Source organism: Zea mays, unplaced genomic scaffold, assembly GCF_902167145.1.
Source record: "Zea mays cultivar B73 unplaced genomic scaffold, Zm-B73-REFERENCE-NAM-5.0 scaffold_89, whole genome shotgun sequence".
Lineage (NCBI taxonomy): Eukaryota > Viridiplantae > Streptophyta > Magnoliopsida > Poales > Poaceae > Zea > Zea mays.
Genome location: NW_023367381.1, coordinates 37,222 through 109,310, shown reverse-complemented (window position 1 = coordinate 109,310; position 72,089 = coordinate 37,222). Strand labels below are relative to the sequence as shown.

At 42.9% G+C, this 72,089-nt stretch overlaps 1 protein-coding gene across 1 annotated transcript; it reads left to right on the top strand.

Moving 5' to 3' along the window:
* The first annotated feature begins 37,622 nt into the window (after positions 1-37,622).
* LOC118475997 (LOB domain-containing protein 13-like) lies at positions 37,623-38,113 on the top strand. Its single transcript, XM_035963997.1, has 2 exons — positions 37,623-37,739; positions 37,835-38,113. The coding sequence occupies exons 1-2, from the start codon at positions 37,644-37,646 to the stop codon at positions 37,985-37,987; spliced, it is 249 nt and encodes an 82-aa protein (XP_035819890.1). The 5' UTR covers positions 37,623-37,643; the 3' UTR covers positions 37,988-38,113.
* The last annotated feature ends 33,976 nt before the right edge of the window (positions 38,114-72,089 follow it).

Here is a 72,089-nt window from a genome sequence, read left to right as displayed (position 1 = left end):
CCAAGAAATGGTCTCCACCAGAAATCCAAGAATGTGATCTATGGCAAGGAAACATATGTGGGGTGAGGTGTATGAGCCTCTGGTCGACGATCAATGGCCACACAACCCCCATTTTTTATGAAAATAGCCATGAGCGACCTTGAAAATAGCCATGAGCGACCATTTTCAATAATACTAGAGGCTAACACCTACGGATTTTAGACCAAGAAATGGTCTCCACCAGAAATCCAAGAATGTGATCTATGGCAAGGAAACATATGTGGGGTGAGGTGTATGAGCGTCTGGTCGATGATCAATGGCCACACAACCCCCATTTTTGTCGAAAATAGCCATGAACGACCATTTTCAATAATACCGAAGGCTAACACCTATGGATTTTTGACCAAGAAATGGTCTCCACCAGAAATCCAAGAATGTGATCTATGGCAAGGAAACATATGTGGGGTGAGGTGTATGAGCCTCTGGTCGATGATCAATGGCCACACAACCCCCATTTTTGTCGAAAATAGCCATGAACGACCATTTTCAATAATATCGATGGCTAACACCTACGGATTTTTGACCAAGAAATGGTCTCCACCAGAAATCCAAGAATGTGATCTACGACAAGGAAACATATGTGGGGTGAGGTTTATGAGCCTCTGGTCGACGATCAATGGCCACACAACCCCCATTTTGCCGAAAATAGCCATGAATGACCATTTTCAATAATATCGAAGGCTAACACCTACGGATTTTTGACCAAGAAATGGTCTCCACCAGAAATCCAAGAATGTGATCTATGACAAGGAAACATATGTGGGGTGAGGTGTATGAGCCTCTGGTCGACGATCAATGGCCACACAACCCCCATTTTGTAGCCATGAATGACCATTTTCAATAATACCGAAGGCTAACACGTACGAGTTTTTAACCAAGAAATGGTTTCCACCAGAAATCCAAGAATGTAATCTATGGCAAGGAAACATATGTGGGGTGAGGTTTATGAGCCTCTAGTCGATGATAAATGGCCACACAACCCCCATTTTTTTATGAAAATAGCCATGAGCGACCTTGAAAATAGCCATGAGCGACCATTTTCAATAATACTAGAGGCTAACACCTACGGATTTTAGACCAAGAAATGGTCTCCACCAGAAATCCAAGAATGTGATCTATGGCAAGGAAACATATGTGGGGTGAGGTGTATGAGCGTCCGGTCGATGATCAATGGCCACACAACCCCCATTTTTGTCGAAAATAGCCATGAACGACCATTTTCAATAATACCGAAGGCTAACACCTACGGATTTTTGACCAAGAAATGGTCTCCACCAGAAATCCAAGAATGTGATCTATGGCAAGGAAACATATGTGGGGTGAGGTGTATGAGCCTCTGGTCGATGATCAATGCCCACACAACCTCCATTTTTGTCGAAAATAGCCATGAACAACCATTTTCAATAATATCGAAGGCTAACACCTACGGATTTTTGACCAAGAAATGGTCTCCACCAGAATTCCAAGAATGTGATCTACGACAAGGAAACATATGTGGGGTGAGGTGTATGAGCCTCTGGTCGACGATCAATGGCCACACAACCCCCATTTTGCCGAAAATAGCCATGAATGACCATTTTCAATAATATCGAAGGCTAACACCTACGGATTTTTGACCAAAAATGGTCTCCACCAGAAATCCAAGAATGTGATCTACGACAAGGAAACATATGTGGGGTGAGGTGTATGAGCCTCTGGTCAACGATCAATGGCCACACAACCCCCATTTTGCCGAAAATAGCCATGAATGACCATTTTCAATAATACCGAAGGCTAACACGTACGAGTTTTTAACCAAGAAATGGTTTCCACTAGAAATCCAAGAATGTAATCTATGGCAATGAAACATATGTGGGGTGAGGTTTATGAGCCTCTAATCGATGATAAATGGCCACACAACCCCCATTTTTTATGAAAATAGCCATGAGCGCCCTTGAAAATAGCCATGAGCGACCATTTTCAATAATACTAGAGGCTAACACCTACGGATTTTAGACCAAGAAATGGTCCCCACCAGAAATCCAAGAATGTGATCTATGGCAAGGAAACATATGTGGGGTGAGGTGTATGAGCGTCTGGTCGATGATCAATGGCCACACAACCCCCATTTTTGTCGAAAATAGCCATGAACGACCATTTTCAATAATACCGAAGGCTAACACCTACGGATTTTTTACCAAGAAATGGTCTCCACCAGAAATCCAAGAATGTGATCTATGGCAAGGAAACATATGTGGGGTGAGGTGTATGAGCCTCCAGTCGATGATCAATCGCCACACAACCCCCATTTTTGTCGAAAATAGCCATGAATGACCATTTACAATAATACCGAAGGCTAACACCTACGGATTTTTGACCAAGAAATGGTCTCCACCAGAAATCCAAGAATGTGATCTATGGCAAGGAAACATATGTGGGGTGAGGTGTATGAGCCTCTGGTCGACGATCAATGGCCACACAACCCCCATTTTGCCGAAAATAGCGATGAATGACCATTTTCAATAATACCGAAGGCTAACACGTACGAGTTTTTAACCAAGAAATGGTCTCCACCAGAAATCCAAGAATGTAATCTATGGCAAGGAAACATATGTGGGGTGAGGTTTATGAGCCTCTAGTCGATGATAAATGGCCACACAACCCCCATTTTTTATGAAAATAGCCATGAGCGACCTTGAGAATAGCCATGAGCGACCATTTTCAATAATACTAGAGGCTAACACCTACGGATTTTAGACCAAGAAATGGTCTCCACCAGAAATCCAAGAATGTGATCTATGGCAAGGAAACATATGTGGGGTGAGGTGTATGAGCATCTGGTCGATGATCAATGGCCACACAACCCCCATTTTTGTCGAAAATAGCCATGAATGACCATTTTCAATAATACCGAAGGCTAACACCTACGGATTTTTGACCAAGAAATGGTCTCCACCAGAAATCCAAGAATGTGATCTATGGCAAGGAAACATATGTGGGGTGAGGTGTATGAGCCTCTAGTCGATGATCAATGGCCACACAACCCCCATTTTTGTCGAAAATAGCCATGAATGACCATTTTCAAAAATACCAAAGGCTAACACGTACGGATTTTCGACCAAGAAATGGTCTCCACCAGAAATCCAAGAATGTGATCTATGGCAAGGAAACATATGTGGGGTGAGGTGTACGAGCCTCTGGTCGATGATCAATGGCCACACAACCCCCATTTTGCCGAAAATAGCCATGAATGACCATTTTCAATAATACCGAAGGCTAACACGTACGAGTTTTTAACCAAGAAATGGTTTCCACCAGAAATCCAAGAATGTAATCTATGGCAAGGAAACATATGTGGGGTGAGGTTTATGAGCCTCTGGTCGATGATGAATGGCCACACAACCCCCATTTTGCCGAAAATAGCCATGAACGACCATTTTCAATAATACCGAAGGCTAACACGTACGAGTTTTTAACCAAGAAATGGTCTCCACCAGAAATCCAAGAATGTGATCTATGGCAAGGAAACATATGTGGGGTGAGGTGTACGAGCCTCTAGTCGATGATCAATGGCCACACAACCACCATTTTGCCGAAAATAGCCATGAACGACCATTTTCAATAATACCAGACGCTCATACACCTCACCCCACATATGCTTCCTTGCCATAGATCACATTCTTCGATTTCTGGTGGAGACCATTTCTTGGCCTAAAATCCGTAGGTGTTAGCCTTTGGTATTATTGAAAATGGTCGCTCATGGCTATTTTCGACAAAAATGGGGGTTGTGTGGCCATTGATCATCGACCAGAGGCTCATACACCTCACCCCACATATGTTTCCTTGCCATAGATTACATTCTTGGATTTCTGGTGGAAACCATTTCTTGGTTAAAACCTCGTACGTGTTAGCCTTCGGTATTATTGAAAATGGTCGTTCATGGCTATTTTCGACAAAAATGGGGGTTGTGTGGCCATTGATCATCGACCAGACGCTCATACACCTCACCCCACATATGTTTCCTTGCCATAGATCACATTCTTGGATTTCTGGTGGAGACCATTTCTTGGTCTAAAATCCGTAGGTGTTAGCCTCTAGTATTATTGAAAATGGTCGCTCATGGCTATTTTCAAGGTCGCTCATGGCTATTTTCATAAAAAAATGGGGGTTGTGTGGCCATTTATCATCGACTAGAGGCTCATAAACCTCACCCCACATATGTTTCCTTGCCATAGATTACATTCTTGGATTTCTGGTGGAAACCATTTCTTGGTTAAAAACTCGTACGTGTTAGCCTTCGGTATTATTGAAAATGGTCATTCATGGCTATTTTCGGCAAAATGGGGGTTGTGTGGCCATTGATCGTCGACCAGAGGCTCATACACCTCACCCCACATATGTTTCCTTGTCGTAGATCACATTCTTGGATTTCTGGTGGAGACCATTTCTTGGTCAAAAATCCGTAGGTGTTAGCCTTCGATATTATTGAAAATGGTCATTCATGGCTATTTTCGGCAAAATGGGGGTTGTGTGGCCATTGATCGTCGACCAGAGGCTCATACACCTCACCCCACATATGTTTCCTTGTCGTAGATCACATTCTTGGATTTCTGGTGGGACCATTTCTTGGTCAAAAATCCGTAGGTGTTAGCCTTCAGTGTCATTGAAAATGGTCGTTCATGGCTATTTTCGACAAAAATTAGGGTTGTGTGGCCATTGATCGTCGACCAGAGGCTCATACACCTCACCCCACATATGTTTCCTTGCCATAGATCACATTCTTGGATTTCTGGTGGAGACCATTTCTTGGTCAAAAATCCGTAGGTGTTAGCCTTCGGTATTATTGAAAATGGTCGTTCATGGCTATTTTCGACAAAAATGGGGGTTGTGTGGCCATTGATCATCGACCAGACGCTCATACACCTCACCCCACATATGTTTCCTTGCCATAGATCACATTCTTGGATTTCTGGTGGAGACCATTTCTTGGTCTAAAATCCGTAGGTGTTAGCCTCTTGTATTATTGAAAATGGTCGCTCATGGCTATTTTCATAAAAAATGGGGGTTGTGTGGCCATTTATCATCGACTAGAGGCTCATAAACCTCACCCCACATATGTTTCCTTGCCATAGATCACATTCTTGGATTTCTGGTGGAGACCATTTCTTGGTTAAAAACTCGTACGTGTTAGCCTTCGGTATTATTGAAAATGGTCGTTCATGGCTATTTTCGGCAAAATGGGGGTTGTGTGGCCATTGATCATCGACCAGAGGCTCGTACACCTCACCCCACATATGTTTCCTTGCCATAGATCACATTCTTGGATTTCTGGTGGAGACCATTTCTTGGTCAAAAATCCGTAGGTGTTAGCCTTCGGTATTATTGAAAATGGTCATTCATGGCTATTTTCGACAAAAATGGGGGTTGTGTGGCCATTGATCATCAACCAAAGGCTCGTACACCTCACTACACATATGTTTCCTTGCCATAGATCACATTCTTGGATTTTTGGTGGAGACCATTTCTTGGTCAAAAACTCGTACGTGTTAGCCTTCGGTATTATTGAAAATGGTCGTTCATGGCTATTTTCGGCAAAATGGGGGTTCTGTGGCCATTGATCATCGACCAGAGGCTCGTACACCTCACTACACATATGTTTCCTTGCCATAGATCACATTCTTGGATTTTTGGTGGAGACCATTTCTTGGTCAAAAACTTGTATGTGTTAGCCTTCGGTATTATTGAAAATGGTCGTTCATGGCTATTTTCGACAAAAATGGGGGTTGTGTGGCCATTGATCATCGACCAGAGGCTCATACACCTCACCCCACATATGTTTCCTTGCCATAGATCACATTCTTGGATTTCTGGTGGAGACCATTTCTTGGTCAAAAATCCGTAGGTGTTAGCCTTCGGTATTATTGTAAATGGTCATTCATGGCTATTTTTGACAAAAATGGGGGTTGTGTGGCCATTGATCATCGACCAGAGGCTCATACACCTCACCCCACATATGTTTCCTTGCCATAGATCACATTCTTGGATTTCTGGTGGAGACCATTTCTTGGTCAAAAATCCGTACGTGTTAGCCTTTGGTATTTTTGAAAATGGTCATTCATGGCTATTTTCGACAAAAATGGGGGTTGTGTGGCCATTGATCGTCGACCAGAGGCTCATACACCTCACCCCACATATGTTTCCTTGTCGTAGATCACATTCTTGGATTTCTGGTGGAGACCATTTCTTGGTCAAAAATCCGTAGGTGTTAGCCTTCGATATTATTGAAAATGGTCGTTCATGGCTATTTTCGACAAAAATGGGGGTTGTGTGGCCATTGATCATCGACCAGACGCTCATACACCTCACCCCACATATGTTTCCTTGCCATAGATCACATTCTTGGATTTATGGTGGAGACCATTTCTTGGTCAAAAATTCGTAGGTGTTAGCCTTCAGTGTCATTGAAAATGGTCGTTCATGGCTATTTTCGACAAAAATTAGGGTTGTGTGGCCATTGATCGTCGACCAGAGGCTCATACACCTCACCCCACATATGTTTCCTTGCCATAGATCACATTCTTGGATTTCTGGTGGAGACCATTTCTTGGTCAAAAATCCGTAGGTGTTAGCCTTCGGTATTATTGAAAATGGTCATTCATGGCTATTTTCGGCAAAATGGGGGTTGTGTGGCCATTTATCATCGACTAGAGGCTCATAAATCTCACCCCACATATGTTTCCTTGCCATAGATCACATTCTTGGATTTTTGGTGGAGACCATTTCTTGGTCAAAAACTCGTACGTGTTAGCCTTCGGTATTATTGAAAATGGTCGTTCATGGCTATTTTCGGCAAAATGGGGGTTGTGTGGCCATTGATCGTCGACCAGAGGCTCATACACCTCACCCCACATATGTTTCCTTGTCGTAGATCACATTCTTGGATTTCTGGTGGAGACCATTTCTTGGCCTAAAATCCGTAGGTGTTAGCCTCTAGTATTATTGAAAATGGTCGCTCATGGCTATTTTCAAGGTCGCTCATGGCTATTTTCATAAAAAATGGGGGTTGTGTGGCCATTTATCATCGACTAGAGGCTCATAAACCTCACCCCACATATGTTTCCTTGCCATAGATCACATTCTTGGATTTCTGGTGGAGACCATTTCTTGGTTAAATACTCGTACGTGTTAGCCTTCGGTATTATTGAAAATGGTCGTTCATGGCTATTTTCGGCAAAATGGGGGTTGTGTGGCCATTGATCATCGACCAGAGGCTCGTACACCTCACCCCACATATGTTTCCTTGCCATAGATCACATTCTTGGATTTCTGGTGGAGACCATTTCTTGGTCAAAAATCTGTAGGTGTTAGCCTTCAGTGTCATTGAAAATGGTCGTTCATGGCTATTTTCGACAAAAATGGGGGTTGTGTGGCCATTGATGATCGACCAGAGGCTCGTACACCTCACCCCACATATGTTTCCTTGCCATAGATCACATTCTTGGATTTCTGGTGGAGACCATTTCTTGGTCAAAAATCCGTAGGTGTTAGCCTTCGGTATTATTGTAAATGGTCATTCATGGCTATTTTCGACAAAAATGGGGGTTGTGTGGCCATTGATCTTCGACCAGAGGCTCATACACCTCACTACACATATGTTTCCTTGCCATAGATCACATTCTTGGATTTATGGTGGAGACCATTTCTTGGTCAAAAATCCGTAGGTGTTAGCCTTCAGTGTCATTGAAAATGGTCGTTCATGGCTATTTTCGACAAAAATTAGGGTTGTGTGGCCATTGATCGTCGACCAGAGGCTCATACACCTCACCCCACATATGTTTCCTTGCCATAGATCACATTCTTGGATTTCTGGTGGAGACCATTTCTTGGGCAAAAATCCGTAGGTGTTAGCCTTTGGTATTTTTGAAAATGGTCATTCATGGCTATTTTCGACAAAAATGGGGGTTGTGTGGCCATTGATCTTCGACCAGAGGCTCATAAACCTCACCCCACATATGTTTCCTTGCCATAGATTACATTCTTGGATTTATGGTGGAGACCATTTCTTAGTCAAAAATCCGTAGGTGTTAGCCTTCAGTGTCATTGAAAATGGTCGTTCATGGCTATTTTCGACAAAAATTAGGGTTGTGTGGCCATTGATCGTCGACCAGAGGCTCATACACCTCACCCCACATATGTTTCCTTGCCATAGATTACATTCTTGGATTTCTGGTGGAAACCATTTCTTGGTTAAAAACTCGTACGTGTTAGCCTTCGGTATTATTGAAACTGGTCGTTCATGGCTATTTTCGACAAAAATTAGGGTTGTGTGGCCATTGATCGTCGACCAGAGGCTCATACACCTCACCCCACATATGTTTCCTTGCCATAGATCACATTCTTGGATTTCTGGTGGAGACCATTTCTTGGGCAAAAATCCGTAGGTGTTAGCCTTTGGTATTTTTGAAAATGGTCATTCATGGCTATTTTCGACAAAAATGGGGGTTGTGTGGCCATTGATCTTCGACCAGAGGCTCATAAACCTCACCCCACATATGTTTCCTTGCCATAGATTACATTCTTGGATTTATGGTGGAGACCATTTCTTGGTCAAAAATCAGTAGGTGTTAGCCTTCAGTGTCATTGAAAATGGTCGTTCATGGCTATTTTCGACAAAAATTAGGGTTGTGTGGCCATTGATCGTCGACCAGAGGCTCATACATTACATTCTTGGATTTCTGGTGGAAACCATTTCTTGGTTAAAAACTCGTACGTGTTAGCCTTCGGTATTATTGAAAATGGTCGTTCATGGCTATTTTCGACAAAAATTAGGGTTGTGTGGCCATTGATCGTCGACCAGAGGCTCATACACCTCACCCCACATATGTTTCCTTGCCATAGATCACATTCTTGGATTTCTGGTGGAGACCATTTCTTGGTCAAAAATCCGTAGGTGTTAGCCTTCGATATTATTGAAAATGGTCGTTCATGGCTATTTTCGACAAAAATGGGGGTTGTGTGGCCATTGATCATCGACCAGAGGCTCATACACCTCACCCCACATATGTTTCCTTGCCATAGATCACATTCTTGGATTTCTGGTGGAGACCATTTCTTGGTCAAAAATCCGTAGGTGTTAGCCTTTGGTATTATTGAAAATGGTCGTTCATGGCTATTTTCGACAAAAATGGGGGTTGTGTGGCCATTCATCATCGACCAGAGGCTCATAAACCTCACCCCACATATGTTTCCTTGCCATAGATCACATTCTTGGATTTCTGGTGGAGACCATTTCTTGGTCTAAAATCCGTAGGTGTTAGCCTCTAGTATTATTGAAAATGGTCGCTCATGGCTATTTTCAAGGTCGCTCATGGCTATTTTCATAAAAATGGGGGTTGTGTGGCCATTTATCATCGACTAGAGGCTCATAAACCTCACCCCACATATGTTTCCTTGCCATAGATTACATTCTTGGATTTCTGGTGGAGACCATTTCTTGGTTAAAAACTCATACGTGTTAGCCTTCGGAATTATTGAAAATGGTCATTCATGGCTATTTTCGGCAAAATGGGGGTTGTGTGGCCATTGATCGTCGACCAGAGGCTCATACACCTCACCCCACATATGTTTCCTTGCCATAGATCACATTCTTGGATTTCTGGTGGAGACCATTTCTTGGTCAAAAATTCGTAGGTGTTAGCCTTCGGTATTATTGTAAATGGTCATTCATGGCTATTTTCGACAAAAATGGGGGTTGTGTGGCCATTGATCATCGACCAGAGGCTCATACACCTCACTACACATATGTTTCCTTGCCATAGATCACATTCTTGGATTTATGGTGGAGACCATTTCTTGGTCAAAAATCCGTAGGTGTTAGCCTTCAGTGTCATTGAAAATGGTCGTTCATGGCTATTTTCGACAAAAATTAGGGTTGTGTGGCCATTGATCATCGACCAGAGGCTCATACACCTCACCCCACATATGTTTCCTTGCCATAGATCAAAATCTTGGATTTCTGGTGGAGACCATTTCTTGGTCAAAAATCCGTAGGTGTTAGCCTTCGGTATTATTGAAAATGGTCGTTCATGGCTATTTTCGACAAAAATGGGGGTTGTGTGGCCATTGATCATCGACCAGACGCTCATACACCTCACCCCACATATGTTTCCTTGCCATAGATCACATTCTTGGATTTCTGGTGGAGACCATTTCTTGGTTAAAAACTCGTACGTGTTAGCCTTCGGTATTATTGAAAATGGTCATTCATGGCTATTTTCGGCAAAATGGGGGTTGTGTGGCCATTGATCATCGACCAGAGGCTCGTACACCTCACCCCACATATGTTTCCTTGCCATAGATCACATTCTTGGATTTCTGGTGGAGACCATTTCTTGGTTAAAAATCAGTACGTGTTAGCCTTTGGTATTTTTGAAAATGGTCATTCATGGCTATTTTCGACAAAAATGGGGGTTGTGTGGCCATTCATCATCGACTAGAGGCTCATACACCTCACCCCACATATGTTTCCTTGCCATAGATCACATTATTGGATTTCTGGTGGAGACCATTTCTTGGTAAAAAATCCGTAGGTGTTAGCCTTCGGTATTATTGAAAATGGTCGTTCATGGCTATTTTCGACAAAAATGGGGGGTTGTGTGGCCATTGATCATCGACCAGACGCTCATACACCTCACCCCACATATGTTTCCTTGCCATAGATCACATTCTTGGATTTCTGGTGGAGACCATTTCTTGGTCTAAAATCCGTAGGTGTTAGCCTCTAGTATTATTGAAAATGGTCGCTCATGGCTATTTTCAAGGTCGCTCATGGCTATTTTCATAAAAAATGGGGGTTGTGTGGCCATTTATCATCGACTAGAGGCTCATAAACCTCACCCCACATATGTTTCATTGCCATAGATTACATTCTTGGATTTCTAGTGGAAACCATTTCTTGGTTAAAAACTCGTACGTGTTAGCCTTCGGTATTATTGAAAATGGTCATTCATGGCTATTTTCGGCAAAATGGGGGTTGTGTGGCCATTGATCGTCGACCAGAGGCTCATACACCTCACCTCACATATGTTTCCTTGTCGTAGATCACATTCTTGGATTTCTGGTGGAGACCATTTCTTGGTCAAAAATCCGTAGGTGTTAGCCTTCGATATTATTGAAAATGGTCGTTCATGGCTATTTTCGACAAAATGGAGGTTGTGTGGCCATTGATCATCGACCAGAGGCTCATACACCTCACCCCACATATGTTTCCTTGTCGTAGATCACATTCTTGGATTTCTGGTGGAGACCATTTCTTGGTCAAAAATCCGTACGTGTTAGCCTTCGGTATTATTGAAAATGGTCGTTCATGGCTATTTTCGACAAAAATGGGGGTTGTGGCCATTGATCGTCGACCAGAGGCTCATACACCTCACCCCACATATGTTTCCTTGTCGTAGATCACATTCTTGGATTTCTGGTGGAGACCATTTCTTGGTCTAAAATCCGTAGGTGTTAGCCTCTAGTATTATTGAAAATGGTCGCTCATGGCTATTTTCAAGGTCGCTCATGGCTATTTTCATAAAAAATGGGGGTTGTGTGGCCATTTATCATCGACTAGAGGCTCATAAACCTCACCCCACATATGTTTCCTTGCCATAGATTACATTCTTGGATTTCTGGTGGAAACCATTTCTTGGTTAAAAACTCGTACGTGTTAGCCTTCGGTATTATTGAAAATGGTCATTCATGGCTATTTTCGGCAAAATGGGGGTTGTGTGGCCATTGATCGTCGACCAGAGGCTCATACACCTCACCCCACATATGTTTCCTTGTCGTAGATCACATTCTTGGATTTCTGGTGGAGACCATTTCTTGGTCAAAAATCCATAGGTGTTAGCCTTCGATATTATTGAAAATGGTCATTCATGGCTATTTTCGGCAAAATGGGGGTTGTGTGGCCATTGATCGTCGACCAGAGGCTCATACACCTCACCCCACATATGTTTCCTTGTCGTAGATCACATTCTTGGATTTCTGGTGGAGACCATTTCTTGGTCAAAAATCCGTAGGTGTTAGCCTTCGATATTATTGAAAATGGTCGTTCATGGCTATTTTCGACAAAAATGGGGGTTGTGTGGCCATTGATCATCGACCAGAGGCTCATACACCTCACCCCACATATGTTTCCTTGCCATAGATCACATTCTTGGATTTCTAGTGGAGACCATTTCTTGGTCTAAAATCCATAGGTGTTAGCCTCTAGTATTATTGAAAATGGTCGCTCATGGCTATTTTCAAGGTCGCTCATGGCTATTTTCATAAAAAATGGGGGTTGTGTGGCCATTGATCGTCGACCAGAGGCTCATACACCTCACCCCACATATGTTTCCTTGCCATAGATCACATTCTTGGATTTCTGGTGGAGACCATTTCTTGGTCAAAAATCCGTAGGTGTTAGCCTTCGGTATTATTGAAAATGGTCGTTCATGGCTATTTTCGACAAAAATGGGGGTTGTGTGGCCATTGATCATCGACCAGACGCTCATACACCTCACCCCACATATGTTTCCTTGCCATAGATCACATTCTTGGATTTCTGGTGGAGACCATTTCTTGGTCTAAAATCCGTAGGTGTTAGCCTCTAGTATTATTGAAAATGGTCGCTCATGGCTATTTTCAAGGTCGCTCATGGCTATTTTCATAAAAAATGGGGGTTGTGTGGCCATTTATCATCGACTAGAGGCTCATAAACCTCACCCCACATATGTTTCCTTGCCATAGAATACATTCTTGGATTTCTGGTGGAAACCATTTCTTGGTTAAAAACTCGTACGTGTTAGCCTTCGGTATTATTGAAAATGGTCATTAATGGCTATTTTTGGCAAAATGGGGGTTGTGTGGCCATTGATCATCGACCAGAGGCTCGTACACCTCACCCCACATATGTTTCCTTGCCATAGATCACATTCTTGGATTTCTGGTGGAGACCATTTCTTGGTCAAAAATCCGTACGTGTTAGCCTTTGGTATTTTTGAAAATGATCATTCATGGCTATTTTCGACAAAAATGGGGGTTGTGTGGCCATTGATCATCGACTAGAGGCTCATACACCTCACCCCACATATGTTTCCTTGCCATAGATCACATTCTTGGATTTCTGGTGGAGACCATTTCTTGGTCTAAAATCCGTAGGTGTTAGCCTCTAGTATTATTGAAAATGGTCGCTCATGGCTATTTTCAAGGTCGCTCATGGCTATTTTCATAAAAAATGGAGCTTGTGTGGCCATTTATCATCGACTAGAGGCTCATAAACCTCACCCCACATATGTTTCCTTGCCATAGATTACATTCTTGGATTTCTGGTGGAGACCATTTCTTGGTTAAAAACTCGTACGTGTTAGCCTTCGGTATTATTGAAAATGGTCATTCATGGCTATTTTCGGCAAAATGGGGGTTGTGTGGCCATTGATCGTCGACCAGAGGCTCATACACCTCACCCCACATATGTTTCCTTGCCATAGATCATATTCTTGGATTTCTGGTGGAGACCATTTCTTGGTCAAAAATCCGTAGGTGTTAGCCTTCGGTATTATTGTAAATGGTCATTCATGGCTATTTTCGACAAAAATGGGGGTTGTGTGGCCATTGATCATCGACTAGAGGCTCATACACCTCACTACACATACTTTTCCTTGCCATAGATCACATTCTTGGATTTATGGTGGAGACCATTTCTTGGTCAAAAATCCGTAGGTGTTAGCCTTCAATGTCATTGAAAATGGTCGTTCATGGCTATTTTCGACAAAAATTAGGGTTGTGTGGCCATTGATCGTCGACCAGAGGCTCATACACCTCACCCCACATATGTTTCCTTGCCATAGATCACATTCTTGGATTTCTGGTGGAGACCATTTCTTGGTCAAAAATCCGTAGGTGTTAGCCTTCGGTATTATTGAAAATGGTCGTTCATGGCTATTTTCGACAAAAATGGGGGTTGTGTGGCCATTGATCATCGACCAGACGCTCATACACCTCACCCCACATATGTTTCCTTGCCATAGATCACATTCTTGGATTTCTGGTGGAGACCATTTCTTGGTCTAAAATCCGTAGGTGTTAGCCTCTAGTATTATTGAAAATGGTCGCTCATGGCTATTTTCAAGGTCGCTCATGGCTATTTTCATAAAAAATGGGGGTTGTGTGGCCATTTATCATCGACTAGAGGCTCATAAACCTCACCCCACATATGTTTCCTTGCCATAGAATACATTCTTGGATTTCTGGTGGAAACCATTTCTTGGTTAAAAACTCGTACGTGTTAGCCTTCGGTATTATTGAAAATGGTCATTCATGGCTATTTTCGGCAAAATGGGGGTTGTGTGGCCATTGATCGTCGACCAGAGGCTCATACACCTCACCCCACATATGTTTCCTTGTCGTAGATCACATTCTTGGATTTCTGGTGGAGACCATTTCTTGGTCAAAAATCCGTAGGTGTTAGCCTTCGATATTATTGAAAATGGTCATTCATGGCTATTTTCGGCAAAATGGGGGTTGTGTGGCCATTGATCGTCGACCAGAGGCTCATACACCTCACCCCACATATGTTTCCTTGTCGTAGATCACATTCTTGGATTTCTGGTGGAGACCATTTCTTGGTCTAAAATCCGTAGGTGTTAGCCTCTAGTATTATTGAAAATGGTCGCTCATGGCTATTTTCAAGGTCGCTCATGGCTATTTTCATAAAAAAATGGAGCTTGTGTGGCCATTTATCATCGACTAGAGGCTCATAAACCTCACCCCACATATGTTTCCTTGCCATAGATTACATTCTTGGATTTCTGGTGGAGACCATTTCTTGGTTAAAAACTCGTACGTGTTAGCCTTCGGTATTATTGAAAATGGTCATTCATGGCTATTTTCGGCAAAATGGGGGTTGTGTGGCCATTGATCGTCGACCAGAGGCTCATACACCTCACCCCACATATGTTTCCTTGCCATAGATCATATTCTTGGATTTCTGGTGGAGACCATTTCTTGGTCAAAAATCCGTAGGTGTTAGCCTTCGGTATTATTGTAAATGGTCATTCATGGCTATTTTCGACAAAAATGGGGGTTGTGTGGCCATTGATCATCGACCAGAGGCTCATACACCTCACTACACATACGTTTCCTTGCCATAGATCACATTCTTGGATTTATGGTGGAGACCATTTCTTGGTCAAAAATCCGTAGGTGTTAGCCTTCAATGTCATTGAAAATGGTCGTTCATGGCTATTTTCGACAAAAATTAGGGTTGTGTGGCCATTGATCGTCGACCAGAGGCTCATACACCTCACCCCACATATGTTTCCTTGCCATAGATCACATTCTTGGATTTCTGGTGGAGACCATTTCTTGGTCAAAAATCCGTAGGTGTTAGCCTTCGGTATTATTGAAAATGGTCGTTCATGGCTATTTTCGACAAAAATGGGGGTTGTGTGGCCATTGATCATCGACCAGACGCTCATACACCTCACCCCACATATGTTTCCTTGCCATAGATCACATTCTTGGATTTCTGGTGGAGACCATTTCTTGGTCTAAAATCCGTAGGTGTTAGCCTCTAGTATTATTGAAAATGGTCGCTCATGGCTATTTTCAAGGTCGCTCATGGCTATTTTCATAAAAAATGGGGGTTGTGTGGCCATTTATCATCGACTAGAGGCTCATAAACCTCACCCCACATATGTTTCCTTGCCATAGATTACATTCTTGGATTTCTGGTGGAAACCATTTCTTGGTTAAAAACTCGTACGTGTTAGCCTTCGGTATTATTGAAAATGGTCATTCATGGCTATTTTCGGCAAAATGGGGGTTGTGTGGCCATTGATCGTCGACCAGAGGCTCATACACCTCACCCCACATATGTTTCCTTGTCGTAGATCACATTCTTGGATTTCTGGTGGAGACCATTTCTTGGTCAAAAATCCGTAGGTGTTAGCCTTCGATATTATTGAAAATGGTCATTCATGGCTATTTTCGGCAAAATGGGGGTTGTGTGGCCATTGATCGTCGACCAGAGGCTCATACACCTCACCCCACATATGTTTCCTTGTCGTAGATCACATTCTTGGATTTCTGGTGGAGACCATTTCTTGGTCAAAAATCCGTAGGTGTTAGCCTTCGATATTATTGAAAATGGTCGTTCATGGCTATTTTCGACAAAAATGGGGGTTGTGTGGCCATTGATCATCGACCAGAGGCTCATACACCTCACCCCACATATGTTTCCTTGTCGTAGATCACATTCTTGGATTTCTGGTGGAGACCATTTCTTGGTCAAAAATCCGTAGGTGTTAGCCTTCGGTATTATTGAAAATGGTCGTTCATGGCTATTTTCGACAAAAATGGAGGTTGTGTGGCCATTGATCATCGACTAGAGGCTCATACACCTCACCCCACATATGTTTCCTTGCCATAGATCACATTCTTGGATTTCTGGTGGAGACCATTTCTTGGTCAAAAATCCGTAGGTGTTAGCCTTCGGTATTATTGAAAATGGTCGTTCATGGCTATTTTCGACAAAAATGGGGGTTGTGTGGCCATTGATCATCGACCAGACGCTCATACACCTCACCCCACATATGTTTCCTTGCCATAGATCACATTCTTGGATTTCTGGTGGAGACCATTTCTTGGTCTAAAATCCGTAGGTGTTAGCCTCTAGTATTATTGAAAATGGTCGCTCATGGCTATTTTCAAGGTCGCTCATGGCTATTTTCATAAAAAATGGGGGTTGTGTGGCCATTTATCATCGACTAGAGGCTCATAAACCTCACCCCACATATGTTTCCTTGCCATAGATTACATTCTTGGATTTCTGGTGGAAACCATTTCTTGGTTAAAAACTCGTACGTGTTAGCCTTCGGTATTATTGAAAATGGTCATTCATGGCTATTTTCGGCAAAATGGGGGTTGTGTGGCCATTGATCGTCGACCAGAGGCTCATACACCTCACCCCACATATGTTTCCTTGTCGTAGATCACATTCTTGGATTTCTGGTGGAGACCATTTCTTGGTCAAAAATCCGTAGGTGTTAGCCTTCGATATTATTGAAAATGGTCATTCATGGCTATTTTCGGCAAAATGGGGGTTGTGTGGCCATTGATCGTCGACCAGAGGCTCATACACCTCACCCCACATATGTTTCCTTGTCGTAGATCACATTCTTGGATTTCTGGTGGAGACCATTTCTTGGTCAAAAATCCGTAGGTGTTAGCCTTCGATATTATTGAAAATGATCGTTCATGGCTATTTTCGACAAAAATGGGGGTTGTGTGGCCATTGATCATCGACCAGAGGCTCATACACCTCACCCCACATATGTTTCCTTGCCATAGATCACATTCTTGGATTTCTGGTGGAGACCATTTCTTGGTCAAAAATCCGTAGGTGTTAGCCTTCGGTATTATTGAAAATGGTCGTTCATGGCTATTTTCGACAAAAATGGGGGTTGTGTGGCCATTGATCATCGACCAGACGCTCATACACCTCACCCCATATATGTTTCCTTGCCATAGATCACATTCTTGGATTTCTGGTGGAGACCATTTCTTGGTCTAAAATCCGTAGGTGTTAGCCTCTAGTATTATTGAAAATGGTCGCTCATGGCTATTTTCAAGGTCGCTCATGGCTATTTTCATAAAAAATGGGGGTTGTGTGGCCATTTATCATCGACTAGAGGCTCATACACCTCACCCCACATATGTTTCATTGCCATAGATTACATTCTTGGATTTCTGGTGGAAACCATTTCTTGGTTAAAAACTCGTACGTGTTAGCCTTCGATATTATTGAAAATGGTCATTCATGGCTATTTTCGGCAAAATGGGGGTTGTGTGGCCATTGATCGTCGACCAGAGGCTCATACACCTCACCCCACATATGTTTCCTTGTCGTAGATCACATTCTTGGATTTCTGGTGGAGACCATTTCTTGGTCAAAAATCCGTAGGTGTTAGCCTTCGATATTATTGAAAATGGTCATTCATGGCTATTTTCGGCAAAATGGGGGTTGTGTGGCCATTGATCGTCGACCAGAGGCTCATACACCTCACCCCACATATGTTTCCTTGTCGTAGATCACATTCTTGGATTTCTGGTGGAGACCATTTCTTGGTCAAAAATCAGTAGGTGTTAGCCTTCGATATTATTGAAAATGGTCGTTCATGGCTATTTTCGACAAAAATGGAGGTTGTGTGGCCATTGATCATCGACTAGAGGCTCATACACCTCACCCCACATATGTTTCCTTGCCATAGATCACATTCTTGGATTTCTGGTGGAGACCATTTCTTGGTCAAAAATCCGTAGGTGTTAGCCTTCGGTATTATTGAAAATGGTCGTTCATGGCTATTTTCGACAAAAATGGGGGTTGTGTGGCCATTGATCATCGACCAGATGCTCATACACCTCACCCCACATATGTTTCCTTGCCATAGATCACATTCTTGGATTTCTGGTGGAGACCATTTCTTGGTCTAAAATTCGTAGGTGTTAGCCTCTAGTATTATTGAAAATGGTCGCTCATGGCTATTTTCAAGGTCGCTCATGGCTATTTTCATAAAAAATGGGGGTTGTGTGGCCATTTATCATCGACTAGAGGCTCATAAACCTCACCCCACATATGTTTCCTTGCCATAGATTACATTCTTGGATTTCTGGTGGAAACCATTTCTTGGTTAAAAACTCGTACGTGTTAGCCTTCGGTATTATTGAAAATGGTCATTCATGGCTATTTTCGGCAAAATGGGGGTTGTGTGGCCATTGATCGTCGACCAGAGGCTCATACACCTCACCCCACATATGTTTCCTTGTCGTAGATCACATTCTTGGATTTCTGGTGGAGACCATTTCTTGGTCAAAAATCCGTAGGTGTTAGCCTTCGATATTATTGAAAATGGTCATTCATGGCTATTTTCGGCAAAATGGGGGTTGTGTGGCCATTGATCATCGACCAGAGGCTCATACACCTCACCCCACATATGTTTCCTTGTCGTAGATCACATTCTTGGATTTCTGGTGGAGACCATTTCTTGGTCAAAAATCCGTAGGTGTTAGCCTTCGATATTATTGAAAATGGTCGTTCATGGCTATTTTCGACAAAAATGGGGGTTGTGTGGCCATTGATCATCGACCAGAGGCTCATACACCTCACCCCACATATGTTTCCTTGCCATAGATCACATTCTTGGATTTCTGGTGGAGACCATTTCTTGGTCAAAAATCCGTAGGTGTTAGCCTTCGGTATTATTGAAAATGGTCATTCATGGCTATTTTCGACAAAAATGGGGGTTGTGTGGCCATTGATCATCGACCAGACGCTCATACACCTCACCCCACATATGTTTCCATGCCATAGATCACATTCTTGGATTTCTGGTGGAGACCATTTCTTGGTCTAAAATCCGTAGGTGTTAGCCTCTAGTATTATTGAAAATGGTCGCTCATGGCTATTTTCAAGGTCGCTCATGGCTATTTTCATAAAAAATGGGGGTTGTGTGGCCATTGATCGTCGACTAGAGGCTCATACACCTCACCCCACATATGTTTCCTTGCCATAGATCACATTCTTGGATTTCTGGTGGAGACCATTTCTTGGTCAAAATTCCGTAGGTGTTAGCCTTCGGTATTATTGAAAATGGTCGTTCATGGCTATTTTCGACAAAAATGGGGGTTGTGTGGCCATTGATCATCGACCAGACGCTCATACACCTCACCCCACATATGTTTCCTTGCCATAGATCACATTCTTGGATTTCTGGTGGAGACCATTTCTTGGTCAAAAATCCGTAGGTGTTAGCCTTCGATATTATTGAAAATGGTCGTTCATGGCTATTTTCGACAAAAATGGGGGTTGTGTGGCCATTGATCATCGACCAGAGGCTCATACACCTCACCCCACATATGTTTCCTTGCCATAGATCACATTCTTGGATTTCTGGTGGAGACCATTTCTTGGTCAAAAATCCGTAGGTGTTAGCCTTCGGTATTATTGTAAATGGTCATTCATGGTTATTTTCGACAAAAATGGGGGTTGTGTGGCCATTGATCATCGACCAGAGGCTCATACACCTCACTACACATATGTTTCCTTGCCATAGATCACATTCTTGGATTTATGGTGGAGACCATTTCTTGGTCAAAAATCCGTAGGTGTTAGCCTTCAATGTCATTGAAAATGGTCGTTCATGGCTATTTTCGACAAAAATTAGGGTTGTGTGGCCATTGATCGTCGACCAGAGGCTCATACACCTCACCCCACATATGTTTCCTTGCCATAGATCACATTCTTGGATTTCTGGTGGAGACCATTTCTTGGTCAAAAATCCGTAGGTGTTAGCCTTAGGTATTATTGAAAATGGTCGTTCATGGCTATTTTCGACAAAAATGGGGGTTGTGTGGCCATTGATCATCGACCAGACGCTCATACACCTCACCCCACATATGTTTCCTTGCCATAGATCACATTCTTGGATTTCTGGTGGAGACCATTTCTTGGTCTAAAATCCGTAGGTGTTAGCCTCTAGTATTATTGAAAATGGTCGCTCATGGCTATTTTCAAGGTCGCTCATGGCTATTTTCATAAAAAATGGGGGTTGTGTGGCCATTTATCATCGACTAGAGGCTCATAAACCTCACCCCACATATGTTTCATTGCCATAGATTACATTCTTGGATTTCTAGTGGAAACCATTTCTTGGTTAAAAACTCGTACGTGTTAGCCTTCGGTATTATTGAAAATGGTCATTCATGGCTATTTTCGGCAAAATGGGGGTTGTGTGGCCATTGATCGTCGACCAGAGGCTCATACACCTCACCCCACATATGTTTCCTTGTCGTAGATCACATTCTTGGATTTCTGGTGGTGACCATTTCTTGGTCAAAAATCCGTAGGTGTTAGCCTTCGATATTATTGAAAATGGTCATTCATGGCTATTTTCGGCAAAATGGGGGTTGTGTGGCCATTGATCGTCGACCAGAGGCTCATACATCTCACCCCACATATGTTTCCTTGTCGTAGATCACATTCTTGGATTTCTGGTGGAGACCATTTCTTGGTCAAAAATCCGTAGGTGTTAGCCTTCGATATTATTGAAAATGGTCGTTCATGGCTATTTTCGACAAAAATAGAGGTTGTGTGGCCATTGATCATCGACCAGAGGCTCATACACCTCACCCCACATATGTTTCCTTGCCATAGATCACATTCTTGGATTTCTGGTGGAGACCATTTCTTGGTCAAAAATCCGTAGGTGTTAGCCTTCGGTATTATTGAAAATGGTCGTTCATGGCTATTTTAGACAAAAATGGGGGTTGTGTGGCCATTGATCATCGACCAGACGCTCATACACCTCACCCCACATATGTTTCCTTGCCATAGATCACATTCTTGGATTTCTGGTGGAGACCATTTCTTGGTCTAAAATCCGTAGGTGTTAGCCTCTAGTATTATTGAAAATGGTCGCTCATGGCTATTTTCAAGGTCGCTCATGGCTATTTTCATAAAAAATGGGGGTTGTGTGGCCATTTATCATCGACTAGAGGCTCATAAACCTCACCCCACATATGTTTCCTTGCCATAGATTACATTCTTGGATTTCTGGTGGAAACCATTTCTTGGTTAAAAACTCGTACGTGTTAGCCTTCGGTATTATTGAAAATGGTCATTCATGGCTATTTTCGGCAAAATGGGGGTTGTGTGGCCATTGATCGTCGACCAGAGGCTCATACACCTCACCCCACATATGTTGCCTTGTCATAGATCACATTCTTGGATTTCTGGTGGAGACCATTTCTTGGTCAAAAATCCGTAGGTGTTAGCCTTCGATATTATTGAAAATGGTCATTCATGGCTATTTTCGGTAAAATGGGGGTTGTGTGGCCATTGATCGTCGACCAGAGGCTCATACACCTCACCCCACATATGTTTCCTTGTCGTAGATCACATTCTTGGATTTCTGGTGGAGACCATTTCTTGGTCAAAAATCCGTAGGTGTTAGCCTTCGATATTATTGAAAATGGTCGTTCATGGCTATTTTCGACAAAAATGGGGGTTGTGTGGCCATTGATCATCGACCAGAGGCTCATACACCTCACCCACATATGTTTCCTTGCCATAGATCACATTCTTGGATTTCTGGTGGAGACCATTTCTTGGTCAAAAATCCGTAGGTGTTAGCCTTCGGTATTATTGAAAATGGTCGTTCATGGCTATTTTCGACAAAAATGGGGGTTGTTTGGCCATTGATCATCGACCAGACGCTCATACACCTCACCCCACATATGTTTCCTTGCCATAGATCACATTCTTGGATTTCTGGTGGAGACCATTTCTTGGTCTAAAATCCGTAGGTGTTAGCCTCTAGTATTATTGAAAATGGTCGCTCATGGCTATTTTCAAGGTCGCTCATGGCTATTTTCATAAAAAATGGGGGTTGTGTGGCCATTGATCGTCGACCAGAGGCTCATACACCTCACCCCACATATGTTTCCTTGCCATAGATCACATTCTTGGATTTCTGGTGGAGACCATTTCTTGGTCAAAATTCCGTAGGTGTTAGCCTTCGGTATTATTGAAAATGGTCGTTCATGGCTATTTTCGACAAAAATGGGGGTTGTGTGGCCATTGATCATCGACCAGACGCTCATACACCTCACCCCACATATGTTTCCTTGCCATAGATCACATTCTTGGATTTCTGGTGGAGACCATTTCTTGGTCTAAAATCCGTAGGTGTTAGCCTCTAGTATTATTGAAAATGGTCGCTCATGGCTATTTTCAAGGTCGCTCATGGCTATTTTCATAAAAAATGGGGGTTGTGTGGCCATTTATCATCGACTAGAGGCTCATAAACCTCACCCCACATATGTTTCCTTGCCATAGATTACATTCTTGGATTTCTGGTGGAAACCATTTCTTGGTTAAAAACTCGTACGTGTTAGCCTTCGGTATTATTGAAAATGGTCATTCATGGCTATTTTCGGCAAAATGGGGGTTGTGTGGCCATTGATCGTCGACCAGAGGCTCATACACCTCACCCCACATATGTTGCCTTGTCATAGATCACATTCTTGGATTTCTGGTGGAGACCATTTCTTGGTCAAAAATCCGTAGGTGTTAGCCTTCGATATTATTGAAAATGGTCATTCATGGCTATTTTCGGTAAAATGGGGGTTGTGTGGCCATTGATCGTCGACCAGAGGCTCATACACCTCACCCCACATATGTTTCCTTGTCGTAGATCACATTCTTGGATTTCTGGTGGAGACCATTTCTTGGTCAAAAATCCGTAGGTGTTAGCCTTCGATATTATTGAAAATGGTCGTTCATGGCTATTTTCGACAAAAATGGGGGTTGTGTGGCCATTGATCATCGACCAGAGGCTCATACACCTCACCCACATATGTTTCCTTGCCATAGATCACATTCTTGGATTTCTGGTGGAGACCATTTCTTGGTCAAAAATCCGTAGGTGTTAGCCTTCGGTATTATTGAAAATGGTCGTTCATGGCTATTTTCGACAAAAATGGGGGTTGTTTGGCCATTGATCATCGACCAGACGCTCATACACCTCACCCCACATATGTTTCCTTGCCATAGATCACATTCTTGGATTTCTGGTGGAGACCATTTCTTGGTCTAAAATCCGTAGGTGTTAGCCTCTAGTATTATTGAAAATGGTCGCTCATGGCTATTTTCAAGGTCGCTCATGGCTATTTTCATAAAAAATGGGGGTTGTGTGGCCATTGATCGTCGACCAGAGGCTCATACACCTCACCCCACATATGTTTCCTTGCCATAGATCACATTCTTGGATTTCTGGTGGAGACCATTTCTTGGTCAAAATTCCGTAGGTGTTAGCCTTCGGTATTATTGAAAATGGTCGTTCATGGCTATTTTCGACAAAAATGGGGGTTGTGTGGCCATTGATCATCGACCAGACGCTCATACACCTCACCCCACATATGTTTCCTTGCCATAGATCACATTCTTGGATTTCTGGTGGAGACCATTTCTTGGTCAAAAATCCGTAGGTGTTAGCCTTCGGTATTATTGTAAATGGTCATTCATGGCTATTTTCGACAAAAATGGGGGTTGTGTGGCCATTGATCATCGACCAGAGGCTCATACACCTCACCCCACATATGTTTCCTTGCCATAGATCACATTCTTGGATTTCTGGTGGAGACCATTTCTTGGTCAAAAATCCGTAGGTCTTAGCCTCTAATATTATTGAAAATGGTCGCTCATGGCTATTTTCAAGGTCGCTCATGGCTATTTTCATAAAAAATGGGGGTTGTGTGGCCATTTATCATCGACTAGAGGCTCATAAACCTCACCCCACATATGTTTCCTTGCCATAGATTACATTCTTGGATTTCTGGTGGAAACCATTTCTTGGTTAAAAACTCGTACGTGTTAGCCTTCGGTATTATTGAAAATGGTCATTCATGGCTATTTTCGGCAAAATGGGGGTTGTGTGGCCATTGATCGTCGACCAGAGGCTCATACACCTCACCCCACATATGTTTACTTGTCGTAGATCACATTCTTGGATTTCTGGTGGAGACCATTTCTTGGTCAAAAATCCGTAGGTGTTAGCGTTCGATATTATTGAAAATGGTCGTTCATGGCTATTTTCGACAAAAATGGGGGTTGTGTGGCCATTGATCATCGACAAGAGGCTCATACACCTCACCCCACATATGTTTCCTTGCCATAGATCACATTCTTGGATTTCTGGTGGAGACCATTTCTTGGTCAAAAATCCGTAGGTGTTAGCCTTCGGTATTATTGTAAATGGTCATTCATGGCTATTTTCGACAAAAATGGGGGTTGTGTGGCCATTGATCATCGACCAGAGGCTCATACACCTCACCCCACATATGTTTCCTTGCCATAGATCACATTCTTGGATTTCTGGTGGAGACCATTTCTTGGTCAAAAATCCGTAGGTCTTAGCCTCTAATATTATTGAAAATGGTCGCTCATGGCTATTTTCATAAAAAAACGGGGGTTGTGTGGCCATTTATCATCGACTAGAGGCTCATAAATCTCACCCCACATATGTTTCCTTGCCATAGATCACATTCTTGGATTTCTGGTGGAGACCATTTCTTGGTCAAAAATCCGTAGGTGTTAGCCTTCGGTATTATTGTAAATGGTCATTCATGGCTATTTTCGACAAAAATGGGGGTTGTGTGGCCATTGATCATCGACCAGAGGCTCATACACCTCACCCCACATATGTTTCCTTGCCATAGATCACATTCTTGGATTTCTGGTGGAGACCATTTCTTGGTCAAAAATCCGTAGGTCTTAGCCTCTAATATTATTGAAAATGGTCGCTCATGGCTATTTTCAAGGTCGCTCATGGCTATTTTCATAAAAAATGGGGGTTGTGTGGCCATTTATCATCGACTAGAGGCTCATAAACCTCACCCCACATATGTTTCCTTGCCATAGATTACATTCTTGGATTTCTGGTGGAAACCATTTCTTGGTTAAAAACTCGTACGTGTTAGCCTTCGGTATTATTGAAAATGGTCGTTCATGGCTATTTTCGGCAAAATGGGGGTTGTGTGGCCATTGATCGTCGACCAGAGGCTCATACACCTCACCCCACATATGTTTACTTGTCGTAGATCACATTCTTGGATTTCTGGTGGAGACCATTTCTTGGTCAAAAATCCGTAGGTGTTAGCGTTCGATATTATTGAAAATGGTCGTTCATGGCTATTTTCGACAAAAATGGGGGTTGTGTGGCCATTGATCATCGACCAGAGGCTCATACACCTCACCCCACATATGTTTCCTTGCCATAGATCACATTCTTGGATTTCTGGTGGAGACCATTTCTTGGTCAAAAATCCGTAGGTGTTAGCCTTCGGTATTATTGTAAATGGTCATTCATGGCTATTTTCGACAAAAATGGGGGTTGTGTGGCCATTGATCATCGACCAGAGGCTCATACACCTCACCCCACATATGTTTCCTTGCCATAGATCACATTCTTGGATTTCTGGTGGAGACCATTTCTTGGTCAAAAATCCGTAGGTCTTAGCCTCTAATATTATTGAAAATGGTCGCTCATGGCTATTTTCATAAAAAAACGGGGGTTGTGTGGCCATTTATCATCGACTAGAGGCTCATAAATCTCACCCCACATATGTTTCCTTGCCATAGATCACATTCTTGGATTTTTGGTGGAGACCATTTCTTGGTCAAAAACTCGTACGTGTTAGCCTTCGGTATTATTGAAAATGGTCGTTCATGGCTATTTTCGGCAAAATGGGGGTTCTGTGGCCATTGATCATCGACCAGAGGCTCGTACACCTCACCCCACATATGTTTCCTTGCCATAGATCACATTCTTGGATTTCTGGTGGAGACCATTTCTTGGGCAAAAATCCGAATGTGTTAGCCTTTGGTACTTTTGAAAATGGTCATTCATGGCTATTTTCGACAAAAATGGGGGTTGTGTGGCCATTGATCTTCGACCAGAGGCTCATACACCTCACTACACATATGTTTCCTTGCCATAGATCACATTCTTGGATTTATGGTGGAGACCATTTCTTGGTCAAAAATCCGTAGGTGTTAGCCTTCAGTGTCATTGAAAATGGTCGTTCATGGCTATTTTCGACAAAAATTAGGGTTGTGTGGCCATTGATCGTCGACCAGAGGCTCATACACCTCACCCCACATATGTTTCCTTGCCATAGATCACATTCTTGGATTTCTGGTGGAGACCATTTCTTGGTCAAAAATCCGTAGGTGTTAGCCTTAGGTATTATTGAAAATGGTCGTTCATGGCTATTTTCGACAAAAATGGGGGTTGTGTGGCCATTGATCATCGACCAGACGCTCATACACCTCACCCCACATATGTTTCCTTGCCATAGATCACATTCTTGGATTTCTGGTGGAGACCATTTCTTGGTCTAAAATCCGTAGGTGTTAGCCTCTAGTATTATTGAAAATGGTCGCTCATGGCTATTTTCAAGGTCGCTCATGGCTATTTTCATAAAAAATGGGGGTTGTGTGGCCATTTATCATCGACTAGAGGCTCATAAACCTCACCCCACATATGTTTCATTGCCATAGATCACATTCTTGGATTTCTGGTGGAGACCATTTCTTGGTTAAAAACTCGTACGTGTTAGCCTTCGGTATTATTGAAAATGGTCGTTCATGGCTATTTTCGGCAAAATGGGGGTTGTGTGGCCATTGATCATCGACCAGAGGCTCGTACACCTCACCCCACATATGTTTCCTTGCCATAGATCACATTCTTGGATTTCTGGTGGAGACCATTTCTTGGTCAAAAATCCGTACGTGTTAGCCTTTGGTATTTTTGAAAATGGTCATTCATGGCTATTTTCGACAAAAATGGGGGTTGTGTGGCCATTGATCTTCGACCAGAGGCTCATACACCTCACTACACATATGTTTCCTTGCCATAGATCACATCCTTGGATTTATGGTGGAGACCATTTCTTGGTCAAAAATCCGTAGGTGTTAGCCTTCAGTGTCATTGAAAATGGTCGTTCATGGCTATTTTCGACAAAAATTAGGGTTGTGTGGCCATTGATCGTCGACCAGAGGCTCATACACCTCACCCCACATATGTTTCTTTGCCATAAATCACATTCTTGGATTATTGGTGGAGACCATTTCTTGGTCAAAAATCCGTAGGTGTTAGCCTTCGGTATTATTGAAAATGGTCGTTCATGGCTATTTTCGACAAAAATGGGGGTTGTGTGTCCATTGATCATCGACCAGACGCTCATACACCTCACCCCACATATGTTTCCTTGCCATAGATCACATTCTTGGATTTCTGGTGGAGACCATTTCTTGGTCTAAAATCCGTAGGTGTTAACCTCTAGTATTATTGAAAATGGTCGCTCATGGCTATTTTCAAGGTCGCTCATGGCTATTTTCATAAAAAATGGGGGTTGTCTGGCCATTTATCATCGACTAGAGGCTCATAAACCTCACCCCACATATGTTTCCTTGCCATAGATTACATTCTTGGATTTCTGGTGGAAGCCATTTCTTGGTTAAAAACTCGTACGTGTTAGCCTTCGGTATTATTGAAAATGGTCATTCATGGCTATTTTCGGCAAAATGGGGGTTGTGTGGCCATTGATCGTCGACCAGAGGCTCATACACCTCACCCCACAAATGTTTCCTTGTTGTAGATCACATTCTTGGATTTCTGGTGGAGACCATTTCTTGGTCAAAAATCCGTAGGTGTTAGCCTTCGATATTATTGAAAATGGTCGTTCATGGCTATTTTCGACAAAAATGGGGGTTGTGTGGCCATTGATCATCGACCAGAGGCTCATACACCTCACCCCACATATGTTTCCTTGTTGTAGATCACATTCTTGGATTTCTGGTGGAGACCATTTCTTGGTCAAAAATCCGTAGGTGTTAGCCTTCGATATTATTGAAAATGGTCGTTCATGGCTATTTTCGACAAAAATGGGGGTTGTGTGGCCATTGATCATCGACCAGAGGCTCATACACCTCACCCCACATATGTTTCCTTGCCATAGATCACATTCTTGAATTTCTGGTGGAGACCATTTCTTGGTCAAAAATCCGTAGGTCTTAGCCTCTAATATTATTGAAAATGGTCGCTCATGGCTATTTTCATAAAAAAATGGGGGTTGTGTGGCCATTTATCATCGACTAGAGGCTCATAAATCTCACCCCACATATGTTTCCTTGCCATAGATCACATTCTTGGATTTTTGGTGGAGACCATTTCTTGGTCAAAAACTCGTACGTGTTAGCCTTCGGTATTATTGAAAATGGTCGTTCATGGCTATTTTCGGCAAAATGGGGGTTGTGTGGCCATTGATCATCGACCAGAGGCTCGTACACCTCACCCCACATATGTTTCCTTGCCATAGATTACATTCTTGGATTTCTGGTGGAAACCATTTCTTGGTTAAAAACTCGTACGTGTTAGCCTTCGGTATTATTGAAAATGGTCATTCATGGCTATTTTCGGCAAAATGGGGGTTGTGTGGCCATTGATCGTCGACCAGAGGCTCATACACCTCACCCCACATATGTTTCCTTGTCGTAGATCACATTCTTGGATTTCTGGTGGAGACCATTTCTTGGTCAAAAATCCGTAGGTGTTAGCCTTCGATATTATTGAAAATGGTCGTTCATGGCCATTTTCGACAAAAAATGGGGGTTGTGTGGCCATTGATCATCGACCAGAGGCTCATACACCTCACCCCACATATGTTTCCTTGCCATAGATCACATTCTTGGATTTCTGGTGGAGACCATTTCTTGGTCAAAAATCCGTAGGTGTTAGCCTTCGGTATTATTGTAAATGGTCATTCATGGCTATTTTCGACAACAATGTGGGTTGTGTGGCCATTGATCATCGACCAGAGGCTCATACACCTCACCCCACATATGTTTCCTTGCCATAGATCACATTCTTAGATTTCTGGTGGAGACCATTTCTTGGTCAAAAATCCGTACGTCTTAGCCTCTAATATTATTGAAAATGGTCGCTCATGGCTATTTTCATAAAAAAATGGGGGTTGTGTGGCCATTTATCATCGACTAGAGGCTCATAAATCTCACCCCTCATATGTTTCCTTGCCATAGATCACATTCTTGGATTTTTGGTGGAGACCATTTCTTGGTCAAAAACTCGTACGTGTTAGCCTTCGGTATTATTGAAAATGGTCATTCATGGCTATTTTCGGCAAAATGGGGGTTCTGTGGCCATTGATCATCGACCAGAGGCTCGTACACCTCACCCCACATATGTTTCCTTGCCATAGATCACATTCTTGGATTTCTGGTGGAGACCATTTCTTGGGCAAAAATCCGAATGTGTTAGCCTTTGGTATTTTTGAAAATGGTCATTCATGGCTATTTTCGACAAAAATGGGGGTTGTGTGGCCATTGATCTTCGACCAGAGGCTCATACACCTCAGTACACATATGTTTCCTTGCCATAGATCACATTCTTGGATTTATGGTGGAGACCATTTCTTGGTCAAAAATCCGTAGGTGTTAGCCTTCAGTGTCATTGAAAATGGTCGTTCATGGCTATTTTCGACAAAAAATTAGGGTTGTGTGGCCATTGATCGTCGACCAGAGGCTCATACACCTCACCCCACATATGTTTCCTTGCCATAGATCACATTCTTGGATTTCTGGTGGAGACCATTTCTTGGTCAAAAATCCGTAGGTGTTAGCCTTCGGTATTATTGAAAATGGTCGTTCATGGCTATTTTCGACAAAAATGGGGGTTGTGTGGCCATTGATCATCGACCAGACGCTCATACACCTCACCCCACATATGTTTCCTTGCCATAGATCACATTCTTGGATTTCTGGTGGTGACCATTTCTTGGTCTAAAATCCGTAGGTGTTAGCCTCTAGTATTATTGAAAATGGTCGCTCATGGCTATTTTCAAGGTCGCTCATGGCTATTTTCATAAAAAATGGGGGTTGTGTGGCCATTTATCATCGACTAGAGGCTCATAAACCTCACCCCACATATGTTTCCTTCACTACAGTAAACGGAGAAACGTCCGACGGCCCCCTTACCTCCGACGGCCTCCTACAGGACCGTCGGACATAAGGTTAGGTCCGACGGCCGCAACCGGCTCTCGGAAATAGCCCTCATGTCCGACGGCCTGCGCTTATGTCCGACGGCCCTATGCTTATGTCCGACGGTCCTGTAGGAGGCCGTCGGACATAACCTTATGTCCGACGGCCCTATACCTAGCCGTCGGACATAAGCCTTTTTAACGCGCGGGTCCGACCCGCGCGGCTTTCATTTCACCGCGTCGGTTTCAGCCGCCACACCATCGCCGCCGCTCCTCTCCGCCGTCCGCTCGGTCGCCGCCGCTCGTGCTCCTGCCCGCCACGCCGTCGCCGCCCGTGCTCCGCCGCCCGTGCTCCCACCGCCGCCGCCCGTGCTCCGGCCACCGTCCCGAGCTCCGCCCCGTGCTCCGGCCGCCGTCGCCCCGTGCTCCTGCCAACGGCCACGTGCGCCCGTCGCCGGCCGGCTCTCCACGCCCGCTAAGCTAAGTGAGTATCCTTAATTAGCAATTTTGTTTATTAAAATTGTATGCTTGCATTAATTTATGTGATTAAAATAGTATGCTTGTATTAATGTATTTGATTAGAATTGTATGTATTAATGCATTTAATTGTTTAGTTTGTTATGTCCGACGGTTAAAATTTGATTAGGTAATTAAAGTAGCTTGTTTTAGTTTATTTAGTGGTACTTTAGATAATTTAAATTTTTAATTTCCGAGGGTAATTATTATGCCCTCGGAAATAAGGTCATTTTATATGATTTGTCATCTATAACAATATTATTTCGTATGTAATATTGTATTGTGGTTTATTAGTTTAATTATTTAATAATGCACGATGATTATAGTTAATCATAGTGTATCGTAGTGTGAACAAACGAAACCTAGGCGTCACCCGTTTCGGCCCAACACACCTTACAAGCGACGCATGTGAGGTATGTTGGGCCGGAATTGTCCCTTTATTGGACAGCCTCGGGGTGACCGACAGAGTCCGTGTTTATGACAAAAGCATGTGTTCCTGCTTAGTTTCGGCAGCATAACCTCTCTGTTCTCCAATTGCACCATTTTTAGGCGTGCAATTGGAGAACAACGGGGTTATGCTGCCGAAATTTCGCACGACCACATGTCTTGTCATAAACACGGTCTCGTCGGTCACTCCTGGGTGGGTTTAGGACCTATCCTTTCCTACAGATGTAGGGGCGTGATTTCTTCGTAAAAACGGAATGCACGTGCATTACTTATCTAATTAAGTTAACGTCTCGTATCTAGTATGGAGGAGAATCGTCGATGGATGTATGAAGGTTGGAAGAAAAGAGGTGCTCTATCAAGTGAGTGGGTGGCCAAGACTGATGCTTTTCTCGACCATGCTTTTGCTCGGTCAGAGACTGGAACCGATGTTAGGTGCCCTTGTAGCAAGTGTCGGAACATTAATTTCCTTGACAGGAGGACTATGTCGATACATATTTGCAAGAACGGTTATATGCCAGGCTATGAGGTGTGGGTGCACCACGGTGAGGACCCACCTCGTATTGTATCGGAAGTTCAGTCACATGAAGAGGAGGACTACGATAGGATGGAAGAGATGCTTGACGATGTACGCCATGAGTTTCTAACCGTCGATTCGGAGAACCCCGGTCAACCCACCGAGTTTGAGGATCCAGCTACACCTGAGGTTCAGAAGTTCTTCGAGCTCCTTAAAGCTGCCGAAGAGCCGTTGCATGAGCACACAAAAGTGACCGTCCTTGTATTTGTGACTCGACTTATGGCTATTAAGTCTAAGTTTGCATTCTCAAACAACTGTTACAAGGAACTTTTGAACTTGATCAGTGATGTACTTCCGGAGAATCACAAGATGCCAAAGGACATGTATCAGTCTAAAAAGCTGTTATCTGGCCTCGGTATGGACTACGAAAAAATCGATGTCTGTGAAAATAATTGTATGCTTTTCTGGAAGGAGACCGCAGGTGAGAAGAAGTGTACTGTATGTGGTGAGCGTAGATTCGTTGAGGTTGAAAACGACGATGGTTTGACCGTGACTACGAAGATTGCACGTAAGCAGCTTCGTTACATGCCTCTCATACCTCGGTTGAAACGTTTGTTCATCTCCAAAAATACAGCCAGACACATGAGGTGGCACAAAGAAGGGGTACGTGAGAATCCAAATGTCATGGTGCACCCAGCTGATACAGATGCATGGAAGGCACTAGATGCTTTTGATTCCAGCTTTGCTGATGAAGTGCGGAATGTCCGCTTCGGTTTGGCAACAGATGGTTTCTCACAATTCAATCTAACTGCAACGTCGTACTCATGTTGGCCCGTCTTTGCTGTTCCATACAACCTTCCACCAGCTCTTTGCATGAAATATGAATTTATTTTCTTGTGTCTTATAATACCTGGTCCGGATCATCCTGGAACAAAGATCGATGTGATGATGAGACCCCTGATTGAAGAATTGAAAATTTTGTGGGAAGGAGTCGAGGCGTACGATTGTTACAAGAAACAGAAGTTCAACCTGAGAGCCGCGTTTTTATGGTCTATTCATGATTTTATGGCTTATGGTATCTTTGCTGGATGGAGTTGTCATGGGATTTTGACATGTCCTATATGCGTTGAAGACACTTTATGCTTTCGACTAAAGTTTGGTGGAAAGATATGTTACTTCGATTGCCATAGATGTTTTTTGCCAGAGGATCACCCGTTCAGGTTCGATAGGAACGCTTTTAAAAAGGACACGATTGTGACGAGGGGACCACCCAAGCGTCTAAGTGGTCCAGAGATTCTCGCGAGACTTAATGATTTGAAACTAAACGAACATGGAAATCGTTTTGAAGGTTATGGAACCGAGCATAATTGGACTCACAAATGTGGTCTATGGGAACTCCCTTATATGAAAGCCTTGATTCTAATGCATAACATTGATGTCATGCACCAGGAACGAAATATGGGTGAAAGCATTATCAGCACTTGCATGAATATCACCGACAAAACAAAAGACAACCCTAAGGCAAGGAAAGACTTGGCCTTAATCTGTAGAAGACCAACTATGGAGATAGGAGAGAATCAGAAGAAGCCACGTGCTCCTTTCAGTATTAAACCTAAAAGGAAGAAACAATTGATGAAATGGTTGAAAAACTTAAAGTTCCCAGATGGTTACGCCGCGGGCTTTAGAAGGTCTGTGAATTTGAAGACGGGCAAGTTTTCTGGGTTGAAGAGTCATGACTACCACATAATAATGGAAAGACTCCTTCCTGTTATGTTTCGTGGTTTTGTAAAAAATGATGTCTGGAAAGCATTAGCGGAGCTAAGCTACTTTTATAGACATCTTTGTGCCAAAGAAATAAAGAAAGAGATGATGGAGAAGCTTGAGCAAGAAATACCGATTTTGGTATGCAAACTTGAAAAAATATTTCCACCAGGTTTCTTCAATCCGATGCAACATCTACTTGTTCACCTACCGTACGAAGCTAAGGTAGGAGGTCCTGTGCAATATAGATGGATGTATCACATCGAAAGGACACTAAAAAAGCTACGTGCAATGGTTGGTAATAAGAGACGAGTTGAAGGGTGCATCGCTGAAGAATTCAAATACAAAGAGATAGCATCGTTCACGGGCCTGTACTTTGCAGAGGAACACAATGTCAATGCCCATACGTTGCGGTATCATGTCGACGAGCCCCCTATTAGTGATATTGAAATTTTTCAATGGAGGGGCAAAACTGTAGGACCCAGCACAACATACTGTTTCACCAACGACGAATGGAAGACTGCTTTACTTTACATGTATAACAACATGGAAGAGATGAGTCAGTTTCTCCTGTAAGTGTAAACTTTATTTTAGTCATTGCCGCTAGAATTTTTGTTGTGATACTAAAAGGTTTGTTTCCTTGTACTAACAGGGAATTTGATTCTAAAAATTGCATCTCTGGCTGTGAACGTGACCAGATTCGTCGAGAGGGAAAAGATGGGGGACTTAATTTCTTGTGTTGGTTTCGAGATTATGTAGATAAAAATGACAATATACACCCGGAACTTCGACAATTATCCCTAGGAGCAGTAACTGGCAGACGTTATGGTCGGTATGATGTCAATGGTTTTAGATTCCGTTCCACAAGGTTCGAAGATGATCATCCTCTAGCAGCCACGACAAACTCCGGAGTTGTAACTAGAGCTGTCGATGATGAAGGGAAGGTGACTAATTATTATGGAGTCATTAATGATATAATCGAGTACAAGTTTTTTGGAGATAAACAACTCAAAGTGGTGTTCTTCGATTGTGATTGGTTTTCTCCAAATACAACGCGAGAAAATCAATATGGCATGGTGGAAGTCAAATACAACGATAGATTAAAAGGCCACGACACTATAATCCTTGCCCACCAATGCGAGCAGGTGTATTATATGACATATCCATCTAAGAAAAACGGTTTGGTTGATTGGAGGGTAGTGTACAAAGTTAATCCGCGTGAACGACTATATGCTCCTGGTGATGCTGGTTATGTTGAAAGTCAAATCGAGCAGGAAGTGGGGGCTGCTGAGATTTTCCACGACGAAGAACTTACAAGCACGTTTAATGTACAAACTGAAATGTTGGAAGAATCTTTATTAGGCGATCAAAATGATGTAGAGGTTCCTCCAAAAAAAACGAGTGACGAGAAAGAAGAAAGCTACTTGGCGTCCATTAAATCGACGAAAGCAACTAGATCCTGATTTTGATTACGATTACGATTGACGAGTATGGATCATGATTTTATTGCATATTTTATGATTTTATTGCATATTTTATTATTTTATTGTCGATTTATGTACTAACTTGTTTTTGTTAAAATAGGATGTCAAAGAAAATGAAGTCTTTAGCTCGTAGTTTGCTTGGGTCGAGGAGTAGCTCGAGGAGCAGCTCGAGGGGTGAGGATTCAGTTTTTCAGGGCACAGGTTCTACCATGAGCAGACGGAGAGCGCTGGCAGAACATTTGCCTCCACAAGATGTAAGTTAGTTGTTAAATTACATTATTTGAGTTACTTAATATTGTATGATGTAAGCTATTTGTTTCATAGGATGCTGAAATTGAGGAACCAGTGGAAGAGGATCATGCAAGAGATGATGTTGAAGATGATGGTGGAGATAATGTGGGAGATGATGCTGGAGACGACGCTGGTGGGGATTCTGGGGCTGGGGATTCTGGGGCTGGTGGAGATTCTGCAGCTGGGTCTGGAACTTCTCGAGTTAAGAGAACGAGGAAGCTGCATTTTGTTGGACCACCTCCAGAGCTTCCACCCGAATCTCGGGTTGTGATAAAGCCTAGTGGAAAGTGAGTGACATATCTTTGCTTAAATGTTATTGAAAGTTATGTTTTAATTTCTACATTGATTTCTGTTTGCAGGACTTGGATCGACGACTCGTTCACAGGCACAGGACACTACAGGCAGGTGAACATGGTTCTTGGTAATCTTGTTCGTCTGCACTGGCCTGGTCTTGTGACTTTGCCTACTGGCGAGTCTGTCCCCGCCACCACTTGGGAGCATTATCGCTATGGTGTCTGTAGAACGTTTGGCAACACACAGGCACTAGTTTGGGATGCATTCTGGGTATGACTTGTTTATACTATTTTAGTTATTCCATATATGTTTGCTTTTATGATAACACTATGGTTTTTGCAGAAACGGTACAAGTTGCCGGACGATGGATCATATGATATGAACGCTCGTTACGTGTTTGAGTTTAACGCGAACGATGTCGTTGCAGATGCAATGTACTATGCACGAATTCAGGCTATAAAGGCATGGTACAGAGCAAATGCTGATGATCGACCGATGCCAAATACAAAGGCCGAGTGGTCATCAATTTACTTGACGGAGGAGCAATACCTAGAGGTAAACAAGTTGTTGCCTCTCATATCGCACAAAGCCATGTATTTGCTTGCTTTATTTAAAAAATTTCATGTAGGTGTCGGTGCCGTGGATGGCCACCCGATCAGACGGTTATCGGGCATTGTGCAGATGGTGGGCTTCCCCTGACTTTCGTGCCATTTCCGAAAGGAACAGGGGAAACCGTGGGACTGAGTCGTTCCACAACTACGGCGGTGATGGTCATGTGCGCTTGGCTAAGCGAATGGTAAGTCACAGTTTGTCGTAACTTTGAATCACATAGAAATGTGTCATTATAACTTTTATGTACAGGAAGTCAAATCCGGCCGTACGCCCACGGATGTGGAGGTGTATATGCAAGGGCATAGGGGTTCTGATCCTCAGAATCTGGATGTGTTATGCACTCAGACGGCCACCGACCGTCTAGTGAGTTTTTGATACTCTATTATGTGTGTTGATATTGTTTGCAAGGGCATAGGGGTTATGCACTTATATTTGATATTGTTTGCCTCCAGGCTTCGTATGGGCAGGAGATGGTTCAACGCCATGGGGAGGAGTACGATTGGAGGAGCCAGCCAATCGACCTCAGGCAGCCTATGCTAGCGCAGGAGGACAAGCCCATGGACGGTGAGATTATTTGATTTGGTTTTCAAAATTGTCATCATATGCTTGCGATTCAACTGAGCCATGAGTTACTATACTAAGTGCATGGTTCACTCTTGTAGGTTGGGTATTTTTGATTCTACGATTGATTCCAGAGAGCTGAGACGCCGTGGACGACAATCCACATCGTCGTCTTCACAGTCGTCCCGTTCACGATCAGCAGCCCATGAGATAGAGCTTGCAGTGTTGCGTCAACAGGCAGAGTACCATCAATCAGTCTTGAGGGAACAATTGGAGTACCAGAGGCAACAATCTGAATACCAGAGACAACAAGCCGAGTACCAGAAGAAGAGGGACGAGTATTATGCAAGCCTCCAGGCCCAAAATCAAGCTCTTCTCTCGGTAAGTTGAAGTAACATTTTGTAGCTTATTTTGCAAAACACTTGATGTGTATCTTGTTTGTTCAACAATGACTTGTATATAATTTGTAGCAACTAGCCCAACAAGCGGGCGTCCCGATGCCGACATATGGGATGCCTCCTCCGGACTTTGCACTGCCAATGCCAATGTTGGCGCCTCCACCTCCGCCTCCGCCTCCGTCACAATTCCCTATGGTATGTACACATATGCGTGTGTGACATGTTCATAAATGTCTTATGTGTTTAAATGAACAACTGAGTGGTTACTATTTCATGTGCTTGTGTTATAGGGATTTCAGACACCACCCGCTTCAGTTGCCGCACCTGGAGATGGGTCTGGTCAGGACGACACAACAAATTCGTGGGTGAACACCATTTTCAACACGCAGAGTCCAGCCGGAGGAGGTGGCTACTCGAACCATCCAGACGATGGATATGATTGATGTGTCGTGATGTTTTTTTATGAAACACTTTGCAACATTTGTTTGTGAGACACAATTTCAGTTTGCAACAACCGTCGAACCTATATGTTGATGTTAAATTTGTGAATGTTAATATTTATGTGAGAATATTTGTGATTGTGAATACTTATTAGAATGTGTATATTTGTGATTGTGAATGTGAATTTGTATATGTGCATGAATCTGTTTTTGTTTTGTAAATGTCAGATTTTTTAAAAAACAGAATTTTGTGTAAATTCTGTAATTTGTTATGTCCGACGGCCTAATGGTAGCCGTCGGACATAACACATGGTTATGTCCGACGGCATTAACTACCGTCGGACATAAGAGATGCTTATGTCCGACGGCCTAGTGGGAGCCGTCGGACTTAATACTGTGGGGCCCACATCCCGACCGGTAAAACGGTTGGGATTTGTTATCTCCGACGGGCATAGGCAGCCGTCGGAGATAACATATGTCCGACGGCAACCGTCGGACATAGCACTATTTCCGACGAGTTACCTCCGACGGCTTAAAGCCGTCGGAGATAAGGCTTTACCGTCGGAAATAATCTATTTCCGACGGTTTATTCCTTATGTCCGACGGCTTTGGCCGTCGGACGTTTCTGCGTTTACTGTAGTGCTTGCCATAGATCACATTCTTGGATTTCTGGTGGAGACCATTTCTTGGTTAAAAACTCGTACGTGTTAGCCTTCGGTATTATTGAAAATGGTCGTTCATGGCTATTTTCGGCAAAATGGGGGTTGTGTGGCCATTGATCATCGACCAGAGGCTCGTACACCTCACCCCACATATGTTTCCTTGCCATAGATCACATTCTTGGATTTCTGGTGGAGACCATTTCTTGGGCAAAAATCCGAATGTGTTAGCCTTTGGTATTTTTGAAAATGGTCATTCATGGCTATTTTCGACAAAAATGGGGGTTGTGTGGCCATTGATCTTCGACTAGAGGCTCATACACCTCACTACACATATGTTTCCTTGCCATAGATCACATTCTTGGATTTATGGTGGAGACCATTTCTTGGTCAAAAATCCGTAGGTGTTAGCCTTCAGTGTCATTGAAAATGGTCGTTCATGGCTATTTTCGACAAAAATTAGGGTTGTGTGGCCATTGATCGTCGACCAGAGGCTCATACACCTCACCCCACATATGTTTCCTTGCCATAGATCACATTCTTGGATTTCTGGTGGAGACCATTTCTTGGTCAAAAATCCGTAGGTGTTAGCCTTCGGTATTATTGAAAATGGTCGTTCATGGCTATTTTCGACAAAAATGGGGGTTGTGTGGCCATTGATCATCGACCAGACGCTCATACACCTCACCCCACATATGTTTCCTTGCCATAGATCACATTCTTGGATTTCTGGTGGAGACCATTTCTTGGTCTAAAATCCGTAGGTGTTAGCCTCTAGTATTATTGAAAATGGTCGCTCATGGCTATTTTCAAGGTCGCTCATGGCTATTTTCATAAAAAATGGGGGTTGTGTGGCCATTTATCATTGACTAGAGGCTCATAAACCTCGCCCCACATATGTTTCCTTGCCATATATCACATTCTTGGATTTCTGGTGGAGACCATTTCTTGGTTAAAAACTCGTACGTGTTAGCCTTCGGTATTATTGAAAATGGTCGTTCATGGCTATTTTCGGCAAAATGGGGGTTGTGTGGCCATTCATTATCGACCAGAGGCTCGTACACCTCACCCCACATATGTTTCCTTGCCATAGATCACATTCTTGGATGTCTGGTGGAGACCATTTCTTGGTCAAAAATCCGTACGTGTTAGCCTTTGGTATTTTTGAAAATGGTCATTCATGGCTATTTTCGACAAAAATGGGGGTTGTGTGTCCATTGATCTTCGACCAGAGGCTCATACAACTCACCACACATATGTTTCCTTGCCATAGATCACATTCTTGGATTTATGGTGGAGACCATTTCTTGGTCAAAAATCCGTAGGTGTTAGCCTTCAGTGTCATTGAAAATGGTCGTTCATGGCTATTTTCGACAAAAATTAGGGTTGTGTGGCCATTGATCGTCGACCAGAGGCTCATACACCTCACCCCACATATGTTTCCTTGCCATAGATCACATTCTTGGATTTCTGGTGGAGACCATTTCTTGGTCAAAAATCCGTAGGTGTTAGCCTTCGGTATTATTGAAAATGGTCGTTTTAGGCTATTTTCGACAAAAATGGGGGTTGTGTGGCCATTGATCATCGACCAGACGCTCATACACCTCACCCCACATATGTTTCCTTGCCATAGATCACATTCTTGGATTTCTGGTGGAGACCATTTCTTGGTCTAAAATCCGTAGGTGTTATCCTCTAGTATTATTGAAAATGGTCGCTCATGGCTATTTTCAAGGTCGCTCATGGCTATTTTCATAAAAAATGGGGGTTGTGTGGCCATTTATCATCGACTAGAGGCTCATAAACCTCACCCCACATATGTTTCCTTGCCATAGATTACATTCTTGGATTTCTGGTGGAAACCATTTCTTGGTTAAAAACTCGTACGTGTTAGCCTTCGGTATTATTGAAAATGGTCATTCATGGCTATTTTCGGCAAAATGGGGGTTGTGTGGCCATTGATCATCAACCAGAGGCTCGTACACCTCACCCCACATATGTTTCCTTGCCATAGATCACATTCTTGGATTTTTGGTGGAGACCATTTCTTGGTCAAAAACTCGTACGTGTTAGCCTTCGGTATTATTGAAAATGGTCGTTCATGGCTATTTTCGGCAAAATGGGGGTTCTGTGGCCATTGATCATCGACCAAAGGCTCGTACACCTCACCCCACATATGTTTCCTTTCCATAGATCACATTCTTGGAATTCTGGTGGAGACCATTTCTTGGTCAAAAATCCGTAGGTGTTAGCCTTCGGTATTATTGTAAATGGTCATTCATGGCTATTTTCGACAAAAATGGGGGTTGTGTGGCCATTGATCATCGACCAGACGCTCATACACCTCACCCCACATATGTTTCCTTGCCATAGATCACATTCTTGGATTTCTGGTGGAGACCATTTCTTGGTCAAAAATCCGTAGGTGTTAGCCTTCGGTATTATTGAAAATGGTCGTTCATGGCTATTTTCGACAAAAATGGGGGTTGTGTGGCCATTGATCATCGACCAGAGGCTCATACACCTCACCCCACATATGTTTCCTTGCCATAGATCACATTCTTGGATTTCTGGTGGAGACCATTTCTTGGTCAAAAATCCGTAGGTGTTAGCCTTCGGTATTATTGAAAATGGTCGTTCATGGCTATTTTCGACAAAAATGGGGGTTGTGTGGCCATTGATCATCGACCAGACGCTCATACACCTCACCCCACATATGTTTCCTTGTCATAGATCACATTCTTGGATTTCTGGTGGAGACCATTTCTTGGTCTAAAATCCATAGGTGTTAGCCTCTAGTATTATTGAAAATGGTCGCTCATGGCTATTTTCAAGGTCGCTCATGGCTATTTTCATAAAAAATGGGGGTTGTGTGGCCATTTATCATCGACTAGAGGCTCATAAACCTCGCCCCACATATGTTTCCTTGCCATAGATCACATTCTTGGATTTCAGGTGGAGACCATTTCTTGGTTAAAAACTCGTACGTGTTAGCCTTCGGTATTATTGAAAATGGTCGTTCATGGCTATTTTCGGCAAAATGGGGGTTGTGTGACCATTCATTATCGACCAGAGGCTCGTACACCTCACCCCACATATGTTTCCTTGCCATTGATCACATTCTTGGATTTCTGGTGGAGACCATTTCTTGGTCAAAAATTCGTACGTGTTGGCCTTTGGTATTTTTGAAAATGGTCATTCATGGCTATTTTCGACAAAAATGGGGGTTGTGTGGCCATTGATCTTCGACCAGAGGCTCATACACCTCACTACACATATGTTTCCTTGCCATAGATCACATTCTTGGATTTATGGTGGAGACCATTTCTTGGTCAAAAATCCGTAGGTGTTAGCCTTCAGTGTCATTGAAAATGGTCGTTCATGGCTATTTTCGACAAAAATTAGGGTTGTGTGGCCATTGATCGTCGACCAGAGGCTCATACACCTCACCCCACATATGTTTCCTTGCCATAGATCACATTCTTGGATTTCTGGTGGAGACCATTTCTTGGTCAAAAATCCGTAGGTGTTAGCCTTCGGTATTATTGAAAATGGTCGTTCATGGATATTTTCGACAAAAATGGGGGTTGTGTGGCCATTGATCATCGACTAGACGCTCATACACCTCACCCCACATATGTTTCCTTGCCATAGATCACATTCTTGGATTTCTGGTGGAGACCATTTCTTGTTCTAAATCCGTAGGTGTTAGCCTCTAGTATTATTGAAAATGGTCGCTCATGGCTATTTTCAAGGTCGCTCATGGCTATTTTCATAAAAAATGGGGGTTGTGTGGCCATTTATCATCGACTAGAGGCTCATAAACCTCACCCCACATATGTTTCCTTGCCATAGATTACATTCTTGGATTTCTGGTGGAAACCATTTCTTGGTTAAAAACTCGTACGTGTTAGCCTTCGGTATTATTGAAAATGGTCATTCATGGCTATTTTCGGCAAAATGGGGGTTGTGTGGCCATTGATCATCAACCAGAGGCTCGTACACCTCACCCCACATATGTTTCCTTGCCATAGATCACATTCTTGGATTTCTGGTGGAGATCATTTCTTGGTTAAAAATCCGTACGTGTTAGCCTTTGGTATTTTTGAAAATGGTCATTCATGGCTATTTTCGACAAAAATGGGGGTTGTGTGGCCATTGATCATCGACTAGAGGCTCATACACCTCACCCCACATATGTTTCCTTGCCATAGATCACATTCTTGGATTTCTGGTGCAGACATTTCTTGGTCAAAAATCCGTAGGTGTTAGCCTTCGGTATTATTGAAAATGGTCGTTCATGGCTATTTTCGACAAAAATGGGGGTTGTGTGGCCATTGATCATCGACCAGACGCTCATACACCTCACCCCACATATGTTTCCTTGCCATAGATCACATTCTTGGATTTCTGGTGGAGACCATTTCTTGGTCTAAAATCCGTAGGTGTTAGCCTCTAGTATTATTGAAAATGGTCGCTCATGGCTATTTTCAAGGTCGCTCATGGCTATTTTCATAAAAAAATGGGGCTTGTGTGGCCATTTATCATCGACTAGAGGCTCATAAACCTCACCCCACATATGTTTCCTTGCCATAGATTACATTCTTGGATTTCTGGTGGAAACCATTTCTTGGTTAAAAACTCGTACGTGTTAGCCTTCGGTATTATTGAAAATGGTCATTCATGGCTATTTTCGGCAAAATGGGGGTTGTGTGGCCATTGATCATCGACCAGAGGCTCATACACCTCACCCCACATATGTTTCCTTGCCATAGATCACATTCTTGGATTTCTGGTGGAGACCATTTCTTGGTCAAAAATCCATAGGTGTTAGCCTTCGGTATTATTGAAAATGGTCGTTCATGGCTATTTTCGACAAAAATGGGGGTTGTGTGGCCATTGATCATCGACTAGAGGCTCATACACCTCATCCCACATATGTTTCCTTGCCATATATCACATTCTTGGATTTCTGGTGGAGACCATTTCTTGGTCAAAAATCCGTAGGTGTTAGCCTTCGGTATTATTGAAAATGGTCGTTCATGGCTATTTTCGACAAAAATGGGGGTGTGTGGCCATTGATCATCGACCAGATGCTCATACACCTCACCCCACATATGTTTCCTTGCCATAGATCACATTCTTGGATTTCTGGTGGAGACCATTTCTTGGTCTAAAATCCGTAGGTCTTAGCCTCTAGTATTATTGAAAATGGTCGCTCATGGCTATTTTCATAAAAAATGGGGGTTGTGTGGCCATTTATCATCACCTAGAGGCTCATAAACCTCACCCCACATATGTTTCCTTGCCATAGATCACATTCTTGGATTTCTGGTGGAGACCATTTCTTGGTTAAAAACTCGTACGTGTTAGCCTTCGGTATTATTGAAAATGGTCGTTCATGGCTATTTTCGGCAAAATGGGGGTTGTGTGGCCATTGATCATCGACCAGAGGATCATACACCTCACCCCACATATGTTTCCTTGCCATAGATCACATTCTTGGATTCCTGGTGGAGACCATTTCTTGGTCAAAAATCCATACGTGTTAGCCTTTGGTATTTTTGAAAATGGTCATTCATGGCTATTTTCGACAAAAATGGGGGTTGTGTGGCCATTGATCATCGACTAGAGGCTCATACACCTCACCCCACATATGTTTCCTTGCCATAGATCACATTCTTGGATTTCTGGTGGAGACCATTTCTTGGTCAAAAATCCGTAGGTGTTAGCCTTCGGTATTATTGAAAATGGTCGTTCATGGCTATTTTCGACAAAAATGGGGGTTGTGTGGCCATTGATCATCGACCAGACGCTCATACACCTCACCCCACATTTGTTTCCTTGCCATATATCACATTCTTGGATTTCTGGTGGAGACCATTTCTTGGTCTAAAATCCGTAGGTGTTAGCCTCTAGTATTATTGAAAATGGTCGCTCATGGCTATTTTCAAGGTCGCTCATGGCTATTTTCATAAAAAATGGGGGTTGTGTGGCCATTTATCATCGACTAGAGGCTCATAAACCTCACCCCACATATGTTTCCTTGCCATAGATTACATTCTTGGATTTCTGGTGGAAACCATTTCTTGGTTAAAAACGCGTACGTGTTAGCCTTCGGTATTATTGAAAATGGTCATTCATGGCTATTTTCGGCAAAATGGGGGTTGTGTGGCCATTGATCGTCGACCAGAGGCTCATACACCTCACCCCACATATGTTTCCTTGTCGTAGATCACATTCTTGGATTTCTGGTGGAGACCAATTTTTTGGTCAAAAAACCGTAGGTGTTAGCCTTCGATATTATTGAAAATGGTCGTTCATGGCTATTTTCGACAAAAATGGGGGTTGTGTGGCCATTGATCATCGACCAGAGGCTCATACACCTCACCCCACATATGTTTCCTTGCCATAGATCACATTCTTGGATTTCTGGTGGAGACCATTTCTTGGTCAAAAACTCGTACGTGTTAGCCTTCGGTATTATTGAAAATGGTCGTTCATGGCTATTTTCGGCAAAATGGGGGTTCTGTGGCCATTGATCATCGACCAGAGGCTCGTACACCTCACCCCACATATGTTTCCTTGCCATAGATCACATTCTTGGATTTCTGGTGGAGACCATTTCTTGGTCAAAAATCCGTAAGTGTTAGCCTTCGGTATTATTGAAAATGGTCGTTCATGGCTATTTTCGGCAAAATGGGGGTTCTGTGGCCATTGATCATCGACCAGAGGCTCGTACACCTCACCCCACATATGTTTCCTTGCCATAGATCACATTCTTGGATTTCTGGTGGAGACCATTTCTTGGTCAAAAATCCGTAGGTGTTAGCCTTCGGTATTATTGAAAATGGTCGTTCATGGCTATTTTCGACAAAAATGGGGGTTGTGTGGCCATTGATCATCGACCAGACGCTCATACACCTCACCCCACATATGTTTCCTTGTCATAGATCACATTCTTGGATTTCTGGTGGAGACCATTTCTTGGTCTAAAATCCATAGGTGTTAGCCTCTAGTATTATTGAAAATGGTCGCTCATGGCTATTTTCAAGGTCGCTCATGGCTATTTTCATAAAAAATGGGGGTTGTGTGGCCATTTATCATCGACTAGAGGCTCATAAACCTCGCCCCACATATGTTTCCTTGCCATAGATCACATTCTTGGATTTCTGGTGGAGACCATTTCTTGGTTAAAAACTCGTACGTGTTAGCCTTCGGTATTATTGAAAATGGTCGTTCATGGCTATTTTCGGCAAAATGGGGGTTGTGTGACCATTCATTATCGACCAGAGGCTCGTACACCTCACCCCACATATGTTTCCTTGCCATTGATCACATTCTTGGATTTCTGGTGGAGACCATTTCTTGGTCAAAAATCCGTACGTGTTAGCCTTTGGTATTTTTGAAAATGGTCATTCATGGCTATTTTCGACAAAAATGGGGGTTGTGTGGCCATTGATCTTCGACCAGAGGCTCATACACCTCACTACACATATGTTTCCTTGCCATAGATCACATTCTTGGATTTATGGTGGAGACCATTTCTTGGTCAAAAATCCGTAGGTGTTAGCCTTCAGTGTCATTGAAAATGGTCGTTCATGGCTATTTTCGACAAAAATTAGGGTTGTGTGGCCATTGATCGTCGACCAGAGGCTCATACACCTCACCCCACATATGTTTCCTTGCCATAGATCACATTCTTGGATTTCTGGTGGAGACCATTTCTTGGTCAAAAATCCGTAGGTGTTAGCCTTCGGTATTATTGAAAATGGTCGTTCATGGATATTTTCGACAAAAATGGGGGTTGTGTGGCCATTGATCATCGACTAGACGCTCATACACCTCACCCCACATATGTTTCCTTGCCATAGATCACATTCTTGGATTTCTGGTGGAGACCATTTCTTGTTCTAAAATCCGTAGGTGTTAGCCTCTAGTATTATTGAAAATGGTCGCTCATGGCTATTTTCAAGGTCGCTCATGGCTATTTTCATAAAAAATGGGGGTTGTGTGGCCATTTATCATCGACTAGAGGCTCATAAACCTCACCCCACATATGTTTCCTTGCCATAGATTACATTCTTGGATTTCTGGTGGAAACCATTTCTTGGTTAAAAACTCGTACGTGTTAGCCTTCGGTATTATTGAAAATGGTCATTCATGGCTATTTTCGGCAAAATGGGGGTTGTGTGGCCATTGATCATCAACCAGAGGCTCGTACACCTCACCCCACATATGTTTCCTTGCCATAGATCACATTCTTGGATTTCTGGTGGAGATCATTTCTTGGTTAAAAATCCGTACGTGTTAGCCTTTGGTATTTTTGAAAATGGTCATTCATGGCTATTTTCGACAAAAATGGGGGTTGTGTGGCCATTGATCATCGACTAGAGGCTCATACACCTCACCCCACATATGTTTCCTTGCCATAGATCACATTCTTGGATTTCTGGTGCAGACATTTCTTGGTCAAAAATCCGTAGGTGTTAGCCTTCGGTATTATTGAAAATGGTCGTTCATGGCTATTTTCGACAAAAATGGGGGTTGTGTGGCCATTGATCATCGACCAGACGCTCATACACCTCACCCCACATATGTTTCCTTGCCATAGATCACATTCTTGGATTTCTGGTGGAGACCATTTCTTGGTCTAAAATCCGTAGGTGTTAGCCTCTAGTATTATTGAAAATGGTCGCTCATGGCTATTTTCAAGGTCGCTCATGGCTATTTTCATAAAAAATGGGGCTTGTGTGGCCATTTATCATCGACTAGAGGCTCATAAACCTCACCCCACATATGTTTCCTTGCCATAGATTACATTCTTGGATTTCTGGTGGAAACCATTTCTTGGTTAAAAACTCGTACGTGTTAGCCTTCGGTATTATTGAAAATGGTCATTCATGGCTATTTTCGGCAAAATGGGGGTTGTGTGGCCATTGATCATCGACCAGAGGCTCATACACCTCACCCCACATATGTTTCCTTGCCATAGATCACATTCTTGGATTTATGGTGGAGACCATTTCTTGGTCAAAAATCCGTAGGTGTTAGCCTTCAGTGTCATTGAAAATGGTCGTTCATGGCTATTTTCGACAAAAATTAGGGTTGTGTGGCCATTGATCGTCGACCAGAGGCTCATACACCTCACCCCACATATGTTTCCTTGCCATAGATCACATTCTTGGATTTCTGGTGGAGACCATTTCTTGGTCAAAAATCCGTAGGTGTTAGCCTTCGGTATTATTGAAAATGGTCGTTCATGGATATTTTCGACAAAAATGGGGGTTGTGTGGCCATTGATCATCGACTAGACGCTCATACACCTCACCCCACATATGTTTCCTTGCCATAGATCACATTCTTGGATTTCTGGTGGAGACCATTTCTTGTTCTAAAATCCGTAGGTGTTAGCCTCTAGTATTATTGAAAATGGTCGCTCATGGCTATTTTCAAGGTCGCTCATGGCTATTTTCATAAAAAATGGGGGTTGTGTGGCCATTTATCATCGACTAGAGGCTCATAAACCTCACCCCACATATGTTTCCTTGCCATAGATTACATTCTTGGATTTCTGGTGGAAACCATTTCTTGGTTAAAAACTCGTACGTGTTAGCCTTCGGTATTATTGAAAATGGTCATTCATGGCTATTTTCGGCAAAATGGGGGTTGTGTGGCCATTGATCATCAACCAGAGGCTCGTACACCTCACCCCACATATGTTTCCTTGCCATAGATCACATTCTTGGATTTCTGGTGGAGATCATTTCTTGGTTAAAAATCCGTACGTGTTAGCCTTTGGTATTTTTGAAAATGGTCATTCATGGCTATTTTCGACAAAAATGGGGGTTGTGTGGCCATTGATCATCGACTAGAGGCTCATACACCTCACCCCACATATGTTTCCTTGCCATAGATCACATTCTTGGATTTCTGGTGCAGACATTTCTTGGTCAAAAATCCGTAGGTGTTAGCCTTCGGTATTATTGAAAATGGTCGTTCATGGCTATTTTCGACAAAAATGGGGGTTGTGTGGCCATTGATCATCGACCAGACGCTCATACACCTCACCCCACATATGTTTCCTTGCCATAGATCACATTCTTGGATTTCTGGTGGAGACCATTTCTTGGTCTAAAATCCGTAGGTGTTAGCCTCTAGTATTATTGAAAATGGTCGCTCATGGCTATTTTCAAGGTCGCTCATGGCTATTTTCATAAAAAATGGGGCTTGTGTGGCCATTTATCATCGACTAGAGGCTCATAAACCTCACCCCACATATGTTTCCTTGCCATAGATTACATTCTTGGATTTCTGGTGGAAACCATTTCTTGGTTAAAAACTCGTACGTGTTAGCCTTCGGTATTATTGAAAATGGTCATTCATGGCTATTTTCGGCAAAATGGGGGTTGTGTGGCCATTGATCATCGACCAGAGGCTCATACACCTCACCCCACATATGTTTCCTTGCCATAGATCACATTCTTGGATTTCTGGTGGAGACCATTTCTTGGTCAAAAATCCGTAGGTGTTAGCCTTCGGTATTATTGAAAATGGTCGTTCATGGCTATTTTCGACAAAAATGGGGGTTGTGTGGCCATTGATCATCGACTAGAGGCTCATACACCTCATCCCACATATGTTTCCTTGCCATATATCACATTCTTGGATTTCTGGTGGAGACCATTTCTTGGTCAAAAATCCGTAGGTGTTAGCCTTCGGTATTATTGAAAATGGTCGTTCATGGCTATTTTCGACAAAAATGGGGGTGTGTGGCCATTGATCATCGACCAGATGCTCATACACCTCACCCCACATATGTTTCCTTGCCATAGATCACATTCTTGGATTTCTGGTGGAGACCATTTCTTGGTCTAAAATCTGTAGGTCTTAGCCTCTAGTATTATTGAAAATGGTCGCTCATGGCTATTTTCATAAAAAATGGGGGTTGTGTGGCCATTTATCATCACCTAGAGGCTCATAAACCTCACCCCACATATGTTTCCTTGCCATAGATCACATTCTTGGATTTCTGGTGGAGACCATTTCTTGGTTAAAAACTCGTACGTGTTAGCCTTCGGTATTATTGAAAATGGTCGTTCATGGCTATTTTCGGCAAAATGGGGGTTGTGTGGCCATTGATCATCGACTAGAGGATCATACACCTCACCCCACATATGTTTCCTTGCCATAGATCACATTCTTGGATTCCTGGTGGAGACCATTTCTTGGTCAAAAATCCATACGTGTTAGCCTTTGGTATTTTTGAAAATGGTCATTCATGGCTATTTTCGACAAAAATGGGGGTTGTGTGGCCATTGATCATCGACTAGAGGCTCATACACCTCACCCCACATATGTTTCCTTGCCATAGATCACATTCTTGGATTTCTGGTGGAGACCATTTCTTGGTCAAAAATCCGTAGGTGTTAGCCTTCGGTATTATTGAAAATGGTCGTTCATGGCTATTTTCGACAAAAATGGGGGTTGTGTGGCCATTGATCATCGACCAGACGCTCATACACCTCACCCCACATTTGTTTCCTTGCCATATATCACATTCTTGGATTTCTGGTGGAGACCATTTCTTGGTCTAAAATCCGTAGGTGTTAGCCTCTAGTATTATTGAAAATGGTCGCTCATGGCTATTTTCAAGGTCGCTCATGGCTATTTTCATAAAAAATGGGGGTTGTGTGGCCATTTATCATCGACTAGAGGCTCATAAACCTCACCCCACATATGTTTCCTTGCCATAGATTACATTCTTGGATTTCTGGTGGAAACCATTTCTTGGTTAAAAACGCGTACGTGTTAGCCTTCGGTATTATTGAAAATGGTCATTCATGGCTATTTTCGGCAAAATGGGGGTTGTGTGGCCATTGATCGTCGACCAGAGGCTCATACACCTCACCCCACATATGTTTCCTTGTCGTAGATCACATTCTTGGATTTCTGGTGGAGACCAATTTTTTGGTCAAAAAACCGTAGGTGTTAGCCTTCGATATTATTGAAAATGGTCGTTCATGGCTATTTTCGACAAAAATGGGGGTTGTGTGGCCATTGATCATCGACCAGAGGCTCATACACCTCACCCCACATATGTTTCCTTGCCATAGATCACATTCTTGGATTTCTGGTGGAGACCATTTCTTGGTCAAAAACTCGTACGTGTTAGCCTTCGGTATTATTGAAAATGGTCGTTCATGGCTATTTTCGGCAAAATGGGGGTTCTGTGGCCATTGATCATCGACCAGAGGCTCGTACACCTCACCCCACATATGTTTCCTTGCCATAGATCACATTCTTGGATTTCTGGTGGAGACCATTTCTTGGTCAAAAATCCGTAAGTGTTAGCCTTCGGTATTATTGAAAATGGTCGTTCATGGCTATTTTCGGCAAAATGGGGGTTCTGTGGCCATTGATCATCGACCAGAGGCTCGTACACCTCACCCCACATATGTTTCCTTGCCATAGATCACATTCTTGGATTTCTGGTGGAGACCATTTCTTGGTCAAAAATCCGTAGGTGTTAGCCTTCGGTATTATTGAAAATGGTCGTTCATGGCTATTTTCGACAAAAATGGGGGTTGTGTGGCCATTGATCATCGACCAGAGGCTCATACACCTCACCCCACATATGTTTCCTCGCCATAGATCACATTCTTGGATTTCTGGTGGAGACCATTTCTTTGTCAAAAATCCGTAGGTCTTAGCCTCTAATATTATTGAAAATGGTCGCTCATGGCTATTTTCGGCAAAATGGGGGTTCTGTGGCCATTGATCGTTGACCAGAGGCTCATACACCTCACCCCACATATGTTTCCTTGTCGTAGATCACATTCTTGGATTTCTGGTGGAGACCATTTCTTGGTCAAAAATCCGTAGGTGTTAGCCTTCGATATTATTGAAAATGGTCGTTCATGGCTATTTTCGACAAAAATGGGGGTTGTGTGGCCATTGATCATCGACCAGAGGCTCATACACCTCACCCCACATATGTTTCCTTGCCATAGATCACATTCTTGGATTTCTGGTGGAGACCATTTCTTGGTCAAAAATCTGTAGGTGTTAGCCTTCAGTATTATTGAAAATGGTCGTTCATGGCTATTTTCGACAAAAATGGGGGTTGTGTGGCCATTGATCATCGACCAGACGCTCATACACCTCACCCCACATATGTTTCCTTGCCATAGATCACATTCTTGGATTTCTGGTGGAGACCATTTCTTGGTCTAAAATCCGTAGGTGTTAGCCTCTAGTATTATTGAAAATGGTCGCTCATGGCTATTTTCAAGGTCGCTCATGGCTATTTTCATAAAAAATGGGGGTTGTGTGGCCATTTTCATCGACTAGAGGTTCATAAACCTCACCCCACATATGTTTCCTTGCCATAGATCACATTCTTGGATTTCTGGTGGAGACCATTTCTTGGTCAAAAATCCGTACGTGTTAGCCTTTGGTATTTTTGAAAATGGTCGTTCATGGCTTGGTCGATGATCAATGGCCACACAACCCCCATTTTTTATGAAAATAGCCATGAGCGACCATTTTCAATAATACTAGAGGCTAAGACCTACGGATTTTTGACCAAGAAATGGTCTCCACCAGAAATCCAAGAATGTGATCTATGGCAAGGAAACATATGTGGGGTGAGGTGTATGAGCCTCTCGTTGATGATCAATGGCCACACAACCCCCATTTTTGTCGAAAATAGCCATGAATGACCATTTACAATAATACCGAAGGCTAACACCTACGGATTTTTGACCAAGAAATGGACTCCACCAGAAATCCAAGAATGTGATCTATGGCAAGGAAACATATGTGGGGTGAGGTGTATGAGCCTATGGTCGATGATCAATGGCCACACAACCCCCATTTTTGTCGAAAATAGCCATGAACGACCATTTTCAATAATATCGAAGGCTAACACCTACGGATTTTTGACCAAGAAATGGTCTCCACCAGAAATCCAAGAATGTGATCTACGACAAGGAAACATATGTGGGGTGAGGTGTATGAGCCTCTAGTCGACGATCAATGGCCACACAACCCCCATTTTGCCGAAAATAGCCATGAATGACCATTTTCAATAATACCGAAGGCTAACACGTACGAGTTTTTAACCAAGAAATGGTTTCCACCAGAAATCCAAGAATGTAATCTATGGCAAGGAAACATATGTGGGGTGAGGTTTATGAGCCTCTAGTCAATGATAAATGGCCACACAACCCCCATTTTTATGAAAATAGCCATGAGCGACCTTGAAAATAGCCATGAGCGACCATTTTCAATAATACTAGATGCTAACACCTACGGATTTTAGACCAAGAAATGGTCTCCACCAGAAATCCAAGAATGTGATCTATGGCAAGGAAACATATGTGGGGTGAGGTGTATGAGCGTCTGGTCGATGATCAATGGCCACACAACCCCCATTTTTATCGAAAATAGCCATGAACGACCATTTTCAATAATACTGAAGGCTAACACCTACGGATTTTTGACCAAGAAATGGTCTCCACCAGAAATCCAAGAATGTGATCTATGGCAAGGAAACATATGTGGGGTGAGATTTATGAGCCTCTAGTCGATGATAAATGGCCACACAACCCCCATTTTTTTATGAAAATAGCCATGAGCGACCATTTTCAATAATATTAGAAGCTAAGACCTACGGATTTTTGACCAAGAAATGGTCTCCACCAGAAATCCAAGAATGTGATCTATGGCAAGGAAACATATGTGCGGTGAGGTGTATGAGCCTCTAGTCGATGATCAATGGCCACACAACCCCCATTTTTGTCGAAAATAGCCATGAACGACCATTTTCAATAATATCGAAGGCTAACACCTATGGATTTTTGACCAAGAAATGGTCTCCACCAGAAATCCAAGAATGTGATCTATGGCAAGGAAACATATGTGGGGTGAGGTGTACGAGCCTCTGGTCGATGATCAATGGCCACACAACCCCCAATTTTTATGAAAATAGCCATGAGAGACCATTTTCAATAATACTAGAGGCTAAGACCTACGGATTTTTGACCAAGAAATGGTCTCCACCAGAAATCCAAGAATGTGATCTATGGCAAGGAAACATATGTGGGGTGAGGTGTATGAGCCTCTGGTCGATGATCAATGGCCACACAACCCTCATTTTTGTCGAAAATAGCCATGAATGACCATTTACAATAATACCGAAGGCTAACACCTACGGATTTTTGACCAAGAAATGGTCTCCACCAGAAATCCAAGAATGTGATCTATGGCAAGGAAACATATGTGGGGTGAGGTGTATGAGCCTCTAGTCGATGATCAATGGCCACACAACCCCCATTTTTGTCGAAAATAGCCATGAATGAGCATTTTCAAAAATACCAAAGGCTAACACATACGGATTTTTGACCAAGAAATGGTCTCCACCAGAAATCCAAGAATGTGATCTATGGCAAGGAAACATATGTGGGGTGAGGTGTATGAGCCTCTGGTCGATGATCAATTGCCACACAACCCCCATTTTGTCGAAAATAGCCATGAATGACCATTTTCAATAATACCGAAGGCTAACACCTACGGATTTTTGACCAAGAAATGGTCTCTACCAGAAATCCAAGAATGTGATCTACGACAAGGAAACATATGTGGGGTGAGGTGTATGAGCCTCTGGTCGACGATCAATGGCCACACAACCCCCATTTTGCCGAAAATAGCCATGAATGACCATTTTCAATAATACCGAAGGCTAACACGTACGAGTTTTTAACCAAGAAATGGTTTCCACCAGAAATCCAAGAATGTAATCTATGGCAAGGAAACATATGTGGGGTGAGGTCTATGAGCCTCTAGTCGATGATAAATGGCCACACAACCCCCATTTTTTATGAAAATAGCCATGAGCGACCTTGAAAATAGCCATGAGCGACCATTTTCAATAATACTAGAGGCTAACACCTACGGATTTTAGACCAAGAAATGGTCTCCACCAGAAATCCTAGAATGTGATCTATTGCAAGGAAACATATGGGGGGTGAGGTGGACGAGCCTCTGGTCGATGATCAATGGCCACACAACCCCCATTTTTGTCGAAAATAGCCATGAACGATCATTTACAATAATACCGAAGGCTAACACCTACGGATTTTTGACCAAGAAATGGTCTCCACCAGAAATCCAAGAATGTGATCTATGGCAAGGAAACATATGTGGGGTGAGGTTTATGAGCCTCTAGTCGATGATAAATGGCCACACAACCCCCATTTTTTATGAAAATAGCCATGAGCGACCTTGAAAATAGCCATGAGCGACCATTTTCAATAATACTAGAGGCTAACACCTACGGATTTTAGACCAAGAAATGGTCTCCACCAGAAATCCAAGAATGTGATCTATGGCAAGGAAACATATGTGGGGTGAGGTGTATGAGCGTCTGGTCGATGATCAATGGCCACACAACCCCCATTTTTGTCGAAAATAGCCATGAACGACCATTTTCAATAATACCGAAGGCTAACACCTACGGATTTTTGACCAAGAAATGGTCTCCACCAGAAATCCAAGAATGTGATCTATGGCAAGGAAACATATGTGGGGTGAGGTGTATGAGCCTCTGGTCGATGATCATTGGCCACACAACCCCCATTTTTGTCGAAAATAGCCATGAATGACCATTTTCAATAATATCGAAGGCTAACACCTACGGATTTTTGACCAAGAAATGGTCTCCACCAGAAATCCAAGAATGTGATCTACGACAAGGAAACATATGTGGGGTGAGGTGTATGAGCCTCTGGTCGACGATCAATGGCCACACAACCCCCATTTTGCCGAAAATAGCCATGAATGACCATTTTCAATAATATCGAAGGCTAACACCTACGGATTTTTGACCAAGAAATGGTCTCCACCAGAAATCCAAGAATGTGATCTACGACAAGGAAACATATGTGGGGTGAGGTGTATGAGCCTCTGGTCGACGATCAATGGCCACACATCCCCCATTTTGCCGAAAATAGCCATGAATGACCATTTTCAATAATACCGAAGGCTAACACGTACGAGTTTTTAACCAAGAAATGGTTTCCACCAGAAATCCAAGAATGTAATCTATGGCAAGGAAACATATGTGGGGTGAGGTGTATGAGCCTCTAGTCGATGATAAATGGCCACACAACCCCCATTTTTTATGAAAATAGCCATGAGCGACCTTGAAAATAGCCATGAGCGACCATTTTCAATAATACTAGAGGCTAACACCTACGGATTTTGGACCAAGAAAAGGTCTCCACCAGAAATCCAAGAATGTGATCTATGGCAAAGAAACATATGTGGGGTGAGGTGTATGAGCGTCTGGTCGATGATCAATGGCCACACAACCCCCATTTTTGTCGAAAATAGCCATGAACGACCATTTTCAATAATACCGAAGGCTAACACCTACGGATTTTTGACCAAGAAATGGTCTCCACCAGAAATCCAAGAATGTGATCTATGGCAAGGAAACATATGTGGGGTGAGGTGTATGAGCCTCTAGTCGATGATCAATGGCCACACAACCCCCATTTTTGTCGAAAATAGCCATGAATGACCATTTTCAAAAATACCAAAGGCTAACACGTACGGATTTTTGACCAAGAAATGGTCTCCACCAGAAATCCAAGAATGTGATCTATGGCAAGGAAACATATGTGGGGTGAGGTGTACGAGCCTCTGGTCGATGATCAATGGCCACACAACCCCCATTTTTGTCGAAAATAGCCATGAATGACCATTTTCAATAATACCGAAGGCTAACACGTACGAGTTTTTAACCAAGAAATGGTTTCCACCAGAAATCCAAGAATGTAATCTATGGCAAGGAAACATATGTGGGGTGAGGTGTATGAGCCTCTGGTCGATGATCAATGGCCACACAGCCCCCATTTTTTATGAAAATAGCCATGAGCGACCATTTTCAATAATACTAGAGGCTAAGACCTACGGATTTTTAACCAAGAAATGGTCTCCACCAGAAATCCAAGAATGTGATCTACGACAAGGAAACATATGTGGGGTGAGGTGTATGAGCGTCTGGTCGACGATCAATGGCCACACAACCCCCATTTTTGTCGAAAATAGCCATGAACGACCATTTTCAATAATACCAAAGGCTAACACCTACGGATTTTTGACCAAGAAATGGTCGGGGTGAGGTTTACGAGCCTCTGGTCGATGATCAATGGCCACACAACCCCCATTTTTTATGAAAATAGCCATGAGCGACCTTGAAAATAGCCATGAGCGACCATTTTCAATAATACTAGAGGCTAACACCTACGGATTTTAGACCAAGAAATGGTTTCCACCAGAAATCCAAGAATGTGATCTATGGCAAGGAAACATATGTGGGGTGAGGTGTATGAGCCTCTGGTCGACGATCAATGGCCACACAACCCCCATTTTGCCGAAAATAGCCATGAATGACCATTTTCAATAATACCGAAGGCTAACACCTACGGATTTTTGACCAAGAAATGGTCTCCACCAGAAATCCAAGAATGTGATCTATGGCAAGGAAACATATGTGGGGTGAGGTGTATGAGCCTCTGGTCGACGATCAATGGCCACACAACCCTAATTTTTGTCGAAAATAGCCATGAACGACCATTTTCAATGACACTGAAGGCTAACACCTACGGATTTTTGACCAAGAAATGGTCTCCACCATAAATCCAAGAATGTGATCTATGGCAAGGAAACATATGTGTAGTGAGGTGTATGAGCCTCTGGTCGAAGATCAATGGCCACACAACCCCCATTTTTGTCGAAAATAGCCATGAATGACCATTTTCAAAAATACCAAAGGCTAACACATTCGGATTTTTGCCCAAGAAATGGTCTCCACCAGAAATCCAAGAATGTGATCTATGGCAAGGAAACATATGTGGGGTGAGGTGTACGAGCCTCTGGTCGATGATCAATTGCCACAGAACCCCCATTTTGCCGAAAATAGCCATGAACGACCATTTTCAATAATACCGAAGGCTAACACCTACGGATTTTTGACCAAGAAATGGTCTCCACCATAAATCCAAGAATGTAATCTATGGCAAGGAAACATATGTGGGGTGAGGTGTATGAGCGTCTGGTCGACGATCAATGGCCACACAACCCCCATTTTTGTCGAAAATAGCCATGAACGACCATTTTGAATAATACCGAAGGCTAACACCTACGGATTTTTGACCAAGAAATGGTCTCCACCATAAATCCAAGAATGTGATCTATGGCAAGGAAACATATGTGGGGTGAGGTGTATGAGCGTCTGGTCGATGATCAATGGCCACACAACCCCCATTTTTGTCGAAAATAGCCATGAACGACTATTTTCAATAATATCGAAGGCTAACACGTACAAGTTTTTAACCAAGAAATGGTTTCCACCAGAAATCCAAGAATGTCATCTATGGCAAGGAAACATATGTGGGGTGAGGTTTATGAGCCTCTGGTCGATGATAAATGGCCACACAACCCCAATTTTTTATGAAAATATCCATGAGCGACCTTGAAAATAGCCATGAGCGACCATTTTCAATAATACTAGAGGCTAACACCTACGGATTTTAGACCAAGAAATGGTCTCCACCAGAAATCCAAGAATGTGATCTATGGCAAGGAAACATATGTGGGGTGAGGTGTATGAGCGTCTGGTCGATGATCAATGGCCACAGAACCCCCATTTTCCGAAAATAGCCATGAACGACCATTTTCAATAATACCGAAGGCTAACACGTACGTATTTTTGACCAAGAAATGGTCTCCACCAGAAATCCAAGAATGTGATCTATGGCAAGGAAACAAATGTGGGGTGAGGTGTATGAGCCTCTGGTCGATGATCAATGGCCACACAACCCCCATTTTTGTCGAAAATAGCCATGAACGACCATTTTCAATAATATCGAAGGCTAACTGGGGGTTGTGTGGCCATTGATCGTCGACCAGAGGCTCATACACCTCACCCCACATATGTTTCCTTATCGTAGATCACATTCTTTGATTTCTGGTGGCGACCATTTCTTGGTCAAAAATCCGTAGGTGTTAGCCTTCGATATTATTGAAAATGGTCGATCATGGCTATTTTCGACAAAAAATGGGGGTTGTGTGGCCATTGATCATCGACCAGAGGCTCATACACCTCACCCCACATATGTTTCCTTGCCATAGATCACATTCTTGGATTTCTGGTGGAGACCATTTCTTGGTCAAAAATCCGTAGGTGTTAGCCTTCGGTATTATTGAAAATGGTCGTTCATGGCTATTTTCGACAAAAATGGGGGTTGTGTGGCCATTGATCATCGACCAGACGCTCATACACCTCACCCCACATATGTTTCCTTGCCATAGATCACATTCTTGGATTTCTGGTGGAGACCATTTCTTGGTCTAAAATCCGTAGGTGTTAGCCTCTAGTATTATTGAAAATGGTCGTTCATGGCTATTTTCGACAAAAATTAGGGTTGTGTGGCCATTGATTATCGACCAGAGGCTCATACACCTCACCCCACATATGTTTCCTTGCCATAGATCACATTCTTGGATTTCTGGTGGAAACCATTTCTTGGTTAAAAACTCGTACGTGTTAGCCTTCGGTATTATTGAAAATGGTCATTCATGGCTATTTTCGGCAAAATGGGGGTTGTGTGGCCATTGATCGTCGACCAGAGGCTCATACACCTCACCCCACATATGTTTCCTTGTCGTAGATCACATTCTTGGATTTCTGGTGGAGACCATTTCTTGGTCAAAAATCCGTAGGTGTTAGCCTTCGATATTATTGAAAATGGTCGTTCATGGCTATTTTCGACAAAAATGGGGGTTGTGTGGCCATTGATCATCGACCAGACGCTCATACACCTCACCCCACATATGTTTCCTTGCCATAGATCACATTCTTGGATTTCTGGTGGAGACCATTTCTTGGTCAAAAATCTGTACGTGTTAGCCTTTGGTATTTTTGAAAATGGTCATTCATGGCTATTTTCGACAAAAATGGGGGTTGTGTGGCCATTGATCATCGACTAGAGGCTCATACACCTCACCCCACATATGTTTCCTTGCCATAGATCACATTCTTGGATTTCTAGTGGAGACCATTTCTTGGTCAAAAATCCGTAGGTGTTAGCCTTCGGTATTATTGAAAATGGTCGTTCATGGCTATTTTCGGCAAAATGGGGGTTGTGTGGCCATTGATCGTCGACCAGAGGCTCATACACCTCACCCCACATATGTTTCCTTGTCGTAGATCACATTCTTGGATTTCTGGTGGAGACCATTTCTTGGTCAAAAATCCGTAGGTGTTAGCCTTCGGTATTATTGAAAATGGTCGTTCATGGCTATTTTCGACAAAAGTGGGGGTTGTATGGCCATTGATCATCGACCAGACGCTCATACACCACACCCCACATATGTTTCCTTGCCATAGATCGCATTCTTGGATTTCTGGTGGAGACCATTTCTTGGTCAAAAATCCGTACGTGTTACCCTTCGGTATGATTGAAAATGGAGGTTGTGTGACCATTGATCATCGACCAGAGGCTCATACACCTCACCCCACTTATGTTTCCTTGTCGTAGATCACATTCTTGGATTTCTGGTGGAGACCATTTCTTGGTCAAAAATCCGTAGGTGTTAGCCTTCGATATTATTGAAAATAGTCGTTCATGGCTATTTTCGACAAAAATGGGGGTTGTGTGGCCATTGATCATCGACCAGAGGCTCATACACCTCACCCCACATATGTTTCCTTGCCATAGATCACATTCTTGGATTTCTGGTGGAGACCATTTCTTGGTCAAAAATCCGTAGGTGTTAGCCTTCGGTATTATTGAAAATGGTCGTTCATGGCTATTTTCGACAAAAATGGGGGTTGTGTGGCCATTGATCATCGACCAGACGCTCATACACCTCACTACACATATGTTTCCTTGCCATAGATCACATTCTTGGATTTATGGTGGAGACCATTTCTTGGTCAAAAATCCGTAGGTGTTAGCCTTCGGTATTATTGAAAATGGTCGTTCAAGGCTATTTTCGACAAAATGGGGGTTGTGTGGCAATTGATCATCGACCAGAGGCTCATACACCTCACCCCACATATGTTTCCTTGCCATAGATCACATTCTTGGATTTCTGGTGGAGACCATTTCTTGGGCAAAAATCCGAATGTGTTAGCCTTTGGTATTTTTGAAAATGGTCATTCATGGCTATTTTCGACAAAAATGGGGGTTGTGTGGCCATTGATCTTCGACCAGGGGCTCATACACCTCACTACACATATGTTTCCTTGCCATAGATCACATTCTTGGATTTATGGTGAAGACCATTTCTTGGTCAAAAATCCGTAGGTGTTAGCCTTCAGTGTCATTGAAAATGGTCGTTCATGGCTATTTTCGACAAAAATTAGGGTTGTGTGGCCATTGATCGTCGACCAGAGGCTCATACACCTCACCCCACATATGTTTCCTTGCCATAGATCACATTCTTGGATTTCTGGTGGAGACCATTTCTTGGTCAAAAATCCGTAGGTGTTAGCCTTCGGTATTATTGAAAATGGTCATTCATGGCTATTTTCGGCAAAATGGGGGTTGTGTGGCCATTGATCGTCGACCAGAGGCTCATACACCTCACCCCACATATGTTTCCTTGCCATAGATCACATTCTTGGATTTCTGGTGGAAACCATTTCTTGGTCTAAAATCCGTAGGTGTTAGCCTCTAGTATTATTGAAAATGGTCGCTCATGGCTATTTTCAAGGTCGCTCATGGCTATTTTCATAAAAAATGGGGGTTGTGTGGCCATTGATCATCGACCAGAGGCTCGTAAACCTCACCCCGACCATTTCTTGGTCAAAAATCCGTAGGTGTTAGCCTTTGGTATTATTGAAAATGGTCGTTCATGGCTATTTTCGACAAAAATGGGGGTTGTGTGGCCATTGATCGTCGACCAGACGCTCATACACCTCACCCCACATATGTTTCCTTGTCGTAGATCACATTCTTGGATTTCTGGTGGAGACCATTTCTTGGTTAAAAATCCGTAAGTCTTAGCCTCTAGTATTATTGAAAATGGTCTCTCATGGCTATTTTCATAAAAAATGGGGGCTGTGTGGCCATTGATCATCGACCAGAGGCTCATACACCTCACCCCACATATGTTTCCTTGCCATAGATTACATTCTTGGATTTCTGGTGGAAACCATTTCTTGGTTAAAAACTCGTACGTGTTAGCCTTCGGTATCATTGAAAATGGTCATTCATGGCTATTTTCGACAAAAATGGGGGTTGTGTGGCCATTGATCATCGACCAGAGGCTCGTACACCTCACCCCACATATGTTTCCTTGCCATAGATCATATTCTTGGATTTCTGGTGGAGACCATTTCTTGGTCAAAAATCCGTACGTGTTAGCCTTTGGTATTTTTGAAAATGGTCATTCATGGCTATTTTCGACAAAAATGGGGGTTGTGTGGCCATTGATCATCGACTAGAGGCTCATACACCTCACCCCACATATGTTTCCTTGCCATAGATCACATTCTTGGATTTCTGGTGGAGACCATTTCTTGGTCAAAAATCCGTAGGTGTTAGCCTTCGGTATTATTGAAAATGGTCGTTCATGGCTATTTTCGACAAAAATGGGGGTTGTGTGGCCATTGATCATCGACCAGACGCTCATACACCTCACCCCACATATGTTTCCTTGCCATAGATCACATTCTTGGATTTCTGGTGGAGACCTTTTCTTGGTCCAAAATCCGTAGGTGTTAGCCTCTAGTATTATTGAAAATGGTCGCTCATGGCTATTTTCAAGGTCGCTCATGGCTATTTTCATAAAAAATGGGGGTTGTGTGGCCATTTATCATCGACTAGAGGCTCATACACCTCACCCCATATATGTTTCCTTGCCATAGATTACATTCTTGGATTTCTGGTGGAAACCATTTCTTGGTTAAAAACTCGTACGTGTTAGCCTTCGGTATTATTGAAAATGGTCATTCATGGCTATTTTCGGCAAAATGGGGGTTGTGTGGCCATTGATCGTCGACCAGAGGCTCATACACCTCACCCCACATATGTTTCCTTGTCGTAGATCACATTCTTAGATTTCTGGTGGAGACCATTTCTTGGTCAAATATCCGTAGGTGTTAGCCTTCGATATTATTGAAAATGGTCATTCATGGCTATTTTCGGCAAAATGGGGGTTGTGTGGCCATTGATCGTCGACCAGAGGCTCATACACCTCACCCCACATATAATTCCTTGTCGTAGATCACATTCTTGGATTTCTGGTGGAGACCATTTCTTGGTCAAAAATCCGTAGGTGTTAGCCTTCGATATTATTGAAAATGGTCGTTCATGGCTATTTTCGACAAAAATGGGGGTTGTGTGGCCAATGATCATCGACCAGAGGCTCATACACCTCACCCCACATATGTTTCCTTGCCATAGATCACATTCTTGGATTTCTGGTGGAGACCATTTCTTGGTCAAAAATCCGTAGGTGTTAGCCTTCGGTATTATTGAAAATGGTCGTTCATGGCTATTTTCGACAAAAATGGGGGTTGTGTGGCCATTGATCATCGACCAGAGGCTCATACACCTCACCCCACATATGTTTCCTTGCCATAGATCACATTCTTGGATTTCTGGTGGAGACCATTTCTTGGTCTAAAATCCGTAGGTGTTAGCCTCTAGTATTATTGAAAATGGTCGTTCATGGCTATTTTCAAGGTCACTCATGGCTATTTTCATAAAAAATGGGGGTTGTGTGGCCATTTATCATCGACTAGAGGCTCATAAACCTCACCCCACATATGTTTCCTTGCCATAGATCACATTCTTGGATTTCTGGTGGAGACCATTTCTTGGTCAAAAATCTGTAGGTGTTAGCCTTCGGTATTATTGTAAATGATCGTTCATGGCTATTTTCGACAAAAATGGGGGTTGTGTGGCCATTGATCATCGACCAGAGGCTCGTCCACCTCACCCCCCATATGTTTCCTTGCAATAGATCACATTCTAGGATTTCTGGTGGAGACCATTTCTTGGTCTAAAATCCGTAGGTGTTAGCCTCTAGTATTATTGGAAATGGTCGCTCATGGCTATTTTCAAGGTCGCTCAGGGCTATTTTCATAAAAATGGGGGTTGTGTGGCCATTTATCATCGACTAGAGGCTCATAAACCTCACCCCACATATGTTTCCTTGCCATAGATTACATTCTTGGATTTCTGGTGGAAACCATTTCTTGGTTAAAAACTCGTACGTGTTAGCCTTCGGTATTATTGAAAATGGTCATTCATGGCTATTTTCGGCAAAATGGGGGTTGTGTGGCCATTGATCGTCGACCAGAGGCTCATACACCTCACCCCACATATGTTTCCTTGTCGTAGATCACATTCTTGGATTTCTGGTGGAGACCATTTCTTGGTCAAAAATCCGTAGGTGTTAGCCTTCGGTATTATTGAAAATGGTCGTTCATGGCTATTTTCGACAAAATGGGGGTTGTGTGGCAATTGATCATCGACCAGAGGCTCATACACCTCACCCCACATATGTTTCCTTGCCATAGATCACATTCTTGGATTTCTGGTGGAGACCATTTCTTGGTCAAAAATCCGTACGTGTTAGCCTTTGGTATTTTTGAAAATGGTCATTCATGGCTATTTTCGACAAAAATGGGGGTTGTGTGGCCATTGATCATCGACTAGAGGCTCATACACCTCACCCCACATATGTTTCCTTGCCATAGATCACATTCTTGGATTTCTGGTGGAGACCATTTCTTGGTCAAAAATCCGTAGGTGTTAGCCTTCGGTATTATTGTAAATGGTCATTCATGGCTATTTTCGACAAAAATGGGGGTTGTGTGGCCATTGATCATCGACCAGAGGCTCATACACCTCACCCCACATATGTTTCCTTGCCATAGATCACATTCTTGGATTTCTGGTGGAGACCATTTCTTGGTCAAAAATCCGTAGGTCTTAGCCTCTAGTATTATTGAAAATGGTCTCTCATGGCTATTTTCATAAAAATTGGGGGTTGTGTGGCCATTGAACATCGACCAGAGGCTCGTACACCTCACCCCACATATGTTTCCTTGCCATAGATCACATTCTTGGATTTCTGGTGGAGACCATTTCTTGGTCAAAAATCAGTAGGTGTTAGCCTTCGATATTATTGAAAATGGTCGTTCATGGCTATTTTCGACAAAAATGGGGATTGTGTGGCCATTGATCATCGACCAGACGCTCATACACCTCACGCCACATATGTTTCCTTGCCATAGATCACATTCTTGGATTTCTGGTGGAGACCATTTCTTGGTCAAAAATCCGTAGGTCTTAGCCTCTAATATTATTGAAAATGGTCGCTCATGGCTATTTTCATAAAAAAATGGGGGTTGTGTGGCCATTTATCATCGACTAGAGGCTCATAAATCTCACCCCACATATGTTTCCTTGCCATAGATCACATTCTTGGATTTCTGGTGGAGACCATTTCTTGGTCAAAAATCCGTAGGTGTTAGCCTTCGGTATTATTGAAAATGGTCGTTCATGGCTATTTTCGACAAAAATGGGGGTTTTGTGGCCATTGATCATCGACCAGACGCTCATACACCTCACCCCACATATGTTTCCTTGCCATAGATCACATTCTTGGATTTTTGGTGGAGACCATTTCTTGGTCTAAAATCCGTAGGTGTTAGCCTCTAGTATTATTGAAAATGGTCGCTCATGGCTATTTTCAAGGTCGCTCATGGCTATTTTCATAAAAATGGGGGTTGTGTGGCCATTTATCATCGACTAGAGGCTCATAAACCTCACCCCACATATGTTTCCTTGCCATAGATTACATTCTTGGATTTCTGGTGGAAACCATTTCTTGGTTAAAAACTCGTACGTGTTAGCCTTCGGTATTATTGAAAATGGTCATTCATGGCTATTTTCGGCAAAATGGGGGTTGTGTGGCCATTGATCGTCGACCAGAGGCTCATACACCTCACCCCACATATGTTTCCTTGTCGTAGATCACATTCTTGGATTTCTGGTGGAGACCATTTCTTGGTCAAAAATCCGTAAGTGTTAGCCTTCGGTATTATTGTAAATGGTCATTCATGGCTATTTTCGACAAAAATGGGGGTTGTGTGGCCATTGATCATCGACGAGAGGCTCATACACCTCGCCCCACATATGTTTCCTTGCCATAGATCACATTCTTGGATTTCTGGTGGAGACCATTTCTTGGTCAAAAATCCGTAGGTCTTAGCCTCTAGTATTATTGAAAATGGTCGCTCATGGCTATTTTCATAAAAAATGGGGGTTGTGTGGCCATTGATCATCGACCAAGCCATGAACGACCATTTTCAAAAATACCAAAGGCTAACACGTACGGATTTTTGACCAAGAAATGGTCTCCACCAGAAATTCAAGAATGTGATCTATGGCAAGGAAACATATGTGGGGTGAGGTTTATGAACCTCTAGTCGATGAAAATGGCCACACAACCCCCATTTTTTATGAAAATAGCCATGAGCGACCTTGAAAATAGCCATGAGCGACCATTTTCAATAATACTAGAGGCTAACACCTACGGATTTTAGACCAAGAAATGGTCTCCACCAGAAATCCAAGAATGTGATCTATCGCAAGGAAACATATGTGGGGTGAGGTGTATGAGCGTCTGGTCGATGATCAATGGCCACACAACCCCCATTTTTGTCGAAAATAGCCATGAACGACCATTTTCAATAATACCGAAGGCTAACACCTACAGATTTTTGACCAAGAAATGGTCTCCACCAGAAATCCAAGAATGTGATCTATGGCAAGGAAACATATGTGGGGTGAGGTGTATGAGCCTCTGGTCGATGATCAATGGCCACACAACCCCCATTTTTGTCGAAAATAGCCATGAACGACCATTTTCAATAATATCGAAGGCTAACACCTACGGATTTTTGACCAAGAAATGGTCTCCACCAGAAATCCAAGAATGTGATCTACGACAAGGAAACATATATGGGGTGAGGTGTATGAGCCTCTGGTCGACGATCAATGGCCACAGAACCCCCATTTTGCCGAAAATAGCCATGAGCGACCATTTTCAATAATATTAGAGGCTAAGACCTACGGATTTTTGACCAAGAAATGGTCTCCACCAGAAATCCAAGAATGTGATCTATGGCGAGGAAACATATGTGGGGTGAGGTGTATGAGCCTCTGGTCGATGATCAATGGCCACACAACCCCCATTTTTGTCGAAAATAGCCATGAACGACCATTTTCAATAATACCGAAGGCTAACACCTACGGATTTTTGACCAAGAAATGGTCTCCACCAGAAATCCAAGAATGTGATCTATGGCAAGGAAACATATGTGGGGTGAGGTGTACGAGCCTCTGGTCGATGATCAATGGCCACAGAACCCCCATTTTGCCGAAAATAGCCATGAACGACTATTTTCAATAATACCGAAGGCTAACACGTACGAGTTTTTGACCAAGAAATGGTCTCCACCAGAAATCCAAGAATGTGATCTATGGCAAGGAAACATATGTGGGGTGAGGTGTATGAGCCTCTGGTCGATGATCAATGGCCACACAACCCCCATTTTTGTCGAAAATAGCCATGAACGACCATTTTCAATAATATCGAAGGCTAACACCTACGGTTTTTTGACCAAGAAATGGTCTCCACCAGAAATCCAAGAATGTGATCTACGACAAGGAAACATATGTGGGGTGAGGTGTATGAGCCTCTGGTCGACGATCAATGGCCACACAACCCCCATTTTGCCGAAAATAGCCATGAATGACCATTTTCAATAATACCGAAGGCTAACACGTACGCGTTTTTAACCAAGAAATGGTTTCCACCAGAAATCCAAGAATGTAATCTATGGCAAGGAAACATATGTGGGGTGAGGTTTATGAGCCTCTAGTCGATGATAAATGGCCACACAACCCCCATTTTTTATGAAAATAGCCATGAGTGACCTTGAAAATAGCCATGAGCGACCATTTTCAATAATACTAGAGGCTAACACCTACGGATTTTAGACCAAGAAATGGTCTCCACCAGAAATCCAAGAATGTGATCTATGGCAAGGAAACAAATGTGGGGTGAGGTGTATGAGCGTCTGGTCGATGATCAATGGCCACACAACCCCCATTTTTGTCGAAAATAGCCATGAACGACCATTTTCAATAATACCGAAGGCTAACACCTACGGATTTTTGACCAAGAAATGGTCTCCACCAGAAATCCAAGAATGTGATCTATGGCAAGGAAACATATGTGGGGTGAGGTGTATGAGCCTCTAGTCGATGATCAATGGCCACACAACCCCCATTTTTGTCGAAAATAGCCATGAATGACCATTTTCAAAAATACCAAAGGCTAACACGTATGGATTTTTGACCAAGAAATGGTCTCCACCAGGAATCCAAGAATGTGATCTATGGCAAGGAAACATATGTGGGGTGAGGTGTATGATCCTCTGGTCGATGATCAATGGCCACACAACCCCCATTTTGCCGAAAATAGCTATGAACGACCATTTTCAATAATACCGAAGGCTAACACGTACGAGTTTTTAACCAAGAAATGGTCTCCACCAGAAATCCAAGAATGTGATCTATGGCAAGGAAACATATGTGGGGTGAGGTTTATGAGCCTCTAGGTGATGATAAATGGCCACACAACCCCCATTTTTTATGAAAATAGCCATGAGCGACCATTTTCAATAATACTAGAGGCTAAGACCTACGGATTTTAGACCAAGAAATGGTCTCCACCAGAAATCCAAGAATGTGATCTATGGCAAGGAAACATATGTGGGGTGAGGTGTATGAGCATCTGGTCGATGATCAATGGCCACACACCCCCATTTTTGTCGAAAATAGCCATGAACGACCATTTTCAATAATACCGAAGGCTAACACCAACAGATTTTTGACCAAGAAATGGTCTCCACCAGAAATCCAAGAATGTGATCTATGGCAAGGAAACATATGTGGGGTGAGGTGTATGAGCCTCTAGTCGATGATCAATGGCCACACAACCCCCATTTTTGTCGAAAATAGCCATGAACGACCATTTTCAATAATACCGAAGGCTAACACCTACGGATTTTTGACCAAGAAATGGTCTCCACCAGAAATCCAAGAATGTGATCTATGGCAAGGAAACATATGTGGGGTGAGGTGTATGAGCCTCTGGTCGATGATCAATGGCCACACAACCCCCATTTTGCCGAAAATAGCCATGAATGACCATTTTCAATAATACCGAAGGCTAACACGTACGAGTTTTTAACCAAGAAATGGTTTCCACCAGAAATCCAAGAATGTAATCTATGGCAAGGAAACATATGTGGGGTGAGGTTTATGAGCCTCTAGTCGATGATAAATGGCCACACAACCCCCATTTTTTATGAAAATAGCCATGAGCCTAATAGCCATGAGCGACCATTTTCAATAATACTAGAGGCTAACACCTACGGATTTTAGACCAAGAAATGGTCTCCACCAGAAATCCAAGAATGTGATCTATGGCAAGGAAACATATGTGGGGTAAGGTGTATGAGCGTCTGGTCGATGATCAATGGCCACACAACCCCCATTTTTGTCGAAAATAGCCATGAACGACCATTTTCAATAATACCGAAGGCTAACACCTACGGATTTTTGACCAAGAAATGTCTGCACCAGAAATCCAAGAATGTGATCTATGGCAAGGAAACATATGTGGGGTGAGGTGTATGAGCCTCTAGTCGATGATCAATGGCCACACAACCCCCATTTTTGTCGAAAATAGCCATGAATGACCATTTTCAAAAATACCAAAGGCTAACACGTACGGATTTTTAACCAAGAAATGGTCTCCACCAGAAATCCAAGAATGTGATCTATGGCAAGGAAACATATGTGGGGTGAGGTGTACGAGCCTCTGGTTGATGATCAATGGCCACACAACCCCCATTTTGCCGAAAATAGCCATGAATGACCATTTTCAATAATACCGAAGGCTAACACGTACGAGTTTTTAACCAAGAAATGGTTTCCACCAGAAATCCAAGAATGTAATCTATGGCAAGGAAACATATGTGGGGTGAGGTTTATGAGCCTCTAGTCGATGATAAATGGCCACACAACCCCCATTTTTTATGAAAATAGCCATGAGCGACCTTGAAAATAGCCATGAGCGACCATTTTCAATAATACTAGAGGCTAACACCTACGGATTTTAGAACAAGAAATGGTCTCCACCAGAAATCCAAGAATGTGATCTATGGCAAGGAAACATATGTGGGGTGAGGTGTATGAGCGTCTGGTCGATGATCAATGGCCACACAACCCCCATTTTTGTCGAAAATAGCCATGAACGACCATTTTCAATAATACCGAAGGCTAACACCTACGGATTTTTGACCAAGAAATGGTCTCCACCAGAAATCCAAGAATGTGATCTATGGCAAGGAAACATATGTGGGGTGAGGTGTATGAGCCTCTGGTCGACGATCAATGGCCACACAACCCTAATTTTTGTCGAAAATAGCCATGAACGACCATTTTCAATGACACTGAAGGCTAACACCTACGGATTTTTGACCAAGAAATGGTCTCCACCATAAATCCAAGAATGTGATCTATGGCAAGGAAACATATGTGTAGTGAGGTGTATGAGCCTCTGGTCGAAGATCAATGGCCACACAACCCCCATTTTTGTCGAAAATAGCCATGAATGACCATTTTCAAAAATACCAAAGGCTAACACGTACGGATTTTTGACCAAGAAATGGTCTCCACCAGAAATCCAAGAATGTGATCTATGGCAAGGAAACATATGTGGGGTGAGGTGTACGAGCCTCTGGTCGATAATGAATGGTCACACAACCCCCATTTTACCGAAAATAGCCATGAACGACCATTTTCAATAATACCGAAGGCTAACACGTACGAGTTTTTAACCAAGAAATGGTCTCCACCAGAAATCCAAGAATGTGATCTATGGCAAGGAAACATATGTGGGGCGAGGTTTATGAGCCTCTAGTCGATGATAAATGGCCACACAACCCCCATTTTTTATGAAAATAGCCATGAGCGACCTTGAAAATAGCCATGAGCGACCATTTTCAATAATACTAGAGGCTAACACCTATGGATTTTAGACCAAGAAATGGTCTCCACCAGAAATCCAAGAATGTGATCTATGACAAGGAAACATATGTGGGGTGAGGTGTATGAGCGTCTGGTCGATGATCAATGGCCACACAACCCCCATTTTTGTCGAAAATAGCCATGAACGACCATTTTCAATAATACCGAAGGCTAACACCTACGGATTTTTGACCAAGAAATGGTCTCCACCAGAAATCCAAGAATGTGATCTATGGCAAGGAAACATATGTGGGGTGAGGTGTATGAGCCTCTGGTCGATGATCAATGGCCACACAACCCCCATTTTTGTCGAAAATAGCCATGAACGACCATTTTCAATAATACCGAAGGCTAACACCTACGGATTTTTGACCAAGAAATGGTCTCCACCAGAAATCCAAGAATGTGATCTATGGCAAGGAAACATATGTGGGGTGAGGTGTATGAGCGTCTGGTCGATGATCAATGGCCACACAACCCCCATTTTTGTCGAAAATAGCCATGAATGACCATTTACAATAATACCGAAGGCTAACACCTACGGATTTTTGACCAAGAAATGGTCTCCACCAGAAATCCAAGAATGTGATCTATAGAAAGGAAACATATGTGGGGTGAGGTGTACGAGCCTTTGGTCGATGATCATTGGCCACAGAACCCCCATTTTGCCGAAAATAGCCATGAACGACCATTTTCAATAATACCGAAGGCTAACACGTACGAGTTTTTGACCAAGAAATGGTCTCCACCAAAAATCCAAGAATGCTGATCTATGGCAAGGAAACATATGTGGGGTGAGGTGTACGAGCCTCTGGTAGATGATCAATGGCCACACAACCCCCATTTTGCCGAAAATAGCCATGAATGACCATTTTCAATAATACCGAAGGCTAACACGTACGAGTTTTTAACCAAGAAATGGTTTCCACCAGAAATCCAAGAATGTAATCTATGGCAAGGAAACATATGTGGGGTGAGGTTTATGAGCCTCTAGTCGATGATAAATGGCCACACAACCCCCATTTTTTATGAAAATAGCCATGAGCGACCTTGAAAATAGCCATGAGCGACCATTTTCAATAATACTAGAGGATAACACCTACGGATTTTAGACCAAGAAATGGTCTCCACCAGAAATCCAAGAATGTGATCTATAGCAAGGAAACATATGTGGGGTGAGGTGTATGAGCGTCTGGTCGATGATCAATGGCCACACAACCCCCATTTTTGTCGAAAATAGCCATG

Coding starts and splice junctions, on each gene's coding strand:
- LOC118475997 (XM_035963997.1), top strand. CDS start 37,644: ATGCCGACATATGGGATGCCTCCTCCGGACTTTGCACTGCCAATGCCA. Junction 37,740..37,834: donor CTCCGTCACAATTCCCTATG/GTATGTACACAT, acceptor CTTGTGTTATAG/GGATTTCAGACACCACCCGC.